Raw genomic sequence first — 51,055 nt, 5'->3', positions numbered from 1 at the left:
ACCCTCCATGTCAGCCCACCCAAAGAACAAACGCGACAAAAAGAAAGAACAAAAAACATTAATAAGCGAGAAACAGATACAGCGAGAACAATAACGAACAGATAGAGCGAGAGCAAGACAGGGAAGGCAACTTTAAAGTAGGAAAGAAAGAGGCGAAAAAACGAAGAGAAAAAGAAATATGATGAGAGCCAGGACAGAGAAGAGAGAGCAATCCAAGACATGCTAAACCCATCGGACACATGATTTTGAAACGAACTAGAGAATCAATGCGCGGTTCGGATTTGGAAATTCATGACCCCAGACAGTCCTCAGCCTATATCTGTGTGTGCCCCCACCACTCGGTCTCTCTCTCACACTCGGTCTCTCTCTCACACTCGGTCTCTCTCTCACACTCGGTCTCTCTCTCACACTCGGTCTCTCTCTCACACTCGGTCTCTCTCTCTCACACTCGGTCTCTCTCTCTCACACTCGGTCTCTCTCTCTCACACTCGGTCTCTCTCTCTCTCTCTCTCTCACACTCGGTCTCTCTCTCTCTCTCTCACACTCGCTCTCTCTCTCTCTCTCACACTTGGTCACTTTCTGTGGAGTCTGGTCTCACTTACACACAGTCAGAGATGGGGGTTGATGGAGAGTCAAGGTGGCGCGTGGGGATGACATCACAGACTGTGGGCCGGCTGCTTGCCCTGTCCCGGCCTGCGAAGAATGACCCAACGAAAACACAATAACAGAGACAGCCAATCAGAGCTCTGGAAGACACAGGAGAGGGGGGGGGGGACAGAAAGAATGGTGTAGAAGGAGAGGAGGTAGAGTGCTAGGGGCAAGGGGAGGGTAGTAGGGGCAAGGGGTTGATTTGGAATTGTTTGTGGTGAAGGGAAAGGGGGGGGGGGGGGGGGGGGGGGGGGGGGGGGGGGGGGGCAGTTGTGTTGTAATGAGCAGGGGTGTATGGGTGGGAGCATCAGTGCAAATTGATGGGACCAAGCCATGTGGAGCCACTCCAGTGTGTGTGTGTGTGTGCGCGCGCATGTAAGCACGCATGCTGTAGTGCAGGGACGTCGCTAGGCAACCGTTTCATCGCATCTTAAACTTCTTACCGGGCGGGCACTAGGACCTGGGGGAGGCTGCTGCTGGCGCTAGTGACTGTTAGGCCTACTTGTAGCTAACATTTTGGTTAACGTTAGCTACTTCTGTGGCTTGAGACTGCTAGCTAACAGTAAACAGACAGGAAAAGGCTCTGACAGGACGGATTCATGCAGATAGGCTACGATGTGAATTTGTGGTAAGTTAGAGAGAGAGTATTCACTACTATAGACTTTGGTCATAATCAAAGCTTTGATAACCAATACGTTTTTATGTGAGGCTGCCTGTAAGTTACAGTGTAACAGACGTTACGAGTTAGCTAACGGTAAAATTAACGGTGTCTTTTAAAATCGACATAAGTTATGTGGCGATGATATCTAATTAACGTTGTATTTAATATCGTTTTGCTATCTGTGCCAGGCTATAAATGAGACAGATGACGTAACATCATACACATATATTTTCATACTCAATTGCTTTCATTCAGTAGGCCATTGCAAAACAATTATCAGTGGGTCATGCGTAGAAAAGGTGACATAGTGTTGATCACAATGTCATTGTATTATCCTCAATTTCTCAACTGTAGGCTAGCTAACGACTAACGTTAGATGGATATACGGAAATTATTCAAGAGAGGCAGTGCCAGCAGCTCCGCCGAAGGCCAATCCGGTGAGAAATGAAGATGTTACCAGTTCAAACAAAAATAGGAGGTACACTTTGATGCGTCCATCCACAAAATATAGCATCAAAAGAGAAGCAGTTCTGTAATATAGGTTGTAATATTTGTTTGGGATCTTACTTTTTTTTAAATCAGATTTTATTCCAAATGATTTTCCAGTTATTCTTTATTTTGTTTAGCTCATTAGTTGAATTTAGTTTTGTTCCATTGTGGACGATACTGTTTAAGACGTTCCGTGTGTCTGAATTATTGGGTTAATTTTGAGCAACAATTAACAAAAGGGTGACATTTAAATAAAGATTTTTTTCTAATGGTATAATATGACCTGCATGTCTTCTCAGTTCTCTCTCTCTCAAAATAAAATCCAAAACGTATTGTGGCTACATAGTACAGCCATTTTTGCGCCTTTTGTTGGTGTTGGATGGATGGGGACAGTGGTTAGAATTTAAGTTAGTCATATTAGATCAGTGTCTAACACAAACTTAGCCAACCTTGACCAAAAATAACCTTCTTTGATAGATTTTGCACCCATTATTACTCTAAAAAGACATGATGAAAATACGTTTTGGGGGCTTTAAAAAAAAATCCTGGGGGGGTATGCACAGACCCCCTACAAACGGCTTAGCCCCCCTATACATGAATCTCTAGTGACGTCCCTGCTGTAGTGGACACAGGATGAGGATGCAAAGCAGCTAGTCTTATGTTATAATGACATTGGCAGAAACATCATGCAGTGGCCATGTTTTAGCACACACAACATTACTTATGGCCTGTACACACACACACACACACACACACACACACACACACACACACACACACACACACACCTGATCTTCAATGGGATGACACACACGCACACTGTATTGATTCACTGGCGTAATAGCATAGTGTAAGCCAATCATAATGCATAAAACACATACACCAGACATACAAGGTACATACAACACCCAAGACTTGCCTTTAGAGGCCAGTGTAAACCCAGTGCAGTTGCATCCTAGTGGAACATCCTGTGACCTTCCACCCCTGACCTGTTACCTGGCTGCCGGACGGCGGTGGCTCCCACAAAGCTGATGAGGGTGACGTCCGAGGCACCCCCAGACTCCAGGGGGATTGGGTGAACCCGGAAGTGCTCCAGCATGTCGAATATGGACTGGAACCACAGGTGCTGCACCCGGCACTGGCCGTCCTCGTTCAGAGATAGACGCAGGTGCTGCAGCGGACAGAGAGAAGGGAGAGAGAGGGAGGGAAGAGAAGTATGGAGAGAGAGAGAGAAAGTGGAAAAGGGAGGTATGGGGGGAGAGAGAGAATGAGAAGGGGGATAGAGGGAAGGAGAAGGGGGAGAGACGAAAGAAGGGAGAAGAGAGGGGGATATGGGTAAGCCTTGGATGCTACTTAGCAGGTGTGATCTCGCGCTCTGTGGCCGATGTGAGCAAAACGTTTCAACAGGTTAACATTTACATTTTACATTTTAGTCATTTAGCAGACGCTCTTATCCAGAGCGACTTACAGTAGAGTGCATACATTTTATTACATTTACATACTGAGACAAGGATATCCCTACCGGCCAAACCCTCCCTAACCCGGACGACGCTATGCCAATTGTGCGTCGCCCCACGGACCTCCCGGTTGCGGCCGGCTGCGACAGAGCCTGGGCCTGGGCGTGAACCCAGAGACTCTGGTGGCGCAGCTAGCACTGCGATGCAGTGCCCTAGACCACTGCGCCACCCGGGATCAATCACAAGGCCGATGGGCCAGATGGAATACCACTGCGCGTTCTCAAAGACTGCGCAGACCTCGTCCCAGTCTGTAATCCCAACATGTTTCAAGCTGACCACCATTTTCACAGTTCCAAAGAGCTCCAAAGTAACCTGCCTAAATGACTATCACCCTGTAGCACACACATCTGTAACTATTAAGTGCTTTGAAAGGCTGGTCGTGACACACATCAACACACATCAACATTATCATCCCAGACACCCTAAACCCACTCCAACCCTAAACCCACTCCAACCCACTCCACCCTAAACCCACTCCAAAACACAGATGATGAAATCTCAATTGCACTTCACACTGCCCCCTCCTACCTGGACAAGAGGGGAAATGACTTTGTGAGAATGGGCTACAGCTCAACGTTCAACACCTTAGTCCCCTCCAAGCTCATCACCAAGCTTAAGACCCTGGGACTGAACCCCTCCCTCTGCAACTGGATCCTGGACTTACTGACGGACCGGCCCCAGATGGTGAGGTTAGGCAACAACACCTCTACCACGCTGACCCTCAACATGGGGGCCCCTCAGGGGTGTGTACTTAGTCCCCTTCTGTACTCCCTGTTCAACCACGACTGGTTGTGCCCGAGGAAGGCCGGAAAAATGCCAGAGGAAGGCCGGAAAAATTGCTAAAGACTCCAGCCACCAAAGTCATAGACTGTTCTCTCTGCTAACCGTCCAGCAAACAGTATCAGAGCATTGGCTCTCGGATGAACAGGCTCAGAGACTGCTAAATTGCCAGACTGCAAAAAATAGTCAATTAATGGTACACAAACTAACTGCAATGCCTGTATCATGCACTGACCCTACGCACACTCACTATAAATATATTTATATACAGTTGAAGTCCAAAGTTTACATACTCCTTAGCCAAATACATCTAAACTCAGTTTTTCACAATTCCTGACATTTAATCCTAGTCAAAATTCCCTGTCTTAGGTCAGTTAGCAACACCACTTTATTTTAAGAATGTGAAATGTCAGAATAATAGTAGAGAGAATGATTTATTTCAGCTTTTATTTCTTTCATCACATTTCCAGTGGGTCAGAAGTTTACATACACTCAATTAGTATATGGACGCATTGCCTTTAAATTGTTTAACTTGGGTCAAACGTTTCGGGTAGCCTTCCACAAACTTCCCACAATAAGTTGGGTGAATTTTGGCCCAGACAGAGCAGGTGTAACTGAGTCAGGTTGGTAGGCCTCCTTGCTCGCACACGCTTTCTCAGTTCTGCCCACAAATTTTCTATAGGATTGAGGTCAGGGATTTGTGATGGCCACTCCAATACCTTGACATTGTTGTCTTTAAGCCATTTTGCCACAACTTTGGAAGTATGCTTGGGGTCATTGTCCATTTGGAAGACCAATATTTAACTTCCTGACTGATGTCTTGAGATGTTGCTTCAATATATCCACATAATTGTCCATCCTCATGAAGCCATTTTGTGAAGTGCACCAGTCCCTCCTGCAGCAAAGCACCCCCACAACATGATGCTGCCACCCCCGTGCTCCACGGTTGGGACAGTGTTCTTTGGCTTGCAAGCATCCCCCTTTTCCCTCCAAACACAACGATGGTCATTATGGCCAAACAGTTCTATTTTTGTTTCATCAGACCAGAGGACATTTATCCAAAACATACGATCTTTGTCCCCATGTGCAGTTGCAAACCGTAGTCTGGCTTTTGTATTGCGGTTTTGGAGCAGTGGCTTCTTCCTTGCTGAGCGGCCTTTCAGGTTATGTCGATATAGGACTCGTTTTACTGTGGATATAGATACCTTGTACCTGTTTCCTCCAGCATCTTCACAGGGTCCTTTGTTGTTGTTCTGGGATTGATTTGCACTTTTCACACCAAAGTACGTTCATCTCTAGAAGACAGAAAGCGTCTCCTTCCTGAGCAGTATGATGGCTGCGTGGTCCCATGGTGTTTATACTTGCGTACTATTGTGTACAGTAGAACGTGGTACCTTCAGGCATTTGGAAATTGCTACCAAGGATGAACTAGACTTGTGGAGGTCTACAATTTTCTTTCTGAGGTCTTGGCTGATTTCTTTTGATTTTCCCATGACGTCAAGCAGAGGCACTGATTTTGAAGGTCTTAAAATATATCCACAGGTACACCTCCAATTGACTCAAACTATGTCAATTAGCCTATCAGAAGCTTCTAAAGCCATGACATCGTTTTCTGGAATTTTCCAAGCTGTTTAAAGGCACAGTCAACTTAGTGTATGTAAACTTCTGACCCAATGGAATTGTGATACAGTGAATTAATCTGTCTGTAAACAATTGTTGGAAAAATGACCTGTGTCATGCACTAATTAGATGTCCTAACCGACTTGCCTGAACTATAGTATGTTGACAAGAAATGTGTGGAATGGTTGAAAAACTAGTTTTAATGACTCCAACCGAAGTGTATGTAAACTTCCGACTTAAACTGTATATATTAACTTAGCAAAAAAAGAAACGTCCTCTCACTGTCAACTTAACATGTGTAAATATTTGTATGGACATAAGATTCAACAACTGAGACCTAAACTGAACAAGTTCCACAGAGATGTGACTAACAGAAATTGAATAATGTGTCCCTGAACAAAGGGTGATCAAAATCAAAAGTAACAGCCAGTATCTGGTGTGGCCACCAGCTGCATTAAGTACTGCAGTGCATCTCCTCCTCATGGACTGCACCAGATTTGCCAGTTCTTGCTGTGAGATGTTACCCAACTCTTCCACCAAGGCACCTGCAAGTTTCAGGACATTTCTGGGGGGAATGGCCCTAGACCTCACCCTCCGATCCAACAGGTCCCAGACGTGCTCAATGGGATTGAGACCCAGGCTCTTCGCTGACCATGGCAGAACACTGACTTTCCTGTCTTGCAGGAAATCATGCACAGAACAAGCAATATGGCTGGTGGCATTGTCATGCTGGAGTGTCATGTCAGGATGAGCCTGCAGAAAGGGTACCACATGAGGGAGGAGGATGTCTTCCCTGTAACGCACAGCGTTGAGATTGACTGCAATGACAACAAGCTCAGTCCGATAATGCTGTAACACACCGCCCCAGACCATGACGGACCCTCCACCTCCAAATCGATCCCACTCCAGAGTACAGGCCTCGGTGTAACGCTCATTCCTTCGACGATAAACGCGAATCCGACCATCACCCCTGGTGAGACAAAACCGCTACTCGTCAGTGAAGAGCACTTTTTGCCAGTCCTGCCTGGTCCAGCGACGGTGGGTTTGTGCCCATAGGCGACGTTGTTGCCGGTGATGTTCTGGTGGAGACCTGCCTTAAACAGGCCTACAAGCCCTCAGTCCAGCCTCTCTCAGCCTATTGCGAACAGTCTGAGCACTGATGGAGGTATTGTACGTTCCTGGTGTAACTCGAGCAGTTATTGTTGCCATCCTGTACCAGTACCGCAGGTGTGATTTTCGTTTGTACCGATCCTGTGCAGGTGTTGTTCCACATGGTCTGCCACTGCGAGGATGATCAGCTGTCCGTCCTGTATATACACACACACACACACACACACACACACACACACACACACACACACACACACACACACTACATTGACACTCCCACACAAAACCAAAACACACACACATTCACTACATACGCACACACACAGAACACCTACACGCAGACCGACAACACAAACGCACACACGTAACTTGCTGCAGCTGCTCTGTTCTTTATTTTACTCTAATTATTACTCTTATTATCTATCCTGATGCCTAGTCACTTTACCCTGCCTTCATGTACATGTCTACCTCAAATACCTTATTATTATCTATCCTGATACCTAGTCACTTTACCCTGCCTTCATGTACATGTCTACCTCAAATACCTTATTATTATCTACGGTATCCTGATGCCTAGTCACTTTACCCTGCCTTCATGTACATGTCTACCTCAAACACCTCGTACCTCTGCACTTTGATCTGGTACTGGTACTCCCTGTATTTAGCTCCATTCTTGAGTATTTTATTGTATTCCTCTTTTTACCATTTCATTTTTAATTTTAAAAACGCTGTATTGTTGGGAAGGGCTCGTAAGCAAGCATTTCACGGTAAAGTCCACACCAGCTGTATTTGGCGCATGTGACAAATAAAATCCGATTTCATTTGACACACACTCTCCCTCTCCTGTCTCTTGTACCTTGGCCTTGCCCTGGAAGTTGAAGGTGAGGACGTACTCCCCGCGGCGTGTCTCGCTCTGGCGCACAAGGAAGACGCCGTGGCTGGCCATACCCCCCGCCAGCACCAGCTGGGCCGCCTTGAGGCGCGACAACGTCCAGAGAGAGAGGGAGACGTGGCGGAGAGAGAGAGGGAGACGTGGCGGAGAGAGAGAGGAAGACGTGGCGGAGCGCGGGATGGGGATACGTGGTGGAGTGCAGGAGGGGGAGACGTGGCGGAGCGCGAGTGTGGGAGACGTGGCGGTGCGCGAGTGTGGGAGACGTGGCGGAGCGCGAGTGTGGGAGACGTGGCGGAGCGCGAGTGTGGGAGACGTGGCGGAGCGCGAGTGTGGGAGACGTGGCGGAGCGCGAGTGTGGGAGACGTGGCGGTGCGCGAGTGTGGGAGACGTGGCGGAGCGCGAGTGTGGGAGACGTGGCGGAGCGCGAGTGTGGGAGACGTGGCGGAGCGCGAGTGTGGGAGACGTGGCGGAGCGCGAGTGTGGGAGACGTGGCGGAGCGCGAGTGTGGGAGACGTGGCGGAGCGCGAGAGAGAGAGGGATACGTGGCGGAGCACGGGAGAGAGAGGTCGATGTGGTGGAGCAGGCGCGCGAGAGACAAGGATACGTGTCGGAGTGTGAGAACGAGACGTAGCGAAGCGCGTGAGGGGGAGTCTTGGCGGAGCGCGTGAGGGGGAGTCTTGGCGGAGCGCGTGAGGGGGAGACGTGGTGGAGCTCGTGAGGGGGAGACGTGGGGGAGCGCGTGAGGGGGAGTCTTGGCGGAGCGCGTGAGGGGGAGACGTGGCGGAGCTCGTGAGGGGGAGACGTGGCGGAGCTCGTGAGGGGGAGACGTGGTGGAGCGCGAGAGAGGGAGCCGTTGCTGAGCGCGAGAGAGACGTGGCGGAGGGCGAGAGAGAGTGGGAGATGTGGCGGATCACGAGAGAGAGGGAGACTTGGCGGAGCTCGAGGGAGAGAGAGAGAGACAGGGAGACGTGGTGGAGCGAGAGATCGAGGGAGACGTGGTGGAGCGAGAGATCGAGGGAGACGTGGTGGAGCGAGAGATCGAGGGAGACGTGGTGGAGCGAGAGATCGAGGGAGACGTGGTGGAGCGAGAGATAGAGGGAGACGTGGTGGAGCGAGAGAGAGGGAGACGTGGTGGAGCGCGCGCGAGAGAGAGAGAGGGAGACGTGGCGGAGAGAGAGAGGAAGACGTGGCGGAGCGCGAGTGTGGGAGACGTGGCGGAGCGCGAGTGTGGGAGACGTGGCGGTGCGCGAGTGTGGGAGTCTTGGCGGAGCGCGTGAGGGGGAGTCTTGGCGGAGCGCGTGAGGGGGAGTCTTGGCGGAGCTCGTGAGGGGGAGACGTGGTGGAGCGCGTGAGGGGGAGTCTTGGCGGAGCGCGTGAGGGGGAGACGTGGTGGAGCGCGTGAGGGGGAGACGTGGCGGAGCGCGTGAGGGGGAGACGTGGTGGAGCGCGAGAGAGGGAGCCGTTGCTGAGCGCGAGAGAGACGTGGCGGAGGGCGAGAGAGAGTGGGAGATGTGGCGGAGCACGGGATGGGGATACGTGGTGGAGTGCAGGAGGGGGAGACGTGGCGGAGCGCGAGTGTGGGAGACGTGGCGGTGCGCGAGTGTGGGAGACGTGGCGGTGCGCGAGTGTGGGAGACGTGGCGGAGCGCGAGTGTGGGGGAGACGTGGGGGAGCGCGTGAGGGGGAGTCTTGGCGGAGCGCGTGAGGGGGAGTCTTGGCGGAGCGCGTGAGGGGGAGATGTGGCGGAGCTCGTGAGAGGGGGAGACGTTGTAGAGCGCGAGAGGGGGAGACGTTGTAGAGCGCGAGAGGGGGAGACGTTGTGGAGCGCGAGAGGGGGAGACGTTGTGGAGCGCGAGAGGGGGAGACGTTGTAGAGCGCGAGAGGGGGAGACGTTGTAGAGCGCGAGAGGGGGAGACGTTGTAGAGCGCGAGAGGGGGAGACGTTGTAGAGCGCGAGAGGGGGAGACGTTGTAGAGCGCGAGAGGGGGAGACGTTGTAGAGCGCGAGAGGGGGAGACGTTGTAGAGCGCGAGAGGGGGAGACGTTGTAGAGCGCGAGAGGGGGAGACGTTGTAGAGCGCGAGAGGGGGAGACGTTGTAGAGCGCGAGAGGGGGAGACGTTGTAGAGCGCGAGAGGGGGAGACGTTGTAGAGCGCGAGAGGGGGAGACGTTGTGGAGCGCGAGAGGGGGAGACGTTGTGGAGCGCGAGAGGGGGAGACGTTGTGGAGCGCGAGAGGGGGAGACGTTGTGGAGCGCGAGAGGGGGAGACGTTGTAGAGCGCGAGAGGGGGAGACGTTGTAGAGCGCGAGAGGTGGAGACGTTGTAGAGCGCGAGAGGGGGAGACGTTGTAGAGCGCGAGAGGGGGAGACGTGGCGGAGCGCGAGAGGGGGAGACGTGGCGGAGCGCGAGAGGGGGAGACGTGGCGGAGCGCGAGAGGGGGAGACGTTGTAGAGCGCGAGAGGGGGAGACGTGGCGGAGCGCGAGAGGGGGAGACGTGGCGGAGCGCGAGAGGGGGAGACGTTGTAGAGCGCGAGAGGGGGAGACGTTGTGGAGCGCGAGAGGGGGAGACGTTGTGGAGCGCGAGAGGGGGAGACGTTGTAGAGCGCGAGAGGGGGAGACGTTGTAGAGCGCGAGAGGGGGAGACGTTGTAGAGCGCGAGAGGGGGAGACGTTGTAGAGCGCGAGAGGGGGAGACGTTGTAGAGCGCGAGAGGGGGAGACGTTGTAGAGCGCGAGAGGGGGAGACGTTGTAGAGCGCGAGAGGGGGAGACGTTGTAGAGCGCGAGAGGTGGAGACGTTGTGGAGCGCGAGAGAGGGGGAGACGTGGTTCAGCGTGAGAGAGAGAGACGTGGCAGAGCGCGGGAGAGAGAGAGGGGGAGACGTGGCAGCGCGCGAGAGGGGGAGACGTGGCAGCGCGCGAGAGGGGGAGACGTGGCGGAGCGCGAGAGGGGGAGACGTGGCGGAGCGCGAGAGGGGGAGACGTGGCGGAGCGCGAGAGGGGGAGACGTGGCGGAGCGCGAGAGGGGGAGACGTGGCGGAGCGCGAGAGGGGGAGACGTGGCGGAGCGCGAGAGGGGGAGACGTGGCGGAGCGCGAGAGGGGGAGACGTGGCGGAGCGCGAGAGGGGGAGACGTGGCGGAGCGCGAGAGGGGGAGACGTGGCGGAGAGAGAAAGGGTGGCGGAGCGAGAGAGAGAGGGAGACGTGGCGGAGCGCGAGAGAGGGAGACGTAGCGGAACGTGAGAGGGGGAGACGTGGCGGAGAGAGAAAGGGTGGCGGAGCGAGAGAGAGAGGGAGACGTAGCGGAACGTGAGAGAGGGAGACGTAGCGGAACGTGAGAGGGAGGGAGATGTGGTAGAGCGCGAGTGGGAGACGTATTAGAGCGCAAGAGAGAGGGAGACGTAGTGGTGCGAGAGAGAGGGAGACGTAGTGGAGCGAGAGAGAGGGAGACGTAGTGGAGCGAGAGAGAGGGAGACGTAGTGGAGCGAGAGAGAGGGAGACGTAGTGGAGCGAGAGAGAGGGAGACGTAGTGGAGCGAGAGAGAGGGAGACGTAGTGGAGCGAGAGAGAGGGAGACGTATTACAGCAGGAGAGGGAGACGTATTACAGCGGGAGAGGGAGACGTAGTAGAGCGCGAGAGAGAGAGAGGGAGACGTAGTGGAGAGAGAGAGAGGTAGACGTAGTGGAGAGAGAGAGAGAGTGGGAGACGTAGTAGAGCGCGAGTGAGAGGGAGACGTAGTGGAGCGCGAGTGAGAGGGAGACGTAGTAGAGCGCGAGGGAGACGTAGTAGAGCACGAGAGAGAGGGAGACGTATTAGAGCGTGATAGGGAGACGTAGTAGAGCACGAGTGAGAGGGAGACGTATTAGAGCGCGAGGGAGACGTAGTAGAGCACGAGAGAGAGGGAGACGTATTAGAGCGTGATAGGGAGACGTAGTAGAGCGAGAGAGAGGGAGCCGTAGTGGAGCGCGATAGGGGAACGAAGTGGAGTGGGATAGAGAGAGACCTAGAGCCAGAGAGAGAGACATAGAGCGAGAGACCTAGTCTGCACTAACCTTATCTTGAACTGGACCCACCATAGAGTATTTTTGAGAACACAGCTCACTCCTGGAGCAATGACTTGAGAGACCACCTCTGCTATAGAATGTTGTATCTGCTAAAAAGTTTAGGGTCATGTAGAATCTTCATAGAACATTTTCAGACGATGCGTTGTTTTGTGCTTTATATGATATGTATTTAATAGATGTGAACAAGGTGTGTGTTTATGTGCATGCACAGTGTTTGTCTCGACTGATTCCATGACTCACATGGACCTGTCACACAGACGTTGCGGCCATGACTCTCACTCTCTCTCCCCCTCTTCCTCCTCTTCTCACCGCTCACTCTCTGGAAATTTCACCTTCATCTTGTCCCCCACCCTGCCCACCCCACCTTTATTTACACCTTTTTCCACTCTTTCTTTCTCTGCTTTTCTCTCTTGGCTGTTCTTTCCTCCCAACAGACTTGACCAGCAAACCCCGTAGCCCTCCCCAGCCTCCTCCTCCACCACCCCTGCCCCCCGGCCGGCCGCCACTCCCAACCCCACCCCAGGAACGAGGGAATGAGACAGAGCTGGGAGGTGGAGGAGGAACTGCAGCAACTACAGGAGGAGGTGCAGGAGAAGGAGTGGAGGACTGGGAGGAGAGAGAAGCTCCTCTCCGCCAACTGGAGGGGGTGGAGGGCGAAGAGCGGGAAGGAGGGAGGGCAAGAGCCATTGACAACCAGTACTCCTTCTTCTGAGGAGGGAGGGGGGGTGTTTGTGCGAAAGGGAGAGTGGAGGAGTTGGGAGTCATAGCCATTCATAACCAGTATTTGTATTTTATTACGGGACTGTGAGGGGAGGGGGTTAGAAGGACGTACTAACACTATTAAAACACAAGCATTCTGGGAGATTTGGCAAGATGGAGAGAAAGAGAAAATGGGTGAAAGAGAAGAGAGAGGGATGGGAGCACCTTACAACACTAAATATAGGTACACTAATGTTTAGCGAGATAAGCTTTTTTGCCGGTACAACTCTTGGTACGCTTTTTGTAGACTTTTGAATCAATTCATGGATGTAGGTAGTGAGAGAGAGATATCCTCTGAACCCAGTAGTACCATACCTCAATATCCTGCAGACTTTCTACTGGCCAACAGTACACTTTCACAGAGGTGGAGATGGAGGACAACCATATACTTACTAGGTGGCAAAGAGACTAGGCTAGAACTGGCAAGCAGGATACATATACCTCAGTCACTTTTTCAACCTCACTCTCTTTTTCTCTCCTCATTTTCTGGTTTTCTTTAATGGTAGAGAAGTGGCCAGAGGTAGAGAGAGAGCGAATATATATTCAGATAAAATACTTTATTATTGATAATAATAATGATACGATTAACAATAATGATAATGGAAATAATGATGGTCGGAATTAATAGTATTAATTTTATTTTGTTTTTAAAATGCCTTTTATTGTATGTTGTTAACTCCATGTAATGCGTAACACTTGTTCCTGCCCCCATCCGATTATTTCAGTTGAAATTTGTTTGTGCCTTTTTTTATATTGCTAAGCCTCATACTCAGTCTTTCCCTCACGCTCATACAGTCCTCTCCTCCTGGACCTCATCCTAATTTCATTTTAATGTGCAGAAATAGAATATAAGAAAAACATAAGGGGGGGGGGGGGGGGGGGGGGCATTTTTCTACTCGTGCCTTTTTGTGTTATCACCTCTGTCATACTCCTTCAACCTGTGCCTTGGTTGTGTAGCCATGTCCGTCTGTTTGCCATTCAGTTCAGTGCCTCTATCTTTCATTATCTTTGTATCTCCCTCCTTCCTCTCTTTGTTTATACCTTTACTTCTTGTTTGTCCTCTGCTCAGATCCTTGTAATCATCTTTTACACATCTTACCCCATGCCCCTGTTCATCCTTTTCAAATTTTGAACTCTATTTGTGCCTTTCTGTCTCTGTCTGTCTCTCACGCTCTCTTTTGCTGGGACCTTGTGTTGACGGTGGGTAGGGTTTTGTCCAACCTGTGTGGTTAGTTTCAGGTACTACATTGAATTTGATGATATGATATAATATAATTATACTGAAACATTATGGCCTAGTGTGTTGTTGCTTTGGTTCACTGTTATTGTTTCTTACTGAATAAAGGGGAAGGATGTAAAGGAATGTTACAGTAATTCTTGCAGCTTTGGGTTGTCGCTAGTTGCCACAAAGTCAAATGGCTATGTCATAAAAATTCATCAAAACAAAAATTCGCGTTTTGGTCATAATTTAAGGTTAGGCATAAGGTTAGCATTGTGGTTAAGGTTAAAATCAGATTTTAAGTAGATACATTTTAGAAATAGGCGGAGTTTGGCTTGAAATTAGTGACGACCGCGGTTTTGGGGTCTAAACTGTTTAGCGCGTGCACGTTAAATTGTGAATGCGCACATACACGCCCCCACCAACCCAGTCAGTCAGCCACGCGCAGACGACAACATTTTTGTGGTGCCAAACCGGCGAATTTGTTTCCCCCGAGTTTTACAATTTGTTCAAGTTACAAATGACATGCAATCGGAGTAAGCCACACGCACGAGTAAATCTACGGAAAGGAAACGAAAGACGACGTGCTAAAAGTTTTAGCTACAGAAGGGACATTACTGTTTGCTCGTCTAGCTAGCCATCGAGCTAGCTATAACGTGCAAGGCTGTACTACAGTAGCCAGCTTAACTATCGATTAACTTTCGTAGAGGCAATGTCTTTTCGTCGACAGAACGTGAGTTGTAGTTGTATCAAGTTGCTAAGAGTAGCTTGCTGCTACATGTATTGTTTTCTGTGTGTATGAATTCTAGCTAGCTTGTGCGATATTTGTTAGCAGCTAGCTATAAGTTGGCTAGCTAACGTGAGCTTTATCGATGGTGTCCTCATTGACTTACGTGGTAACCAGTCTGGTAAAGTCAAATACTATTTAGTAGACTAAAGGCAAATTGAATCCGTATAACTGTTACTTGAGGTGTAATTATTGGCACGTGTCACACCAGCAACAACCCGGTTCAGGCGGACGAAAAACCTCCAATGGAACGGCAGGGCCTGCCGCTTTGCCCTCTCATATCAGCGGGAACAATACCAACAGAGCTGTGCCTGGAAGGTAAGCACATGTTCGGCCACAGTCGTCAAGCAAGTCCGGGGATCTGCCACATATCCATAGAGGTTTACCGGTCAATACGAGGATTACAGTGGGCGTGCCCATGTCAAATTGAGGCTTTAACTCGCTATTTTAAGCCAATTGGAACAAAGTAAATATAATAGATGTAGGTTACGGCCAATCGGCAAAGAGGGTCCGCTAAATCGACATTGGTATGATTGACTGGTGTCCGAACCAATGGGATAGACGATACATTTGATTGACGCCAATATACCCATTCACTTTCTGTGGGGATGGGATTATCCGTGTTTTCTTTTTTCCCTTTTTATTAAACGTTTGTTTTAGATTTTGTTTGGCCTGTCATCGTGCGACTTTAAACAGAATCAGCAAGACTGCGGAGTAACAGGGATGCACATGACTAAAAAGTATTAATACTATTTTATTATTTATTGTATTCAACGTGTCTCTCGATATCTAGAAATTCTACTAGCTGTCTTGTTTAGCTTGCTAGCTAACGTTAGCTAGACAACACATAGCTAGCTATTGTTTAGATTTTTGATAATTTCACAATTTCGCCTAGTTACTCAATTGTTACCAGACTAATTTGGCTAAAATAGTTGCACGTTAGCAGGCTACCCCTAGGGAACGTTAGCTAAATTGTTAGCCACATCGCTATAACGTTACCTTCTGTTTTGGCTAACCCTAGTTAGCCAACTTGTGTCAACACAATTGTTTTCGTTAAGCCTCGCAAACAATGTCAAACGACACTAGAGAACAGAACATATCCGCTACGGGGCTAGCTTGTTTTCACCTCCCCCCACCTATTTCTTAGCTAGCTAACGTAGACCACCGGCGTCCGGCACGCATCGGTGACCGTGATCAGTCTTTTGCCCTACGGCTGCATAGACATATCTTCTAGATCATCTAGCTAGCATCATGCATTCATATGACAGGTCGAGGACCACCAGGCTCAAAAGTCCGCATTTGAAAAACGCTATGTCCCATGCCCATGATTCTTTGCAAGTTTGCATATTAGTTAGCTACATTGAAAGTGATGCAGCTGCCGGCCTATTTCTTGCGTTGCAGATTTTTTCCCCTGGGCCACCTACACCCATTTGTCTTGTCTGTTGCTAATGTTCTCTCCTCACATTCAGGACAAGAAATACAATGAAGCCGCCATCTCAGTCCTCTCCCGTAAGTCACATATCATGAAATGTAGGCTATCCAGCATGTACTACAGACGTTTTACTCGTAGCCTAGTGCATAGCCTAGTACCCTTTTAATGACATAATGTAGGTTGTCTTTCGCTTTGTTTGCTTCCATACTAGTGCACTATTGTACAATGTGTAAACTCTAAAATGTTGAAAGGACATTGCGAGTAGAGTAAGGTCACATTTTTTGGGACTTTAAAATAGAGGTCCCAGCCATACTGAAGTCAGACATGTTTGTTTACAACTCACAGGTATTTGAAGGTGTTTACAACAACACCAGGATGCTTCACTATCTCACAGCTGTAGTGGTGAGTGTTCATTTGGTCAATTAGGCCTATGTCCACCATGGTGCCTTTGATGCAACAGATGCACTATTTCCACTATTTTTAGTTCTTGACAACTGTCTACTAATGTATATCTTAATGAAATGACCAATAACCATATTATTATTATCCTTCAAGGGCTCCACCTGTGACGTCCGAGTGAAGAGTGGAAATGTGTATGAGGGCATCTTCAAAACCCTCAGCTCAAGGGTAATTTTATACTACCTTGTATTAGACCATACATGGGTGTTCTGCATACCGACACATTATAGACCCCTCATAGAAACATGGTTGTGGTCAGATGTTCAACTTAATCTGGGGTGTATTCATTAGTCGGATTCTGTTACAAAACCTAGTCCTTTGCACATCTGAGTGCATTCAACTGAAATGTGTCTTCTGCATTTAACCCAACCTCTCTGAATCAGAGAGGTGCGGGGGGTTGCCTTAATCAACGTTCACGTCATTGGCGCCCCAGGAGCAGTAGGTGTGTGTGCATGCATTGAGTTATTGAGCTTCTTTTGGCTGATGTCATCTGTAGCCCCATGAAAATCTGTTTCCCTTCTCTCTTACATTTTGTGACTTATTTTATTGTACTCCTCAACATTTGCATTGAAGTAGCTTATTTTATAAAAATGTGCGCTGTCTACCAGGAATGACATCATTCACGAGGCAAGAGGGGGGGCGGCCCGTAGGAGCACAGTCAGTTTGCTGAGGCAATAGATCATCTTTGTGAGAGAGACCGAAATAAGAGAATGAATAACGTTTTTTGTGGCTATCAACATTGAAATCAGCGTATTTTGCATTATGGTTTGCGTTATAGTTCACAAAGTACTAGGGTGGTAAATTGATGTTAGCTGTCAACTAGCAAGGAAAGTTGACCTACAATAGCTGGAAGCTACCGGTGTCATCTTGCATTGTAAAGTGTTCTAGCCAAGTTTCAACATTTCTACATTCCGTCGTGTCGCATTATTAAATTGTGCGCAGCATGAGTGGGGAGCTAACATGATGCATCCCAGACTCCCAGTGCAGGCTAGCAGTGAGTAATTGGAGCAGGCACAGTGCGCACTATAATAGAGGTCGGCTGTGCTGATAGATGTGCTTGATCTGTTGAACACATTTGACAGAAGTACCGAAAGTAACAAAAAATCTAGTTCCGAACAGTTTTTCATCTTCTAGTATCGAAAAACTACCGAAGTTTCGGTATACCATGCAACACCAGGAGGGACCTACCTAAAATTGTCCAATAGAAACTTGTTTTTGTTGCAAAACGTTCTACGTTTGGAGTAAATGGTGTCCGTTGCAAAATGTTTTGCAATGGAATCAGCGTAATGAATACACCCCCCAGGTCACATTGACCACTGCCTGCAGTCGCTCTTCAGTTAACCTCTGTGGTTTATCCGTGGTCCTAATGTGTTTTTACTCCAGTGTGAGCTGGTGGTTGATGCTGTCCACAAGCGGAGCGAAGGAGGAGAGGCGGATGGAGGCGGAGGGGGAGGCTTGCCCCCCTCCCTGCCCAGGATAGAGGAGATCACAGACACCATGATTTTCAGCCCCGGCGACCTGGTCACAATGACTTGCCGAGATGTGGACCTCAACTACGCCATCAGAGGTAAGTGTGAGAGTGCGTTGTCAGTGTGACTGAAACTGATTCAAGAAAAGGATGTGTGTTTAAGTAAGCAGTCGAACTGAATGAGACAGATGGGAGGGTGAACCAAGTGTGTGTGTGCATCAATATGTACCCCAAGTAGATGACGCATACCTTCAAATTTAGGCTTTGTGTGTGTAGATGCTTTCACAGATACAGCAATCGGCTCATCGCGGGTGAACGGGGAACACCGGGAGAAGGTGCTGCAGAGGTGGGACGGAGGGGACAGCAACGGAGAAGGCTTCGACCTGGAGACGGACACGGTGAGGCGCTCACACAGTGAGATGAATAGACACAGTAGCTAGGTTTCCATCCAATTTGCAGTTTCTAGAATCTTCATAAACAGTTTTTGAATTTTCCTTTCCGCAGGTGGGTTTCTATGAAACTGACTTGTTACTGATGTAAAAAAAAAACTGCGTGATAACCCAGTGCACATAAAAAATATTTGCGTTTCAATTACAAAGTACCAAATAAAAAACAGAAGTTCAGTGTGTTTCAATCACATTTTTTACTCTACTGTTGGTTTTGTCACAAACTTTTGTGATAAATAGCAAGCTTGCCCAATCTGTTTTTGGTGCATGCTGTCTAGACAAGTTTGCTGATCAAGTTGACATGGATAAGAGCAAGATCATTTTTATTTGATAATTGCAGCCAAGCACCAATCATCATGTCACCAGCATTCAAAAAACACCCTCAATATTCATTGGAAATTTGCATGAAATTCAGCGTGCACTTAACCACAATGTGACGTTCATAACTTATCTGCCTATAAACTCTTTATGCTTTCACACGTTGTGATGGTAGTAGGTTACAACAATGTAACATATCAGTGCGTGACTCCAAGTATATTTCGACATGGTTATTATATCACTAGTTGCACATAACAGCGTTTCCTCCGCAATTATGTATAATCTATTTCACAGACCAAAAAAATGGTGTTGCTGACAATAGGATATTTTGACTACAAATTTGCTGTTTCTATCGGGCCTGTTGAGTTTTTTGATGTGTCAAGTAATTCATCTGCATGAAATGGTTGGATGGAAACCTGGTTACTGACAGGCACACACTTGGTGAGACACAAGCACACACTTACTATACGGTTCTTCTGTCTCTGTTAGTCTAATGGCTGGGATGCTAGCGAAATGTTCAAGTTTAACGAGGAGACGTATGGCGTCACGTCCACCTACGATTCCAGCCTCTCCATGTACACGTGAGTATTCTCCCATCAGCTCCTTATTCTGATTGGAATATGCTCAGGTCGATCTGTCTATATAAACTACGCAAAAAAAGAAGCGTCCTCTCACTGTCAACTGCGTTTATTTTCAGCAAACTTAACATGTGTAAATATTTGTATGGACATAAGATTCAACAACTGAGACATGACCTGAACAAGTTCCACAGACATGTGACTAACAGAAATGGTATGTGTCCCTGAACAAACGGGGTCAAAATAACAGTATCTGGTGTGGCCACCAGCTGCATGAAGTAATGCAGTGCATCTCCTCCTCATGGACTGCACCAGATTTGCCAGTTCTTGCTGTGAGATGTTACCCCACTCTTCCACCAAGGTACCTGCAAGTTCCCGGACATTTCTGGGGGGAACGGCCCTCGCCCTCCGATCCAACAGGTTCCAGACGTGCTCAATGGGACAGAGATCCGGGGTCTTCGCTGGCCATGGCAGAACACTGACATTCCTGTCTTGCAGGAAATCACGCACAGACCGAGCAGTATGGCTGGTGGCATTGTCATGCTGAAGGGCCATGTCAGGATGAGCCTGCAGGAAGGGTGCCACATGAGGGAGGATGTTTTCCTTGTAACGCACAGCGTTGAGATTGCCTGCAATGACAACAAGCTCATTCCGATGATGCTGTGACACACCACCCCAGACCATGACGGACCCTCCACCTCCAAATCAAACCCGCTCCAGAGTACAGGCCTCGGTGTAACGCTCATTCCTTCAACGATAAACGCGGATCTGACCATCACCCCTGCTGAGACAAAACCGCAACTCGTCAGTGAAGAGCACTTTTTGCCATTAGTGTCTGGTCCAGCGACAGTGGGTTTGTGCCCATAGGCGACGTTGTTGCCGGTGATGTCTGGTGAGGACCTGCCTTACAACAGGCCTACAAGCCCTCAGTCTAGTCTCTCTCAGCCTATTGCGGACAGTCTGAGCACTGATAGAGGGATTGTGCGTTCCTGGTGTAACTCGGGCAGTTGTTGCCATCCTGTACCTGTCCCGCAGGTGTGATGTTCGGATGTACCGATCCTGTGCAGGTGTTGTTACACGTGGTCTGCCACTGCAAGGATGATCAGCTGTCCGTCCTTTCTCCCTGTAGCGCTGTCTTAGGCGTCTCACAGTACGGACATTGCAATTTATTGCCCTGGCCACGTCTGCAGTCCTCATGCCTCCTTGCAGCATGTCTAAGGCACGTTCACGCAGATGAGCAGGGACCCTGGGCATCTTTCTTTTGGTGTTTCTCCAGAGTCAGTAGAAAGGCCTCTTTAGTGTCCTACGTTTTCATAACTGTGACCTTAATTGCCTACCGTCTGTAAGCTGTTAGTGTCTTAATGACCGTTCCACAGGTGCATGTTCATTAATGGTTTATGGTTCATTGAACAAGCATGGGAAACAGTGTTTAAACCCTTTACAATGAAGATTGGTGAAGTTATTTGGATTTTTATGAGTTATCTTTGAAAGACAGGGTCCTGAAAAAGGGACGTACAGAGTTTAGCTCTGTATCATTCTGTTATTTTTTTCCCACTAATTGGTATTTTGACCTATCACAGATCTTTTTCAGGTCTAATCGGTCAAAATACCAATTAGTGAGAAGAAAAAAACATCAGAATTGGGCTGCCTGTGTGAACACAGCCTTATTCACTCGCATCTCCCTTTCTCACACATGTTACTGAATGACCTTGGAAGTCTTATCTCTCTTTCTCCCCCTTCAGTGTTCCCCTGGAAAGGGGCAGCTCGGATGGCTTCCGACAGCGGGAGGCGCGTGCGGCCCGCTTAGCGAATGAGATTGAGGGCAGCCCCCAGTACCGTCACCGCACCAACCTGGAGAACGACGATAAGAGTGAGGAGGACAAGTACAGCGCAGTGGTCCGAGAGAGAGACGAGGGGAGGGAGAGGGGCAGCCCTGGATTCCAGAGCAGTGCCGGGAGCAGGTGAATCCGTAGGGGAATCGCAGACATGCACACGCTTAGTTCTAAACTCGATACATGGAGGCATAAACACAGTGGACAAAACTGCATCTGTGCAAGGATGTAGGCTACTCAATCAGCTGTATAGACAGACATAACAACACTCTAACATGCACTGAACAAAAATATAATTGCAGCATTTAAAGTGTTGGTCCCATGTTTCATGAGCTTTTTTACCCATGTCACCAGAAGCTGGTTAAGTAGCATGATAATTATACAGATGCACAATGTGCTGGGGACAATAAAAGGCCACTCTAAAATGTGCAGTTTTGTCACACAACACAATGCCACAGATGTCTCAAGTTGAGGGCTTGCAGGAATGTCCACCAGAGCTGTTGGCCACTGGAACGCTGGAGAAGTGTGTTCTTCACCGATGATTCCCGGCTTCAGCAAAACTGGGCAGATGGCAGACTGCATGTATGGCTTTGTGTGGGTGAGCGGTGTGCTGATTTCAACAGTGCCCAGTGGTGGGGTTATGGTATTGGCAGGTATAAGCTATGGACAATGAACACAATTGCATTTTATTGATGGCAATTTGAATGCACAGAGATACCGTAATGAGATCCTGAGGCCCATTGTTGTGCCATCACCTCATGTTTCTACATGATAATGCAAGGCCCCATGCGGCAAGGATCTGAACACAATTCCTGGAAGTTGAAAATGTCCCAGTTCTTTCTCGGCCTGCATACTCACCAGACATGTCACCCGTTGAGCATGTTTGTGATGCTCTGGATCGACGTGTACGACAGCGTGTTCCCGCCTATATCAAGCAACTTCGCACAGCCATTGAAGAGGAGTGGGATAACATTCCACAGGCCACAATCAACAGCCTGATCAACTCTGCGAAGGATATGTAGCGCTGCGCTCCCCTACCTTTTTATTTATGGTATCTGTGGCCAACAGATGCATGTCTCTATTCCCAGTCATGTAAAATCCATAGATTTGGGCCTAATGAATTGATTTAAATTGACTGATTTCCTTACATGAACTGTTATTCAGTAAAATCTTAGAAATTGTTGCATGTTGCGTTTATACTTATGTTCAGTTTCTCTCTCTAGGGAGGGTAAATACATTCCTCTTCCCCAGAGGGCCAGGGAGATGGGTGTTCCCCCCAGCAGCCTGAGGGGCGGAGCCTCTGGTCCAATACCCAATCGAACAGGAGTCCCCGGCTCCTCTAGACCATCCCAGGGTTCTGATAGGTGCAGCCCGCTGTCCATCAGGGGTGCCTACTCTCCCCACCAGTCCCAAGCCAGCCCCCCGGGCCAGCCCAGTAGCCCTACCCCCTCTTCTACCTCTCACCCGATCCCTCACTCCATCTCTCACCCACAAGCTCTGGCCGATGCCTCGCGCTCTTCTGTCAACGGAGGTAAGGCCTCTGTCTGTTTTGGTATATTGAGGGAGGAAGTGTGTGGGAGTTTTGGGGTATATTGAGTGTTAATTGGGCTCTTTCTATGGATCAGTGTCGTCCAGAACCTCTCCCAAAGCCCAGAGATCCGTACAGACCAATCGAACTCTGCGCAACCCAAGCTCCCAGTCCTCACCTGCAGGTACACACACACACACACACCTCATCTGTAAGTGCACACAACCACACATTTCCGCCACTCAAATTCTAGACTATTCACATCCCTCACCTTTCCTTTTCCCTTCTCTCTTCTTCTTTCTCCCTTTCTCTTTGTCTCTCCCCACAGTCTCTCGCTCTCCAAAACCAGACGACCCAGCTCTGGCTGGCCCTTCCTACCTGGACACTTCCTCCTCCTCGATCGCCTCGGCAACACCTAAGTCCTCTGGCCCCACCCCTCTGTTCACTGTGGATGGTGAGGAGGATGATTACTACACAGTTTTCTTTTTACAGAATTGTCATTTATTGAAGTTCTTTTTGTTTAACTTCTTGGGGCTGCAATCCCGTTAACGGGATGATATGACAACAGCCAGTGAAGGTGGAGGGCGCCAAATTCAAACAACAAATCTCATAATCAAAATTCCTCAAACATACATCTATTTTATACCATTTTAAAGGTAATCTTGTTGTTAGTCCCACCAAAGTGTCCGATTTCAAATAGGCTTTTCAGCGAAAGCACCACAAACGATTATGTTAGGTCACCACCAACTCACAGAAATTCAGCCATTTTTCCAGCCAAAGAGAGTCACAAAAAGCACAAATAGAGATGAAATTAATCACTAACCTTGTTCGATTAAGTTCATATTTATATCCATAAACTTCAGTTTAAATTGGCGCCATGTTCAGAAATGCCTCCAAAATATCTGGAGAAATTGCAGAGAGCCACGTCAAATAACAGAAATACTCATCATAAACTTTGATGAAAGATGTATGTTTTACATAGAATTAAAGATACACTTGTTCATAATGCAACTGCTGTGTGAGATTTCAAAAAGCTTTACGGCAAAACACAATATTCAATAATCTGAAAACAGCGTTCAGCCACAAAAGCAAGCCATACAGTTACCCGCCAAATTGTGCAGTTAACAAAACTCATAAAAAGCATTATAAATCTTCACTTCGCTGATCTTCGTCGGAATGCACTCCCAGGCCTCCCACTTCCACAAGAAATGTTCGTTTGGTTCGGTAATGTCCAAATAGCTATTTTCGTTAGCGTGTTTGGTAAACAAATCCAACGTCAGGAAGCGCGTTCACTAAAAGCTGACAATGTCCAGAAGTTCCGTAACAGTTAGTAGAAACATGTCAAACGATGTATTGAATCAATCTTTAGAATTACATTGACTTCAGATGAGCGATGGAACAGAGCTCCCTCTCATGTGAACGCGCATGGTGAAAGCATGGTCAGGTCATGGCAGACCTGACTAATTCCCCTCTCATTTGCCCCCCTTCACAATAGAGGCATCAGACAAGGTTCTACAGACTGTTGACGTCTAGTGGAAGCCGTAGGAAGTGCGAACTCATCCATATCTCGCTGTGATTTCAATAGGATCTTGGTTGAAAATCGACCAGCCTCAGAATTCCCACTTCCCGTTTGGATTTTTTCTCAGGTTTTTGCCTGCCATATGAGTTATGTTATACTCACAGACATAACTCAAACAGTTTTAGAAACTTCAGTGTCTTCTATCCAATACGAATAATAATATGCATATATTAGCAACTGGGACTGAGGAGCAGGCAGTTTACTCTGGGCACCTCTGGGCACCTTTCATCCAAGCTACTCAATACTGCCCCTGCAGCCATAAGAAGTTAATTTATGATTTCTGTTCCTTTCTCTACCTCTTAATCTCTCCATCCTGTCTCTTGCTTTCTTTTTCTCTCTCTTTCAGTGAATGAGATCCTAAGCTCAGCGGCTAAGGAGAGGACAGAAGGCCCAGCCAGCCCTCAAGACAGCAAGAGCGGCAAAGGTTAGCGCTCTCCCTTCCTCTCTCCATTTGACTGGTCCCTGTCCTTTCTGTTATCTTAGGTCTTTTGAAAAAAATATTTTGTCTCTCCCTCTCAGTTCCCTCAGTCCTGCAGAGAACACAGTTGGAGGAGCTACGGAAATTTGGCAAAGAGTTCAGGGTAAGTGTGTCTCGTGCCCATGCATGCCTGTGTGTGACCCATGTATCTTATCTGATTCTGACAGTCTCGCTCTCTTCCAAAGCTCCAGCCCAGCCCCTCCCCTTCTGCTGGCCCCACCTCCTCAGAATCCGCCCAGCCCTCCCCATCAGACTCCGCCACCACAGCCGAGTCCGTAACCGCCCCTGGCCACACCCCCTCCCAGGACCCCCAGACTGGAGAGGGGTCCTCCTTCACCCTGACCCCCACCACCCCTACTCCCTCTCTATCCCCCAACACCTCCTCTCAGTCATCAGGTCCAGACAGACAGGCTACAGGGACACCCCAGCCAGCCAGGTCCCCTGGCAGCGAGGAGGAGGGCAGCGAGCGAGCAGAGGGTGTGGCTGAGTAAGTGTGACCCGAGAACAGTGCAATACAGTACATTATTCCACAGTGTAGTGCAATAGTCTACTCCTAAATCAACCTAATTCCTACAGTTAATCTGTTATATGTAGTAGTGTTGATTAGGGGGTGTAACGGTTCACCAAACCTACGGTTCGGTACGTACTACGGTTGTGGGGTCACAGGAAAGATGTAATGTCATTCACAATGTTCCTTGCATTGTCTGTTGTGACCGGATTGTTAGGTTGGGCCTCAAGTTTCCACTCCAATGCTGTTTGTAACCATGTGGGAGGTGGGAATTTACCATTTGTGAAGTCATAAATACTAGTTGGATGCATTCATGTGATTTGAACTCGTTGCAAAATGCCAGTTGGCTAATGGCCAACAAGCGGTGTCGACCGAAAGTACAGCTTTCGTGCTTGTAAAGAAATTATAGTGCTTTTTATAAATAATATTCTGTTGCATTTAACTGCCGGAAATGCAGTTTGAGGCCATTTCCTTAATAGGTGATGTCAGAGGGCAACGTGGGAGAAGTGGGTGCTCAGGATGATAGACATGTTTCCCACTAGTAATTACCAGCTTGAGGGCTGTTCAAGTGAGTTTTTCCTAGTCGAATATGGTAAATACCCACTTCCCTCTTGGTTACAAACGCGCTATGACACTGCCTCCCTCAGTGCCAGATAAGCGTCTGTACCAAGGTACATCTCCTACTCCGGGGTAATGTGATAGGCTCACTGTTAAGTAAGCGCAACACATGGTGCATAGAGCAAATCACTGTAAACTTCTGCTTTGGTTTGCGTATATAGGGCAAGTAACCTGTTTGCTGAAATGGGTGCAAGAGGGAAGTGGTAACGTGGCTCGAGCACTTTTACGAGGTGCTTAAACCACTACTGAAACCCCCTTCTCTCAACCACTGAGAATGGGCGCATATCTGCAGCTATAACCCAGACTGTAAAAAATATTAACATAGCCTACCTAATGCTCTTGTAATCTCTTTGGCCTGGTCATATTCAGGTGTTTGAATGCATAGTGGAGACGATGTGTTGCCGTTTTTCTTTCTTGTTCCGGTATTCTGTGATGTTGTAAATGTGTCAATATATTTATTAGGGTATTCTCATTGAGCAGTGGCGACATACTGTTAGCGTTTTATCCACATCTCTCTGTCCATTGCCGTTGTAGTCTACTGTGAAGCCAAAATGTTGGGAAATTTGAGATTTTAAATGATAATTGAGGATTCTCCAATTCTGGTTTATTGACCCCACAACTCGCCATCATACAGAACTAGTTCCAGACTGTATATTTCAGTGTGTGTGTGTATATATATTAAAACTGAGTTTAAATGTATTTGGCTAAGGTGTCTGTCTGCATATATGCAGACAGACACCTTAGCCAAATACATTTAAACTCAGTTTTTCACAATTTCTGACATTTAATCCTAGTAAAAATTCCCTGTCTTAGGTCAGTTAGGATCACCACTTTATTTTAAGAATGTGAAATGTCAGAATAATAGTAGAGAGAATGATTTATTTCAGCTTTTATTTATTTCGTCACATTCCCAGTGGGTCAGAAGTTTACATACACTCAATTAGTATTTGGTAGCATTGCCTTTTAAATTGTTTAACTTGGGTCAAACGTTTCAGGAAGCCTTCCACAAGCTTCCCACAATAAGTTGGGTGAATTTTGGCCCATTCCTCCTGACAGAGCTGGTGTAACTGAGTCAGGTTTGTAGGCCTCCTTGCTCACACATGCTTTTTCAGTTCTGCCCACAAATGAGGTCAGGGCTTTGTGATGGCCACTCCAATACCTTGACTTTGTTGTCCTTAAGCCATTTTGCCACAACTTTGGAAGTATGCTTGGGGTCATTGTCCATTTGGAAGACCCATTTGCGACTAAGCTTTAACTTCCTGACTGATGTCTTGAGATGTTGCTTCAATATATCCACATCATTTTCATTCCTCATGAAGCCATCTATTTTGTGAAGTCCACAAGTTCCTCCTGCAGCTAAGCACAACATGACGCTGCCACCCCCGTGCTTCACGGTTGGGATGGTGTTCTTCGGCTTGCAAGCCTCCCCCTTTTTCCTCCAAACATAACGATGGTCATTATGGCTAAACAGTTCTATTTTTGTTTCATCAGACCAGTGGACATTTCTCCAAAACATATGATCTTTGTCCCCATGTGCAGTTGCAAACCGTAGTCTGGCTTTTTTATGGCGGTTTTGGAGCAGTGGCTTCTTCCTTGCTGAGCGGTCTTTCAGGTTATGTCGATATAGGACTGGTTTTACTGTTGTTCTGGGATTGATTTGCACTTTTCACACCAAAGTACGTTAATCTCTAGGAGACAGAACGCGTCCTCCTTCCTGAGCGGTATGACGGCTGCGTCGTCCTATGGTGTTTATACTTGCGTACTATTGTTTGTACAGATGAACGTGGTACCTCCAGGCGTTTGAAAATTGCTCCCAAGGATGAACAAGACTTGTGGAGGTACACAATTTATTTTCTGAGGTCTTGGCTGACTTCTTTTGATTTTCCCATGATGTCAAGCAAAGAGGCACTGAGTTTGAAGGTAGGTACACCTCCAATTGACTCAAATTATGTCAATTAGCCTATCAGAAGCTTCTAAAGCCATGACATCATTTTCTGGAATTTTCCAAGCTGTTTAACGGTACAGTCAACTTAGTGTATGTAAACTTCTGACCCACTGGAATTGTGATACAGTGAAATAATCTGTCTGTAAACAATTGTTGGGAAAATTACTTGTTATGTACAGAGTAGATGTCCTAACCAACTTGCTACAACTATAGTTTGCTAACAAGAAATTTGGAGTAGTTGAAAAACGAGTTTTAATGACTCCAACCTAAGTGTATGTAAACTTCTGACTTCAACTGTATATAACATTCTATTGGTTTCAAGAATTTTGTATAATTTAAAATGAGAAGTTTTGAATCCGGCGTCGTTTTGCGTGTCAATTCATGTGCCCTGGAATCGGTACATCAAATCTCTACCCAACTAACCTTTTTAGGACTCTGTCTTTCAAAGATAATTTGTAAAAATCCAAATAACTTCACTGATCTTTATTGTAAAGGGTTTAAACACTGTTTCCCATGCTTGTTTAATGAACATGCACCTGTGGAACGGTCGTTAATTGTCTACCGTCTGTAAGCTGTTAGTGTCTTAAAGTCACAGTTATGAAAACGTAGAACACTAAAGAGGCCTTTCTACAGACTTCTGGAGAAACACCTCTTCCATTTTTGTGGTAATGCTGCAATTAGTTGGTTGTAATTTTCGGTAGAACAGACATTTCCATATGTCTGCGTTAGCTGCATGTGTGTGACAACTCAACCAGTCCTATTTATGATATCATTTTTGAAGAATCACATTTTTTTTAAATTAAGGTTAATCAATGAGTATATTTGAGTTTAACCACAATATTTGTTGTAGTATTTGTTCTGTTCTTTCAGGTGGATTAAACTGAAATTGCATCCCACTTTCTAAGGCTTGTTTAAAAAATTGCGATATTTTGGAGATTTCATTTTCAAATAACCGAAAGTGAGCAGTTATCTGAATAAAGGGAAAAAGCCATTATTTACTATTTTACACCTAGTGTTACTATACTTATCTTTAACCCGTTTTTATAAGAGATTCTCCAAAATGGAAATATTCCATTTATATATAGATATATAGTACTTATATCTCCAATGTATCGTCCATGTAAAAAATAAACTGTCTGATTAGGATGAATAATATCTGACAGAACCTTATTAATTCTATGCGCCAAGCATTTTGCGTCACAACACTGAAGTGTAAGAGGTATGGTACTGGTATGTCACTGGCCACTGGTATGTCATCCAGCCCTGGAGTTTTCCTGGACTTAAAGGCTTTAATTGCATCAAGAAGTTCCTCTGTAATTTGGCCTTCACATGAGTCTTTATGTACAGATTAAAATGTTACCTTATTAATAGGGGAAAAATCCATACAATTAGCTTCGGTCAGTGGAGATGGAGGAGACAAACTAAAACATTCATAAAGTACTTTGCTTCCTCTTTAAAAATATCAAATCAAACTTTATTCGTCACATGCGCCAAATACAAGTATAGACTTTACCGTGAAATGGTTACTTACAAGCCCTTAACCAACAGTGCAGTTCAAGAAGAGTTAAGAAAATATTTTCCAAGTAGGTTTGTCGTGCCCTCTTCATGATTGTCTTGGTATATTTGGACAATGACAGTTCGTTGGTGATGTGGACACCAAGGAACTTAACTCTCGACCCGCTCCACTACAGCCCCATCGATCTTAATGGGGGCCTGTTCGGCCTGCCTTTTTCCTGTAGTCTGCGATCAGCTCCTTTGTATTGCTCACATTGAGGGAGAGGTTGTTGTCCTGGCACCACCCTGCCAGTTTTGACCTACTCCCTATAGGCCATCTCATCGTTGTCGGTGATTGTCGGACACTATTGTGTCGTCAGCAAACTTAATGTTGGAGTGGTGTTTGGCCACGCGGTCGTGGGTGAACAGGGAATACTGGAAGGGACTAAGTACACACCCCTGAGGGGCCCCAGTGTTGAGGATCAGTGTGGCAGACGTGTTGTTGCCTAGCCTTACCACCTGGGGGCAGCCCGTCTAGTCCCAGGGTCCTTAGCTTAGTGATGAGCTTCGTGGGCACTATGGTGTTGAACTCTGAGCTGTAGTCATTGAACAGCATTCTCACATAGGTGTTACTTTTGTCCAGGTGGGAAAGGACAGTGTGGAGTGCAATAGCGATTGCATCATCTGTGGATCTGTTGGGGCGTATGTGAATTGGAGTGGGTCTAGGGTGTCCGGGAGGATGCTGTTGATGTGAGCCATGATCAGCCTTTCAAAGCACTTCATGGCTACTGACATGAGTGCCATGGGGCGGTAATCATTTAAGCAGGTTACCTTCGCTTCCTTGTGCACAGGATGGTGGCCTGCTTGAAACATATAGGTATTACAGACTTGGTCGGGGAGAGGTTGAAAATATCAGTGAAGACACTTGACAGTTGGTCAGAGCATGCTTTGAGTACACGTCCTGGTAATCCGTCTGGCCCCGCGGCTTTGTGAATGTTGACCTGTTTTAAAGGTTTTGTTCACATCGGCTACCAAGAGCGTTATCGCACAGTCATCCATAACTGGTGGTGCTCTCGTGCATGCTTCTGTGTTGCTTGCCTCGATGCAAGCATAAGGTATTTAGGTCATCCGGTAGGCTCTTGTCACTGGGCAGCTCACGGCACTGGGCAGCTCGCATCTGGGTTTCCCTTTGTAGTCCGTAATAGTTTTCAAGCCCTGCCGACGAGCATCAGATCCGGTGTAGTAGGATTCAATATTAATCCTGTATTGACGCGTGTTTGATGGTTCGTCTGAGGGCATAGTGGGATTTCTTATAACCGTCCGGATTAGTCTCCCGCTCCTTGAAAGCGGCAGCTCTAGCCTTTAGCTCAATGCGGACGTTGCCTGTAATCCGTGGTTTCTGGTTGGGATCTGTACGTACAGTCACTGCGGGGACGACGACATCGTCGTCGATGCACTTATTGATGAAGCAGATTGATTGAGGTGGTATACTCCTCAGCGCCATTGGATGAATCCTGGAACATATTCCAGTCTGTGCAAGCAAAACAGTCCTGTGTTGTAGCATCTGCGTCATCTGACCGCTTCAGTATTGAGCGAGTCACTGGTACTTCCTGCTTTAGTTTTTGCTTGTAAGCAGCAGTCAGGAGGATGGAATTATGGTCAGATTTTCCAGGAGGTGGTCAGGGGAGAGCTTTGTATGCATCTCTGTGTGTGGAGTAAGGGTGGTCTAGAGTTCTTCTTTCCTTTTTTTTTCTTTTTTTTTTTTCTCTGGTTGCATGTGACAAATTTGGTAAAACTGATTTAAGTTTGTCAGCATTAAAGTCCCCGGCCACTAGGAGCGCCGCTTCTGGGTGAGCATTTTCTTCTTTACTTATAGAGTTGGTTGAGAGCTGTCTTAGTGCCAGCTTCGTTCTGTGGTGGTAAATAGATGGCTACGAATAATATAGATGAGAACTCTCTTGGTAGATAGTGTGGTCTACAGCTTGTCATATGGTACTCTACCTCAGGTAATTTCCTTTGTTTAATATGGACTCTTTTGACCTAAATTGCTTTCGTTTTAATAGGTGAGTACTGAATTGCATGGCCTCTAAAGGCACTATTAAAAGTGTCCCATACAATAAGGGGATCTGCTGTACCCATGTTCTGTCAGGAAAAAGTCAGTTAGAAATTATTCTGTCCTAGTTAACAAGTTATCATCCAGTAGGCTTGGATTAAATTTCAAATATCCTCTCCCATGTGGAAATTCTGTAAGAGTAATATATATGCCAATACTAGGCTGTTTAACAAAAGGAAAGTTTGAAATGGGTAAATTTTAGATACAAATTTTGATTACAACGTGCGCATTGGTGCTAGTTTTAACGGAATAGCCTACAATGTTTTTTCAGGTCAGATTTACTCGAGGCATAGGCTACAACCCAGTGTATCCATACAGGTTCACAGTGCAGATCAAACGGAGGTAGTGTACCGTTACAACCCGAGTATTAATAAGATGTGTTGGCACATCTGTAGGTATTATGCTAGGTCTGGGTGATATATCATGAATACCGGTATGGATTTTTACAATACCGTATATAACAATATGTTGATGCAGTGCTTAGTTAAGTGAGCCCCATGCTCAGGTGGGCAAGGTAGTTGCCATGTTGAGGATGGATGTATGGAAAAGGGATTTGAAAGAAGATTTCATCTCATCTCGCTCTCCTTCTGTGTGTTTTTTTTTTTAGTCAGGTGAAGAAGTCTACGCTGAACCCCAACGCCAAAGAGTTCGTCTTCAAGGCACCCATGACCCTGGTCTGTCACACACACACACACACACACACACACACACACACACACACACACACACACACACAGGAAAGTAGTTGAGAACAAGTTCTCTCTCAACCTGTTTGGCCAGGAGTTCAAATGAAATTTTATTGGTCACATACACATGGTTAGCAGATGTTAATGCGAGTGTAGTCAATTGCTTGTGCTTCTGGTTCCGACAGTGCAGTAATATCTAACAATTACTTAATACACATATCTAAAGGGGTGAATGAGAATATGTACATATAAATATATGGATGAGCGATGGCCGAGTGACACAGGAATGGTGAAATAGATGGTATAAAATACAGTATATAAATATGATATGAGTAATGTAAACATTATTTTTAAAGTGACTAGTGATCCATTTGTTAGTGGCCAGTGATTGGGTCTCAATGTAGGCAGCAGCCTCTGAGTTAGTGATTACTGTTTAGCAGTCTGATGGCCTTGAGATTGAAGCAGTTCTTCAGTCTCTCGGTCACAGTTTTGATGCACCTGTACTGACCTCGCCTTCTGGATGGTAGTGGTGTGAACAGGCAGTGGTTGTTGTCCTTGATCTTTTTGTCCTTTTGACATCGGGTGCTATAGGTGTCATGGAGGGCAGGTAGTTTGCCCCCGGTGATGCGTTGTGCAGACCGCACCAACCTCGTGGTTGTGGGCGGAGTAGTTGCCGTACCAGGCTGTGATACAGCCCGATAGGATGCTCTCGATTGTGGATCTGTAAAAGTTAGTCAGGGTTTTGGGCGACAAGCAACATTTTCTTCGTCCTCGAGATTGAAGAGGTGCTGTTGTGCCTTCTTTACCACACTGTCTGTGTGGGTGGACCATTTCAGTTTGTCAGTGATGTGTACACCGAGGAACTTAACTTTCCACCTTCTCCACTGCTGTCCCTTCGATGTGGATAGGGTGGTGCTCCCTCTGCTGTTTCCTGAAGTCCACGATCATCTCCTTTGTTTTGTTGACATTGAGTGAGAGGTTGTTTTCCTGACACCACACTCCGAGTGCCCTCACCACCTCCCTGTAGGCTCTCGTCGTTGTTGGTAATCAAGCCCACTACTGTTGTCATCTGCAAATTTGATGATTGAGTTGGAGTGCGTGGCTGAGCAAGGAGTACAGGAGAGGGCTGAGCACGCACCCTTGTGGGGCCCCAGTTGAGGGTCAGCAAAGTGGAGATGTTGTTTCCTACCTTCACCACATGGGGCCGTCAAAGTCCAGGACCCAACTGCACAGGGCGGGGTTGAGGCTCAGGGTCTCCAGCTTGATGATGAGCTTGGAGGGTACTATGGTGTTGAATGCTGAGCTGTAGTCAATGAACAGCATTCTTACATAGGTATTCCTCTTGTCCAGATGGGATAGGGCAGTGTGATGGCGATTGCATCGTCTGTGGACCTGTTTGGGCAGTATGCATACTGAAGTGGGTCTAGGGTGGCCGGTAAGGTGGAGGTGATATGATCCTTGAATAGTCTCTCAAAGCACTTCATGATGACAGAAGTGAGTGCTACGGGGCGGTAGTCATTTATTTCAGTTGTTCCTGTACCCAAGAAGGCAAAGACAAGGGTGGCCATCAGACCGGTATAGGGAGCGATTGAATATGTCCGTAAACACACCAGCCATCTGGTCTGCGCATGTTCTGAGGACGCGGCTAGGGATGCCGTCTGGGCCACCAGCCTTGTGAGGGTTAACACGTTTTAAATGTTTGACTCACGTCAGCCACGGAGAGGGGGGTGGGGGGGCGCAGTTCTTGTTAGCAGGCCGCGACGGTGGCACTGTATTATCCTCAAAGCGGGCAAAGAAGGTGTTTAGTTTGTCTGGAAGCGTGACGTCGGTGTCCGTGATGTGGCTGGTTTTCTTTTTGTGTTCTGTGATTTCCTGTAGACCCTGCCACATTCGTCTCGTGTCTCAGCTGTTGAATTGCGACTCCACTTTGTCCCTGTTCTGGCATTTCGCTTGTTTGATTGCCTTGCGGAGGGAATAACTACACTGTTTATATTCAGCCATATTCCCAGACCTCTTTCCATGGTTAAATGCGGTGGTTATTGCTTTCAGTTTTGCACAAATGCCGCCATCCATCCAAAGTTTCTGGTTAGGGTCCGTTTAAATAGTCAGTGGGTACATCTCCAATGCACTTCTTTATAAACTCACTCACCGAGTGAAAAGTAAAAAAGTAAAAAGTGAAGTGAAAAAGTGAAAAGTATATAAAAAGTAAGACGAACGTATGTACTCACTACTGTAAAGCCACTCTAGATAAGAGCGCCTGCTAAATAACGAACACGTAAATATCATCACTATCTGAACATTAAGATTTTTAATTAAATAAACTCCAGTGAGGCTGGCGTGACGTCGGTGTCCGTGATGTGGCTGGTTTTCTTTTTGTGTTCTGTGATTTCCTGTAGACCCTGCCACATTCGTCTCGTGTCTCAGCTGTTGAATTGCGACTCCACTTTGTCCCTGTTCTGGCATTTCGCTTGTTTGATTGCCTTGCGGAGGGAATAACTACACTGTTTATATTCAGCCATATTCCCAGACCTCTTTCCATGGTTAAATGCGGTGGTTATTGCTTTCAGTTTTGCACAAATGCCGCCATCCATCCAAAGTTTCTGGTTAGGGTCCGTTTAAATAGTCAGTGGGTACATCTCCAATGCACTTCTTTATAAACTCACTCACCGAGTGAAAAGTAAAAAAGTAAAAAGTGAAGTGAAAAAGTGAAAAGTATATAAAAAGTAAGACGAACGTATGTACTCACTACTGTAAAGCCACTCTAGATAAGAGCGCCTGCTAAATAACGAACACGTAAATATCATCACTATCTGAACATTAAGATTTTTAATTAAATAAACTCCAGTGAGGCTGGCGTAGGGTGTGAAATGCAGTGTCAATTAAATGGATTTGTGAACTAAAGTACTTCTATAATACAGCTGTTCTGTACACTTCATAAAAAAACAAATGTATGAGTTTCAATACGAACAACAGACATGAAGTCTCAACTAGTTGTCGTTGACAGTGCCAAATGTACTTGAGCATTCAAAATAGATTACCTGAACTGATGGTGGTATACTACAGTGCTATTAAGTTTCTGTATACGCATAGATCGATGTTGTTCTGAGGCTGACCGGAACATATCCCAGTCCATGTGATCAAAACAATCTTGAAGCGTGGATTCCGATTGGTCAGACCAGCGTTGAATGGTTCTAGTCACTGGTACGTCCTGTTTGAGTTTCTGCCTATAAAACGGTAGGAGCAAGATGGCATCGTTGTCAGATTTGACGTGAGAGGGAGTATGCATCGCGGAAGTTAAAGTAGCAGTGGTCTAGTGTATTACCCCCGCGTGTAGTGCAATCAATATGCTGATAGAATTTTAGGTAGCCTTGTTCTCAAATTTGCTTTGTTAAAATCCCCAGCTACAATAAATGCAGCATCAGGATATCTGGTTTCCAGTTTACATAGAGTCCAGTGAAGTTCCTTGAGGGCAATATTGGTGTCTGCTTGAGGGGAAACAGCTGTGACGATAACTGATGAGAATGCTCTTGGAAAGTAATATGGCCAGCATTTGATTGATTGAGGAATTCTAGGTCGGGTGAGCTGAAGGACTTGAGTTCCTGTATGACGTTATTAATCATGAAGCATACACCCCCGCTCTTCCCAGTGGGGTGTTTCTCTGTAGGCTCGATGCATGGAGAAGCCCAGTGGCTGGACCGATTCCGACAACATATCCCGCCCGAGAGAGCCATGTTTCCGTGAAACAGAGAATGTTACATTCTCTGTCTCTCTGGAAGGCAACCCTTGCTCGAATTTCGTCTACCTTTGTTATCAAGAGACTGGACATTGGCGAGTAGTATGCTCTGGAGCGGTGGACGATGTGCACGTCTATGGAGTCTGACCAGGAGGCCGCTCCGTCTGCCCCTTCTGCGGCGCCGTTGTTTTGGGTCGGCTTCTGGGATTAGATCCATTGTCCTGGGTGGTGGTCCAAACTATATGTTCAGACACATACACCAAATGTAACTGTGTGATTTGTTCAGCTAAACACACGCTTACTTACATTATCTCACAAACCAACCTAAACTGTGCGAGTTCTCTCCTCCCCAGGTGAAGCCGTCCCCAGCCCCCACCCCCCCGCGGCCCACTCCTCCCAGCCCCTCCGTGGTGCTCCAGCCCCCCCCGGGACAACAGGCCATCTACAGCACCCCCTACCTGTCCTACCTCTCCCCCGTACAGATACAGGGACACTCTGTGCAGGTATGACTAGGACTGAGGCTGTGCGTGTGACTCTCTGTGGAAAAATAAGCATTCGTGTGTCTGGGGTGTTGAAAAACAAATGGTGTGTATACATTTGAGGTTCGGGGTCTAACTGTCATTTGTTTCCCAGGCTCCTCAGATGTATCAGTACACCATGTCTACAGTCCAGCAGGGGAAGTATCCCAGATCTAAAGGTACTCACACCATTCTGTTGCCTAATCAATGGGTTGGTCGCAACACTGTCATAACCTTTCTATCTCTATTCAATGTAACGCTCTTTTTAATTTAGCAACTCTGGAACATTTGAAATCAACAAGTAAAGAACTATAGACTAAAGTTATGATCAGTATGTTAATAACTCTCTCCCCCCCCCCCCCCCCAGGCCAGGTGGTAGGACCTCGTCCGGACCACCACGGCTCTTCTCAGCCCCAGATGCTCCAGGCTGCAGCGTCTGCAGCAGGCCCTCCCCTGGTGGCCTCCCCCTACCCCCAGGCCTACCTGCAGTACAGTCAGGTCATCCAGGGCATGCCCCACTACCCCGGACAGGTAGTTAACTACCACGCTGATGTTGCTAATGCTAACCAGTCCACAATGTGTGTTGTGGATGGAGGTTTTGTTTCAATAGAAGCCTGACTTGCACAGGAAAAAAATTGTTTATTTTGTTCATGTCATTAGATGTTCTTATATTCCCTTTTCTCACTCTTTTTTTTCCTCTTCTCTTTCGTTCTTCCTCCCCTTTCGTTCTTTATTCGCTCGTTCTCTTTCTTGCTTGCTCTCTTCCCCCCCGTGCTAGCCGGTGTACTCCATGCTGCAGGGTGGGGCCAGGATGCTGACTCAGGCGGGCCACCCCCAGGCTCTGGGCCCTCAGTACCCTGGACAGACAGAGGGTCCCCCGGGACCACAACAGGCCATGTATGGTAAGATAACGCACCGTTTCAGTTTAAAAGTATACTCGGCAAGACTTCATTTTAGTTGTGTGCAGGACATGGTCCTGCTTAGACAGTCGCATTAATACATTTAATTTCTTCTAAGATTGCCATTGTTCATGGTTCTTTGGTTTGTAAATGATGTTTGAATCCACATACTTGAGGTTCAAGTTAGTCTTCCATCTGTCTCTTAGCCTCCCAGCAGTTCTCCCACCATTCTAGCTCCATGCACCCTCCCCAGCCCTCCAGCACCCCTACTGGGAGCCAGCCCCCTCCCCAGCACACTGCCCCCAGCCCTGGGCACGGACAGGTAAACCAACCAGCCCAACTGTGTGTGTGTGTGTGTGTGTGTGTGTGTGTGCATGCATGTTTGTTTTGTCACAAACACTGGACAGGTGCAGTAAAATGTTGTTGTTTTTTACTGGTTCAGCCATAGTAGTACGGCTTCTTTGCTCAGGGGCACATGGACAGATTTTTCACTTCGTCGGCTCCGGTATTCAAACCAGCAATCTTTCGCTTACTGGCCCAACGCTGTAACCGTTAGGCTGTGTGTGTGGGGGAGCGATTCACGTACTGGTGTAGGATCGATTCTGTCTTATCAGTGATTTGTGCTCGCCAGAGGTAGCCTGACTGCCATTAGGTACCGAGATGAGATCCTCAGACCCCTTGTGAGACCATATGCTGACACATGCACATTTGTGGCCTGCTGGAGGTCATTTTGCAGGGCTCTGGCAGTGCTCCTCCTGCTCCTCCTTGCACAAAGGCGGAGGTAGCGGTCCTGCTGCTGGGTTGTTGCCCTCCTACGGCCTCCTCCACGTCTCCTGATGTACTGGCCTGTCTCCTGGTAGCGCCTCCATGCTCTGGACACTACGCTGACAGACACAGCAAACCTTCTTGCCACAGCTCGCATTGATGTGCCATCCTGGATGAGCTGCACTACCTGAGCCACTTGTGTGGGTTGTAGACTCCGTCTCATGCTACCACTAGAGTGAAAGCACCGCCAGCATTCAAAAGTGACCAAAACATCAGCCAGGAAGCATAGGAACTGAGAAGTGGTCTGTGGTCACCACCTGCAGAACCACTCCTTTATTGGGGGTGTCTTGCTAATTGCCTATAATTTCCTCCTTTTGTCTATTCCATTTGCACAACAGCATGTGAAATTTATTGTCAATTAGTGTTGCTTCCTAAGTGGACAGTTTGATTTCACAGAAGTGTGATTGACTTGGAGTTACATTGTGTTTTAAATGTTCCCTTTATTTTTTTGAGCAGTGTATATATATATGTGTACTTTACTGTATTTATACTTGGAATATTTATTATTTTAAATTACTGGAAGCCGTTTTACCAGCTTGAGGCCCCTAATTCAGTGTTTTACCATTAGCACCGGCTAATCAGTCGGTCCTACTCATTTTCAACTCTCTACTTTTTCCACTTAGTTAATTAACTAGGCTACTTGTCATGTGAAAGTTTCAATTCGCTAGTCCACCGAACCCTCTATTGATAGGATAGGCGCCTGTCAATCACAAAGCGAGCGCTGATGGGTAAACCGTCTGCAGTCTGTCCCGCCTGGGGTTGGTTGCATTTAAATGTCTTTACACGGAGGAGGGAGAGCGCCAGATGAATGTGGATTTGCTCGTCCCATGTAATGTAAGTGGTAACGATGAGTCGAAATCCACTTAGACTAATTGTTTTCTTGGACATTTAATTTATTTTCGTTAGCGTTTCACATAGCCAGCCACGCAGCGTCGCGTCGCATGGGCTATTTAGCCTAGCGTTACTGTGCTTTGATTGACAACTGACCAGCAAGTGTTGACTAGTTTTTAAAAGTTGTCGAACTGACTGTATAAAGTCGATATTTATCCCTTTGCCATTCATAAACCATGCAAAACAAAATATTTCGTAGGATGTCGAGGATTGCCCGACAGTGACTGACTCGTCAGTCAGTGTATACTATCGCATCGGTTCATTTGGCTCCTTAATTTGCATGGGCTACTGGTAGGCCTAGGATCTTCGGCGATTATCTGCAGATACGTTATGAAAACATTAGATGAAGATGGTGAATCATCGCTGCAGCAATAGGTAGTGGAGAGCCTCATTCTGGTCCAAATATAATTAGGGCCCTCATAGAATCCAGGCATTAAAACAGAATTCAATAATATTCAGAAATGTATTGACCTTAGTAAGGAATCAGCTAAAAGTATTGATTCAAAGATGACGATTAGTTGATCATTTGAATCAGCGGTCTTGTGCTAGGGCAAAAATGTGTACCCCTTTGGGTCCACAGGACCAGGATTACGAAACACTGATTTGACCTTTAATTAATTTACGATAATGTGTGTGTGTGAATATAGTGTTTGCCTCATTGTTGTGTATCACGAGTGTAATTTCCTAACATACTTCCCTTCATCTTTTCAGCCGGGCCAGGGAGGCCCCCAGCCCCAGTCCATGTACCACTCTGGGCCCCTGCCAGCGCCCACACCCCCTAACATGCCCCCTGGCCACAGCTCTCCCCAGGCCTCTTACCCCATGCAGGGCTACAGCCTGCCCACCCACCAGCCCATGGCCCAACACTACCCCGGCCTGGGACAGCTCACACAGGTAAACACCAGACTACTCAAGACCCACAGCCCACATACATTCAACTCTCCAGAGAGAGGAGAGAGTAACAGATTTAAGCAAACAGTGATGCTAAGTCAAACAATGTGAAAATATCAGGATGTAGCACAAGTCAGTATTTTTGTTTCAATTGCGTAAGGCCAATACAAGCTTCACGCTGTTGATCTACATGTGTCGGTGTGTTTTTTTAAGCAGTGGACACCAGCTGGTAACATTATGCCCTTGCCAGTCCGTGTTTCCTAGACTCCCATTCACAAGTCTTCTCATTTGTGGTGAAAAGAGTTACGTTAATCTTCCCTTGCTAGTCGTAACTAGCTGGCTTTAACCTGGCTAAAAACATAGCAAACTAGCTAGCCTTTTAGCTTACCACATCTCCTTGTGAAATAATCATATTTAAATATAGTATGCCCTGGTAAATATTGTTATACTTGCCAGTAACCTACATCTCAATTTGATATGCTGCTTTAATGTATTTTCTCCCATATCAGGAGAAAAGGCACATGGCTACTAGCTGTTTTTACGGTTTCAAAATGGCCTGGAATCAGTTATTACTTCAACAAAATACACTTTTGTGGGGATTCTAATAAGGCAACAATGTTTTGTTTAAACAGTCGCTGAGATTAGTTGGTTATCAATACAAAATACTACTTTGCATAGCCTATGTAGATCAGATCAAGGAACAGTCATTGTAAATAAGATTTTGTTCTTAACTGACTTGCCTAGTTAAATAAAATGTTTTATCAAGGAACCAAGCAACAGCGTCATTGCCTACACAACACTGTAGAGCCCTGCACTGGCATGAACTTTAAGCCTGAGCCCTTACCTATGCCTATGATGTTCAGGCCCTACCCTACCCAGGCCCGATTGCTTTTGCCAAATTTAAAGTCCCGGCCCTGTCCGAAATAACTTCCTCCATTAGCTGCTCCAGTCACTCGCTCCCTGCGCACAGCTAGTTCTGCTTATGGTGGCTCTGTCTAAGTATCGATAACTACGGTTCAGCTGGTGCTGCTCTGCTTGATGATGAGACATGAGTGCTGATTTGGCTTCTTTTGGTCACTCTAAACTGACAGCTCAAGGTACATTATATTCTGTGAAATTCTTTCTTATATTTGATGTTGAAGCACTTCTGACATGTCATGATCTTAGTCAGGCCTTTCAGTTAGCAGAGCTCTTAACACTGCCCCCACAATGAACTCTTTGTAGTACGATTGAGCTGCGCCAAAAAGTCCATAGTAACGAAGGTAGGACTACGTTCTACAAAGAGCCACCCATTTTGCGCTCTGAATCTTTCCATCTCCGTAAGTCTGTAGACCACTAGTCTTAAATTTTAAATATGGTTGTTAGAAAGGGATGACACCATCTTGCCCCCTCTCGCTCCAGGCCCATGTTGCCCAAGGTATGTCTGGCCCCCACCACCCAGGAGGCCACGGCCCGCCCCAGATGATGCTGCACTATGCCCCACCCCCACAGCAAGGCCCAGGCTCAGCCCAGCAGCACGGCCCTCCCCCCCAGCAGGGGGCACACCAACACTACTACATCCAACATCCACAGGGTAAGTAACTTCAAGTCATAGAGCTAAACATCTCCAATAGAAATTAGCTTTACATTTCCAGATCTTCTTCAGTGACTGTTGTTCTGTGTTCTAGCTGTACAAGTGCAGGCTCACCCCACCCAGCAGCTCTCCTTCCACCCCCCTGGAAACTGACACCCCTACCTACACCTAGAGGACCACAGAAGAAGCAGGAGACAGGATAGAAGAGGGGAGCTGAGGACAGGGAGCTGATGCCCCCAGTCCCTCCCTGAGTCTTATGACTGACGCAATCCCATTGAGGAACACAATCAAGTTGTTCGCTGATTGGCTAAACTAGTCTGAGAACTGAAGCCCCCCCTCTGGAACCACTGCCGCCACACTTCACTCTCCTCTCGCCCACAAAATAAGCAACTTTTTTCCCCTCCTGTTTTTTAAGCCAGAGTTCTAAGTCAAAGAGAGCGAGAGAGAAGAGGGCTTGTCAAAGGCTCCCATTCTGCTTCTTGGTTAAGGACAGAGAGAAAAAATAGGTTTTGTTTTTATGAAAGCCTAGAAAGACTGAGTTGTCCTCACTAGCTGGTTCCATTTTTAAGTTGAGAGGATTGACATGGCGAAAGCATCGTCTCACAGGACTTATCACAATGAAACTTGCTAACTTTTAACCCCAACCTACTCCCCTTTCTCCTTTTACAGGTAACCATTAATAAATAAACTTAAAATACAAAAAATGAAAAAAATCATAAAAATAAAGTTTACTCAACCTCAAATACCGCCAGAACTCTTATTTTCTGTGCAAGGGCGAAATTATTGAGAAGGAATCTTGTTAATTTAGATGTGTGTGTGTATATATATATATATATATAACAAACAAGCATTTGTGAATGATCATTATACTGATTTTGAACCACTAATCTTTAATAGTAAACTATATGCCACCCATATCGGCTTCAATTCATTCAGAAAACATCACACAATGGTTCATAAGCCCTATTCGCACAGGACTAGTATTACTATAGAACATCGGCTATGTAATTATTACTCCAGCTTGTCTGTTTTTCCAAACTGCCCCTAATTATTTTTTCTTCCTCATTCAAATATGATGGAAGCCTGGAGGCTCTTCTAGGCATGAAGATATTTCACGTCTCGGGATAGCCTAATATTGACCTAATGGCTTTCAGTTTATAGAAAGGCAATTAACAAACATATTGGCACAATATTGTCCACTTCATATTTTAAAAGAACTATGGCACTAAGTTGATGTGACAAAAGTTCATTCATCAAAGCATCGATTTGTTCATGTTCTTTCCCAAACTGGGTGCAGCACCTGTTACTCTAATATCCCTCAACACAGGGATGACGGGATAAGTTATCAGAGGACCTGAGAGTTTGCCAAAAAACCTTGGCTAAAATGACTAAATGGCAGATTTGGACGGGACAAATTACAGATGTGGTGATTTGTGCTTGTGCACATTACATTAACTGAGCTCCCCCAGTAAAACGCATCCTGTCCGAATAGGGCTATAGATTATGGCAAAGCATTTCCTATATTGTGATTTTTTTTTTTTTTCAAAACAGGTTTGAATCCACAGTAAAAAAGAAATACAGCTAAGAGAAAATGAGTAAACTAGAACGAACATTCTCAGGAGTCGTCAGAAAATCCATACATTGAAAACAATGCCGTGGCCTACTGCCCTTCGACACCACCTCTTTCCCCACTGTCATCCTTTCTCTTCAATAGTCAGGAAAGAGCTTAAAAATATTTATGGTTATAGCTGGTAGCTCACACTCAAGCAGCTGGGGCACCAAGAGATGTGTTCGAAGGCATTTGCCCTTCACCATACAATAAAACTTAGAACATGTCCTCCCTAGGCCTTAATTATTACTGCATAGTTCGGAGGTGGCTGGTGGATGAGGTTAAGGTCTTTTGAAATGTTTCATCAGCCACAGCAGTGAGTTGCACAGTGCTCTTGTCCATATTGCAGAACCCCTATGTAGATGTTAGTTACGCTGTGTAGTCTTCCCTTTGAAACTTGGTTGCACACATGATAAATCCAGTAGTCGATCGACTCAATTCCCTCCCCGTCAGAATCTGCTACATGACGGGGAGGCTTCACATATCTAAGAGAAGAAAATACAAGTTAGTACCAACTTTGATGTAGAGCTGAGTTTCAGAATATCACCCACCTGCTAGGTTATTAGATGGTTTAGCAGTTAAATGGAACACTTTTAGCGAAACGAAATCTTATTAAAATCTGTATACACCCCCAGGAATTTGATTTTTGTTGGGAAAATTCTGAGCACTTGTGGTCATTTTCACAAATTCATAGAATGTTTGAATGATAGTAAGGCATTTGTGAAAATTGTAAAGCAATATAGAGTGGGAAAGCGGCCTTGTTTGGACAATTTAATTAAACAGCTGTCCTGTCCAGGACCAGAGTCTATGCAGACCGGTGCACCAAAGCCAATCAGAGCTACAGTAGGCCTATATGCAAATAATTAATTTGCCACACAGACCTGCCATCATTCTCTTTAAGCGACTGTGTGACTATAGGCCATAGCAACAGTGTGCCTTTAGATAATTAGAACGCATTTGCCAAAAGCCCCCTGAATGGATTTTTGCAAATATGTAAATACTACGGGAGTCCTCTTACATTTGGGAACTTCACAGTTCTATTGATGAAGCAACCATGAAAAGGTAGGCTCTCTCCCTCAGTTGCCTATGCACTTTAACAACTAATGCTAGCCATAGTGAGATTAGCCAAAATCCTAACGAAAGAACCGATAAACCCTCAAACTTTTTCAGATAGTTGGCCGTCAAAATCGTACTGATAAACGATGGGGAATAGTAGGCTGCTTGGCCAAACCCACGTTTTGACAACTGAATGGGCCGTTTATAATGCCCACTTACGTACACATGTTAAAATGCTATACGCATCCTATTAAAACGGAAATGTGTCCAGCCTTTGCTGCTAATCTTGCAGATGTGCATAATACGCTGCGACCCTAACGTCAAAAATTCCATTCTTTAAAAACTGCATGGATCACCAGTGCGGTTGAATGCAGCATGGTGCACTCAATGTATTGTAGTATACTCAATTTTAAAAATGGTTTTGTTAATTTGATATTCATTTAAAAAAAGAGAATATCCTCATTCTGTCTCGTTATCGTATAGAGATCGCAGCGTTGTCCGTCTCAATATGGTATGTGTACGCATGGGCAGTACCATTCAAATTTTGGTGGTTGCATGCAGATGTAGCGAAATGCTTGTATCATTGCAAATTGGGCATTATTGGTCAAGGATTTCTTAAACAATCTGAAAAGCTTTATACAAAGTTTATTTTTTATGTAATTTAATGACCCCAACCCCCATGTGCTCTTTATCTTATGTTGCTATCATGAAGCACTTCCCGCGTGAAACGAATTAACGGTAAAATGGCTGAATTGATAAGCAAAAAAAACAAGCGATTAATAGGATTAAGTTTAGTGTTTTGTGTTTGTTCGTTCTGTTTTATTACCATGACAAGTATCACTGAATAATGCTCCCATAACATGTATTGTGACAAAGAACATATGTAATAAAAATGTGAATACTGTGTGTCACAAATGAGCATTTAAGGTAACATGAATACTACTGGTCACATATGAGCATACGTATTACACATACTGTATATAAGTCAAATGTCACATGAAAACAAATAATTGTATTTCTCAACATAAGTGACGTGTGGATACATATAATCATTTATTGCAGGTTTTGTTTTTTAGTTAACCATAAAGCTTTAAATACCGAAGCCAGACTGCAACATTTTAGTAGCCTGGCTTGTGGCATGTGTCTGTACACTCCCTCCACTGTGCGCTGTAAACAGGGCACATGAAAGCAGCGCAATTGAAGTTGAATTCACTGTTGTGAGTGCATCAAGCTGTAATTTCATTAAGTAAATGACAATCGTTGACTCATTTATACTTGCTTGTGAGTCCTATTCGGCCTGCGGGCCCATGTGTTTGACACGTGCGCAAACCTATTAACCACATTACGACTGACTTGTGATCATTGCTAGTTTGATTGTATTAACATTCCAAGCCTTAGTTACAGTTGTCCGTTTTTGTTCCAAATATTTAGTAATTGAAGATGAATCCCGAATGGGTGGAGGCAGCAAACAATGTACCTGGCCAGCTGTGATTTACAACCTGATTGCAATATATTTTGGACTACCAAGAAATGTATTGGTGAATATTATTCATGTATTTGTGTGTCTGTTTGTTGCTTCACAGGCCCTGCTGTTCCAAAAGGTGTATTTGTATCCATTTTTTAAAATGTCATTTTACTGTGGAATAGAGTTCCATGTAGTACTGTGCGCCTCCCATAGTCTGTTCTGGACTTGGGGACTGTGAAAAGACCTGGTGGCATGTCTTGTGGGGTATGCATGGGTGTCCGAGCTGTGTGCCAGTAGTTCAAACAGCTTAGTGTATTCTACATGTCAACACCTCTCACAAATAGTAGTGATGACGTCAATCTCTCCTCCACCTTGAGCCAGGAGAGATTGATATGCATATTTTTGTTAGCTCTGTATACATCCAAGGGCCAGCTGTGCTGCCTTGTTCTGAGCCAATTGCAATTTTGCTAAGGCCCTCTTTGTGGCACCTGACTAACAGTTTAACTTTACGTCCGTCCCCTCGCCCATACCCGGGCGCAAACCAGGGACCCTCTGTACACGTCAACTGACACCCACGAAGCATCGTTACCCATCGCTCCACAAAAGCCGCGGCCCTTGCAGAGCAAGGGGAACCACTACTTCAAGGTCTCAAAGCGAGTGACGTAACCGATTGAAACGCTATTAGCGCGCACCACCGCTAACTAGCTAGCCATTTCACATCCGTTACATGACTGAACAGTAGTCCAGATGTGACAAAACTAGGACCTGCCTTGTTGATGGTGCTGTTAAGAATGCAGAGCAGCGCTTTATTATGGACAGACTTATCCCCATACTAGCTACTGTTGTATGAATATGTTTTGACCATGACAGTTTACAATCTTGGGTTACTCCAAGCAGTTTATTCTCCTCAACTTGCGCAATTACCACATTCATTACAAGCTTTAGTTGAGGTTTAGTGAATGATTTGTACAAAATACAATGCTTTTAGTTTTTGAAATATTTAGGACAACCTTTTTCCTTGCCACCCATTCTGAAATTAACTGCAGCTCTTTGTTAAGTGTTGCAGTCATTTAAGTCGCTGTGGTAGCTGACGTGTATACGGTTGAGTCTTCCTCATACATAGACACACTGGCTTTACTCATGCCGTTAGTAAAGTAAGGGGTCTAGCCAGCTGCCCTGGGGAATTCCTGATTCTACCTGGATTTTTTTGGTGAGGCTTCCATTAAAGAACACTCTCTGTGTTCTGTTAGACAGGTAACTCTTTATCCACAATATAGCAGGGGGTGTGTAAAGCCATAACATTTTTTTCCAGCAGATTATGATCAATAATGTCAAAAGCCAAACAAAACAGCCCCCAATCTTTTTATCATCAATTTCTCTCAGCCAATCAGTCATTTGTGTAAGTGCTGTGCTTGATTAATGTCCTTCCTATAAGCATGCTGAAAGTCTGTTGTCAATTTGTTTACTGTGAAATAGCATTGTATCTGGTCAAACAATTTCTTCCCAAAGTTTACAAAGGGTTGGTAACGGGCTGATTGGGTCAGCTGTTTGAGCCAGTAAAGGGGGCTTTACTATCCTTAGGTAGGGGGATAACTGTTGCTTCCCTCTAGGCACACACTTTCCAATAGGCTTAAATTGAAAATATAGCAAATAGGAGTGGCAATAACATCCTATTATCCTCAGTAATTTTCCATCCAAGTTGTCAGACCCCAGTGGCTTGTCATTGTTGATAGACAAGAATAGATGGATGCATCTATTCTGCCAACAATGCCTTACTGTATTTTATTTATTTAACCAGGTAGGCCAGTTGAGAACAAGTTCTCATTTACAACTGCGACCTGGCCAAGATAAAGCAAAGCAGTGCGACACAAACAGAGTTACACATGAAATAAACAAACGTACAGTCATTATACAGTGTGTGCAAATGAAGTAAAATGTGGGAGGTAAGGAAATAAATAGGCCGTAGTGGTGAAATAATTACAATTTAACAATTAAACACTGGAGTGATAGGTGTGCAAGTAGAAATACTGGGATGCAAAGAAGCAAAACATATATATAACAATATGGGGGATGAGGTAGTTGGGTGGGCTATTTACAGATGGGCTATGTACAGGTGCAATGATCTGTAAGCTGCTCTGACAGCTGATGCTTAAAGTTAGTGAGGGAGATATGAGTCTCCAGCTTCAGTGATTTTTCCAATTCGTTCCAGTCATTGGCAGCAGAGAACTGGAAGGAAAGGCGGCCAAAGGAAGTGTTGGCTTTGGGGGTGACCAGTGAAATATACCTGCTGGAGCGCGTGCTACGAGTGGGTGCTGCTATGGTGACCAGTGAGCTGAGAAGGCTGGGCTTTACAGAGCAAAGACTTAGATGACCTGGAGCCTGTGGGTTTGGCGAAGAATATGAAGCGAGGGCCAGCCAACGAGAGCATACAGGCCGCAGTGGTGGGTAGTATATGGGGCTTTGGTGACAAAACTAATGGCACTGTGATAGACAATATCCAATTTGCTGAGTAGAGTGTTGGAGGCTATTTTGTAAGTGACATCGCCGAAGTCGAGGATCGGTAGGATAGTCAGTTTTACGAGGGTATGTTTGGCAGCATGAGTGAAGGATGCTTTGTTACTTAATAGGAAGCCAATTCTAGATTTACATTTTGAATTGGAGATGCTTAATGTGAGTCTGGAAGGAGAGTTTATAGTCTAACCAGACACCTAGGTATTTGTAGTTGTCCACATATTTTTAGTCAGAACCGCCCAGAGTAGTGATGCTAGACGGGCGGGCAGGTGCGGGCAGCGATCGGTTGAAGAGCATGCATTTAGTTTTACTTGCATTTAAGAGCAGTTGGAGGCCACGGAAGGAGTGTTGTATGGCATTGAAGCTTGTCTGGAGGTTTGTTAACACAGTGTCCAAAGAAGGGCCAGAAGTATACAGAATGGTGTCGTCTGCGTAGAAGTGGATCAGAGAATCACCCGCAGCAAGAGCAACATCATTGATATATACAGAGAAAAGAGTCGGCCCGAGAATTTAACCCTGTGGCATCCCCATAGAGACTGCCAGAGGTCCGGACAACAGGCCCTCCGATTTGACAAACTGAACTCTGAGAAAATTAGGGATGTGATCAGGACAACATAGAGTAATGGCTATGGGGAGGATAGGTCAGTTTCTATCAAATATGAGCAGAGAATAAGGTTGTGTCCCAAATGGCACCCTATCTACTTTTGACTAGGGTCCATAGGGCTCTTGTCAAAAGTAGTGCACTATATAGGGAATAAGGTGTCATTGGGACATAACCTATAGGCCTATGTGACGCCACACGGGGGTGGAAGAGGGACATTACTACTTCACAGGAGAGGCGGCATTTGAAAGAATATGGTGTAATTGCAGACCGCAACTCGGGTTGGCTCTTGATGTGGGTCTTCCCTGATATCAGGAAACGGCAATTGGTCAGTTCTGGTGTTATGAAACTGATGGTTTCTGGACACAGATGATTTGTTTACATAGCAGGTTAGGATAATTAACGTGGCAGGTTAGGAGACTAAGGTTAGGAAAAGGGTTAGATTTAGCTACAGTGAGGGTGTTCGATTAATCTCTCCCGTGCGCTTGTGTAGGCGTGTTTTTCACCAGTTGATTGCATTCGTTTCGGAACCGGGCTTCCTCCCGGCATGAGCCAGGCGCCCCCGTTCAAGTCCCACGGCGAAGTTGGCTCAAAACAAATTGACGTAGGATTCTGTGTTTTTACATGCAAAAGTGATTGCTTTTGAGCTTTATTAGGAAAGTACCATGGGAATGCAGATGCCTTGAGCAGTCTTACACGCCCACCATAACAGCTCAAGAGGACAGTGCTGATTTTCGTAGACACAGCACTCGTGACTGCAGAGCAAGTGAGATCCTGGACAAGTAAAGATACAGTACTGTCTAGAGTTAGAGAATATGTAGTAAGGGGATGACCACAACAAATAGAAGGGACTGAATTCACAGCAAACAGTGTCAGGTAAACAGAGTTGAGTGTACAGGATGGTTGTGTTTTGTGGGGAGCACAAGTTCTTTTTCCACAGCCAGGCTATCCTACAGCAGCTACATCAGAGTCACACGTATGAAAGCGTTGGTTAGGAGTTACTTGTGGTGGCCAAAACTAGATCAGGTGATAGACAATCTAGTCAAGACATGTAACATTTCAGGAACACAGAAAGGCACCAGCGCCACTCCACCCTTGGGAGTTTCCAGAGAAACCTTGGCGAAGATTGCACATAGATTACACAGGGCCATTCATGGGGAAAATATTCCTGATAATCATTGATGCACATTAAAAATGGATGGATGTGTATCCGGTTAGTTCTGCTTCATTCACGGCTACGACAGAGCTTTAGTAACCAAGGGATACCGGAGATGGTGGTGAGCGACAATGCAACCTGTTTCGAGTACAGAAACAACAATATTGTGCCTGTGACATCTGCTCCATATCATCAGTCTTCAAATGTACTGGTGGAACGCGCAGTACAGACACTCGAAGAAATTAAGAAAAGTGCAGAAGGGAGCATAGCAACAAAAGTGTCACGTGTTCTGTTCAGCTACAGAATAACATCTCAATCCACAACAGGACTTTTTCCTGCTGGAATGTTATTAGGTCGTAGACTACGCTCCACACTGGACCTAGTCTATCCAGACCTGAAAAGGAAAGTTGAACGCAAACAAAAGACAGAAAAAGAACCATGACAAACATGCCAAGGGCTGACATTTTGGAGAGTGGGACCCTGTCCTTATCTGAAATTTCAGTCATGGGAAAAGGGATTCCTGGATTCATAGACTCAGATGGTAAATTGGTTCGCAGACATGTCGATCAGATTCTTGACAGACGGGATGGAACTACAAGTGAGTTACCAGTTGTGATGGCAGAGAACAGGCTGTTCGTCAAGCTATCCAAGTGTTTCTTTGGTGCACATTCCACAGACCATAACAGAGGAAACAGTTCAACAAGAGGAGAATCCAGTTTGAGTCAAATACTCTGAGCCCGGCTCAGAAACAGCTGGTGGCTTTTCCACCGTTGAGAATGAACACTACCCCAAGTGTACGTTGTGCACAGAGGCACACAAAGTTTCCAAGCTGCTTTAAGGACTTTGAACTCTGAATAAGGGGGGGGGGGGGAAATGATGAATTGTTTTTAAAAGACAACTAAAAGACTCACAGTGAAATAAACTGAAGAGTTAAATACTTAGTTACCCAAGCATGTGAAAAAAATTGTGAATATGTGAAATGTCATGTTTATTGTTTACACTGACAGACTTGTTTAGATAAGTAGAGTACATACACTACCGTTCAAAAGTTTGTGCTCACTTATAAATGTCCATTTATAAATTTTACAAATTTTATAAAATTTGCTAATGCTAAATGCTAATGTTGTAAATGACTATTGTAGCTGGAAATGGCAGATTTTTATGGAATATCTACATAGGCGTACCGAGGCCCATTATCAGCAACCATCACTCCTGTGTTCCAATAGCACGTTGTGTTAGCTAATCCAAGTTTATAATTTTAAAAGGCTAATTGATCATTAGAAAACCCTTTTGCAATTATGTTAGCAC

General features: G+C 46.1%; 2 protein-coding genes across 5 annotated transcripts; one reads left to right on the top strand and one right to left on the bottom strand.

The window, feature by feature from the left end:
• Window positions 1-515: 515 nt before the first annotated feature.
• On the bottom strand, window positions 516-7,819 carry LOC120052143 (SH2B adapter protein 1-like; the record flags this gene model as incomplete). Its single annotated transcript, XM_038998982.1, has 3 exons — window positions 516-693; window positions 2,795-2,969; window positions 7,682-7,819. Coding segments are annotated over 3 exons (408 nt in total), but the record flags the coding sequence as incomplete, so codon positions are not given.
• A 6,356-nt stretch (window positions 7,820-14,175) lies between these two features.
• Window positions 14,176-42,264, top strand: LOC120052716 (ataxin-2-like protein). Of its 4 annotated transcripts, XM_038999792.1 has the most exons (24): window positions 14,176-14,483; window positions 14,749-14,855; window positions 16,007-16,046; window positions 16,315-16,371; window positions 16,525-16,596; window positions 17,812-17,995; window positions 18,173-18,294; window positions 19,150-19,241; window positions 20,981-21,199; window positions 22,294-22,601; window positions 22,696-22,782; window positions 22,927-23,052; window positions 24,524-24,601; window positions 24,697-24,758; window positions 24,841-25,142; window positions 31,941-32,007; window positions 36,106-36,255; window positions 36,386-36,449; window positions 36,638-36,801; window positions 37,049-37,172; window positions 37,376-37,491; window positions 39,597-39,779; window positions 41,178-41,349; window positions 41,444-42,264. In XM_038999792.1, the coding sequence occupies exons 1-24, from the start codon at window positions 14,463-14,465 to the stop codon at window positions 41,500-41,502; spliced, it is 2,976 nt and encodes a 991-aa protein (XP_038855720.1). In that variant the 5' UTR covers window positions 14,176-14,462; the 3' UTR covers window positions 41,503-42,264. The 4 variants fall into 4 exon arrangements, with proteins under 4 accessions (XP_038855720.1, XP_038855722.1, XP_038855721.1 ...); XM_038999794.1 differs by lacking the exon at window positions 14,176-14,483 and having other exon boundaries at window positions 14,508-14,855; window positions 15,939-16,046; XM_038999793.1 differs by lacking the exons at window positions 14,176-14,483; window positions 14,749-14,855 and adding an exon at window positions 15,133-15,277.
• Window positions 42,265-51,055: the final 8,791 nt, after the last annotated feature.

The sequence above is a fragment of the Salvelinus namaycush genome, chromosome 8, assembly GCF_016432855.1.
Source record: "Salvelinus namaycush isolate Seneca chromosome 8, SaNama_1.0, whole genome shotgun sequence".
Taxonomy (NCBI): Eukaryota; Metazoa; Chordata; class Actinopteri; order Salmoniformes; family Salmonidae; genus Salvelinus; species Salvelinus namaycush.
The sequence above is the reverse complement of the archived record's forward strand: the minus strand, read 5'-3'. Positions and strand labels throughout refer to the sequence as shown.

What these genes read in the sequence shown, in the direction of transcription:
- LOC120052716 (XM_038999792.1), top strand. Translation starts at nt 14,463, where the DNA reads ATGTCTTTTCGTCGACAGAAC. An exon ending in GCGCTCTTCTGTCAACGGAG is followed by an intron (nt 22,602 to 22,695) that starts GTAAGGCCTCTG and finishes TCTATGGATCAG; the next exon opens with TGTCGTCCAGAACCTCTCCC. An exon ending in GAAGTATCCCAGATCTAAAG is followed by an intron (nt 36,450 to 36,637) that starts GTACTCACACCA and finishes CCCCCCCCCCAG; the next exon opens with GCCAGGTGGTAGGACCTCGT.